Source organism: Helianthus annuus, chromosome 17, assembly GCF_002127325.2.
Source record: "Helianthus annuus cultivar XRQ/B chromosome 17, HanXRQr2.0-SUNRISE, whole genome shotgun sequence".
NCBI lineage: Eukaryota > Viridiplantae > Streptophyta > Magnoliopsida > Asterales > Asteraceae > Helianthus > Helianthus annuus.
Window position 1 is genome coordinate 121,052,788 of NC_035449.2, and position 72,089 is coordinate 121,124,876.

At 39.5% G+C, this 72,089-nt stretch overlaps 1 protein-coding gene and 1 long non-coding RNA gene across 2 annotated transcripts; both read left to right on the plus strand.

Moving 5' to 3' along the window:
- Window positions 1-15,666: 15,666 nt before the first annotated feature.
- LOC110922008 lies at window positions 15,667-16,570 on the plus strand. The gene is made up of 2 exons (XR_002582760.2): window positions 15,667-16,017; window positions 16,187-16,570. It is a non-coding gene; the product is annotated as an uncharacterized LOC110922008 (long non-coding RNA).
- Window positions 16,571-26,865: 10,295 nt separating this feature from the next.
- On the plus strand, window positions 26,866-32,695 carry LOC118488890. Its single transcript, XM_035986304.1, has 3 exons — window positions 26,866-26,983; window positions 31,627-32,222; window positions 32,307-32,695. Exons 1-3 carry the CDS (start codon window positions 26,866-26,868, stop codon window positions 32,661-32,663), a joined length of 1,071 nt encoding a protein of 356 aa, XP_035842197.1. The 3' UTR covers window positions 32,664-32,695.
- The last annotated feature ends 39,394 nt before the right edge of the window (window positions 32,696-72,089 follow it).

The following is a 72,089-nucleotide window of genomic DNA, read 5'->3' on the forward strand; positions in this document are numbered from 1 at the left end:
TTACTAATGTCAAATCCTCAAGGAAGAAGACTCCTGCTAGCCCAAGTGCGTCGTCCCCTAAAGCACCTATTAGGGGAAAAGGAAAGAAGAGAAAGGCCTCTGAAGCCAAGGATCCCCAAGGCATGCCCCTGCTCCGCCAACAGTTTCAGGATTACTTCAACGAGGTAAGGATCACTGCCCCTGTTTGTGTATCCTGACAGTTTTGAGGATCACTTGTTTCTGATGTTATGCCTTGTCTTCCTTGCAGAAATTTGCTGAAATAGAGACTTATGTTGGCCACGTTGAGGATCAAGACCGCCAAATCGCTGGCCTCCAACAAATGGGTGTGCTGAAGGATCTCAAGATTGCTGATCTTGAGAAGGAGCTCCGGGCTACCAAGGATGATGCTGCCAAAATGCTGATCAACTTTGATTATGAGAAGCATGATATCACCCAGGAAGCCAAGGTCTCTGCTGCAATAACCATGTATAAGATCCAGTTGCAGATGGCTGCGGAGGCTCAGGATCCTGCCTTCGACAAGAGCACATGGGACGTTGAGGGCTGGAAGGCGAGGCTAGCAGAGTTGGAGGATGATGAAGAGGCTGAGGAGGTCCCGATGCTTGAGGGTGGTGATATTGGCAAGGATCAGGGTGCAGAGGCAAGTGGAGCTGGTGGTGATGGTGCAGCGAAGGCTTGAGCTGCAGGATTGGGCGATGAAGGAAACTTCTAGACATAGCCGGAGCCCAATTTTTTTGTGGTTGTTGATGTTTTTGAAACAATTATGGTCTGTAACTTTGAACAATAGTATTAGGATTAAGGATCCAGGATCCTTCAGACAATAGGTAGGATTGCAAGTGGTGGAGGGATCCTCTGTTTGGGGGATGAAGCCATTGTGATCCTGCCGCTTTTTATTTCCTTGCATGCTATGACCGCATAAACACTAGACACCCTTTGCCAACCCATGTGGACGGGCCACGTTTTGCTGGTAGAAACGTGGGTTGGCAATTTTGACAACTTTGAAAGGGTTAAATATTTAGTAAATAAAACTTTTAACTTTTAACTTATCCTGTGATGTTATCCTTGTATATCTTTTATTCTTTCAATTGTTTTTGATTTATGCTTGTCTGAGTAAGAAAAGTTAAGTACATTATGCTTAAGAAATTTAGGATATGATCCATGATCAAATATCCTATAGTCGAAAACTTCCAAAAAGTAGTTAATTTTAAGGATCATAGGTTCAGTTGTCAAGATCTAAGGGTTATTCAAATGAATAATGAATGAAATCAAAAATAGTTAAGGACCATACCTGAGGACCCAAGTTAGGATCCTAACCTTTAATCAGGATAACCGTAAGGAAAACTTTAATGGATAATAAGGATTGAGGATCCTTAATTGTTTAACTTCGAAAACCTGAAAAATATGATATAACTTGGGACTAAGCCAATATAAAAGATGAGTTAGTAACTGGGGACATGCCCAAAGGATAACTGGCGACAAGCCCAAAGGATAACTGGGGACAAGCCCAAAGGATAACTGGGGACAAGCCCAAGGATCGTATGTAAACTGGAGTATGGCCCTTATTGGCGACTATCCAAACTTAGTGACATGAAAATGCCAAAACCTTAGCTAACGTGAAAACGTTAGAAACCTTAGGAACGGATGTATGGTACGTCTACCATTATACGTAGGATCCTAGGTATAGCCAGTACGATGAGGTTATCAGCCCCTAAAGCGAGTACTGGTCCCAAAGACGTGAACTATACCAGGATCATCGTGCGCTACAGGCGAAAACTGGGGACAAGCCCAAAGATCTGAGTTGCTTCTGAAGATTGTTGACATTATGCTAAGGATACCTGGACTTATCAGAACTCAAAATCTCGTGAGAGAAGGATGAAGGCTACATGATCCTTATCCTTAAATAAGAAGATATGTAAACAAGAGTTTCGAGCTTAGGGCATTACCAGAGTAAGGATCATTGATGCTTCAGGGATCCTTGAAGGATACTTCCAATGTAAGGATCACTCATACTAGAAGGATCCTGCGTACATGAAATATTTTTTCAAGTGGACAGCATTCCAGGCTCTTGGTAACAAATTTCCTTCCATGGTTAGCAATCTATATGCCCCCTTTCCTGCTTCGGCTTCAATCAAGTAGGGGCCTTCCCGCTTTGGTGCCAATTTCCCATCAGCAGGATTGATGGTATTTTGGAATGCTTTTCTCAATACCATATCCCCAACTTGGAATTTCCTTATCCTTACATTTTTGTTGTAAGCACCAGCCATTCTTTGTTGGTAGCTAGCTGTCCTTATCCTAGCCAGATCCCTGATTTCTTCAATAGTATCCAAGTCTTGAGCCAGGTTTGCATCATTCTCCTCAGGATCACGGGTACTTGTTCTAGCAGTTGGAACCACCATTTCTGTTGGGATCACTGCTTCTGCCCCAAACACCAAAGAGAAGGGTGTTTGACCAGTAGCATTCTTGGGGGTTATCCTATCAGCCCAGAGCACATAAGGCAATTCCTCTGCCCATTTCCCCTTCTTGGATCCAAGTTTCTTCTTCAGATTGTTGATGATGATCTTGTTGGATGATTCTGCTTGGCCATTGGCTTGTGGGTGGACTGGTGTTGATGTTATCATCTTAATCCCCCAACTGTCACAAAAGTTAGTAGTCCTGCTCCCAATAAATTGGGAACCATTATCACATACAATTTCAGAAGGAATGCCAAATCTAGTTATAATGTTTCTCTTAATAAAGGATATAACTTCCTTTTCTCTGACTTGGGCAAAAGCTTCAGCCTCTATCCATTTGGAGAAGTAGTCAGTCATGGCAAGCATGAATACTTTTCCACCAGGTGCCTTAGGGAGCTTGCCAACTATATCCATCCCCAATCTCATGAATGGCCAAGAGGATGGTATAGGATGTAGAAATTCAGCCGGCTGATGAAGGATATTGCTGTGTCTTTGACAAGGATCACACTTCCTAGCATACTCCACAACATCCCTTTTCATAGTTGGCCAGTAGTATCCTGTCCTTAAGATCCTTGAGAACAATGCCCTGCCCCAGTGTGGTTTCCACAATCTCCTTCATGGAAGTCTTTTAACACTTCTTGAACTTCAGGATCCTCGATACATCTTAAATATGGTCCTGCAAGAGATCGCTTATATAGCACATTATTTAAGATTGTGAATTGAGATACCTTAATCCTGAAAGTCCTAGGATTTTCTCCCATAGGAATCTCCCCGTGTTGTAAGTATCTCATGATTGGTGAGATCCATGATCCTGAATAAGATTGAGTATCCTCACTAGGGATCATTGCAGTATCCTCTTCTATTTCCATGGCCACCTGATTTTCAATAGCAGGAGCCAGGATATGGATGATGGGGATACCTATATCCTCTGGGATCTTCAAAGATGATCCTAGATTGGCCAATGCATCAGCTTCTGTATTTTCCTCCCTTGGTACCTGTGTCAAACTGAAAGAAACAAAGGAGAGTGCCAATTCTTTGACTATCTCTAAATATTTGGTTAGTTTTTCACCTTTAACAGCATAGGATCCATTAAAGTGATTGGTGATTAACAATGAATCCACGTATACCTCAAGATACCTGATCCTCATATGCTTAGCGATTTGCAAACCAGCGATTAAGGCTTCATATTCAGCCTCATTATTAGTGGCTTGGAATTCACAATCTATGGAATGGGGTATTATGTCCCCCTGTGGCGATTTTAGTAGTATACCAAGCCCCGTGCCTTTAACATTTGAGGATCCGTCAGTATGTAGTATCCAAGGATCCTTAGTTTCATCCAGCTGCTGGACTTCCAATTCGGCTTCCTTTTGTAGATCACTACTGAAATCAGCCACAAAGTCTGCTAATGCTTGGGATTTGATGGCTGTTCTGGGCTCATATCTTATATCATGGGCACTAAGCTTTACTGCCCACTTAGCCATTCTTCCGGACATCTCTGGTTTCCTGAGGACATTCTTAATTGGGAAATTAGTTCTAACAACAATATCATGGGTTTCAAAATAATGTCTTAGTTTAGTGGATGCCATAATTAGTGCAAGGATAAGTTTTTCAAGGTGTGAATACCTGGATTCAGCATCAAGTAAACTCTTACTTACATAATAGACAGGATATTGTGTACCTTCATGATCCTTAACAAGGACTGCACTTACTGCTTTTGAGGATACCGCAAGGTATAAGGATAACACATCTCCTTTTTCTGGTTTCATCAATGCTGGGGCTGAGGACATGTATTCTTTTAGGGCTTGTAAAGCATTCTCATGCTTTTCAGTCCATTCGAATTTCTTGTTCTTTCTTAGGATGTCATAGAATTCTTTACACTTTTCTGAGGATTTGGATATGAATCTGTTTAGAGCTGCTATCCTGCCTGTTAGCCTTTGCACATCCTTAGCGTTGGCAGGGGATTTGATATTCACCAATGCTTTGATTTGTTCCGGGCTTGCTTCAATGCCCCTCTGGGTTACCATATATCCTAAGAATTTACCTGCTTTAACACCAAAGTGACATTTTGAAGGATTAAGCTTCATGTTATAATTATCAAGGATATCAAATGCTTCCTCCAAGTCCCTTAGGTGATCCTCAGCTTTTTTGGATTTCACCACCATATCGTCTATGTATACTTCCATAGTTTGTCCAATTTGATCTTTGAACATCATATTCACCAGCCTTTGATATGTTGCACCTGCATTTCTTAATCCAAAAGGCATAGCAATATAACAATATAAACCGGTTGGGGTCATAAAAGCCGTATCCTCCTGGTCAGATGGCTCCATCTGAATTTGTTGGAATCTAGATGATGCATCCATAAAGGTTAACAGTTCATGACCCGCCGTTGCATCCACCATGGAGTCAATGTGGGGTGATGGGAAAGGATCCTTGGGACATGCCTTATTCAAGTCAGTGAAATCGACACATACCCTCCACTTTCCGTTTTTCTTTTGAACAACAACCACATTGGCTTGCCATTTTGGATATTTTACCTCTCTGATCATACCTGCTCGAAGTAATCTTTCTACTTCTTCCTGGATAATGGCATCTCTTTCCGGTGCAAACTTCCTCCTTTTTTGATGGATTGGTTTGATTGATTTGTCAATGCCAAGTTTATGAGTGATAATATCCTTAGATATACCTGTCATATCTTCGTGTTTCCATGCAAAGGTAGACTTTCTTCTTTTGAGGAAGGATACTATGTCTTCTTTCACCTTGCCAAGGATCCCTGATCCGATATAGATTTTTGATTCAGGATCATTAGGATCCAAAAGGATTTCGTCCACATCCTGCTCTCTCGCCTCCAAGACATCCCTTGGAGGATACTGTAATTGCTATTGCTCCCTTGGCTTCGAGGCCGGTTTCATTGACGAGGTGTAACAATCCTTAGCCTCCTGCTGATCACTGTCGATCTTGATTATTCCCCATGGGCTATGGAGCTTCACACATTGATGGTAGGTGGATGGGACTGCCTTCATATCATGTATCCAGGGCCTGCCAAGGATAACATTACAACAAGACAAACAGTCTATAACACAAAATTTTTGATAATTATGTAATCCTTCCACATAAATTGGGAGTTTGATGTCCCCCAGGGTTTTCTTAGTTTCCCCACTGAATCCCACGAGTACGGAGGATCTTGGAGTGATGTCTGATTCAGGAATACCCATCTTCTTCAGAACATCAAGCTGGATAATGTTTACCGAACTTCCTCCGTCAATAAGGATCCTGCGGACAAAGTGGTTAGAAATAAAGAGAGTAATAACTAAACTATCATGATGAGGATCCTGGATGTTAATTCTATCATCCTCATCGAAGGTTATAACTTTTCCTTCCGAGACACTTGATGTTCGAATAGGTCTTTCTCCGTTATCCATTTTAGCTTCCTTTGCATGCCTTTTAGCTGCCGAGAAGGATGTACCACATATGTCTGATCCTCCAGAAATAAAGTTGATCACTTGTGGATTTGCTGGAGGGGCCGGAGCTTTTTCAGGGATCCTTTCAGGATCCTGAGTCCTTTGCTTTTTTCTTCCCAATAACTCTTTTAGATGCCCCTTGCTTAGCAGATATCCAATTTCCTTTCTTAACGCGATGCATTCTTCGGTTAAATGCCCAAAATCCTCATGGTATGCACACCACTTCGATTTGTCTTTAGTTCTGGCTGGTTTGTCATTCTTTCTAGGCCATCTGGCTTTTTCTCCTAGATTCTTCATTGCAAGGATTAGTTCATGGTTATCAACGGAAAAACAGTATTCAGAAATTGGAGGATAATCCTCATCATCCTCTTCTTGGTCAACGGCATGCACGTTCTGGTTGTCATTTCTATTGTAGGATTTGAATCTGCTGCTTTTGAAAGAGGATCCTTGCTTTTCTTGTTTTGAGGATCCTACTTGTCTTTCCTGGATCCTTTTGTCATCCTCTAGCCGGATGAACCTAAGTGCACGAGTTCTTACTTCATCTAGGTTCCTGCATGGTGTCATAACAAGATCATCATAGAACAATGAATCCCTAAGCAATCCCATTTTGAAGGCCTCAACAGCTGTGGCCATATCCAAGTTGGGAATGTCCAAGGATTCTTTAGTAAATTTGGTTATATAATCCCTTAATGATTCATTATGACCCTGAGTTACCCTATATAAATCACTAGCCAATCTTTCAAATTTTCTACTACAAGAGAATTGATTATTGAATAAATTAACTAGATTAGCAAATGAGGTAATAGAGTAAGGGGGAAGACTTAGCAGCCATTTAAGGGCTGATCCAGTAAGAGTGGATCCAAATCCTTTGCATAGGCATGCTTCCTTTAACTTTTCTGGAATTGGATTGATCTCCATCCTCTCCCTGTATTGTGCTATGTGTTCCTCAGGATCCGTTGTACCATCATACAGTTTCATAGTAGGGATATGGAATCTTTTGGGTATCTCAGCATCACAAATTGGTGGTGCAAAACGAGATACCTTATGGCTTCCATCTGCAATCTCCGGGATAGGTTTGACTACCCCTGGAACACTTGATATCATATCCTTCAGTTTTTGTAGTTCTCTGGCCATAGCATGATTGATACCTGTATCCTGCATGAATCCATGGTTAGTGGTAAGAGAATTATTAAAAGTGTTACCTCCCATCGGGTTCAAGTTAGGAACATTGGATGTGAATCCATATTGGTGGGATTCTAGGATGATGGATGGACCAGTGGAAGCAATGGTCTGCATCGGAATAAAATCTCCTTGATGGACATCTGGACTTCCTGTTTGCAATTTCTTCAAGGATCCTGGTATCTGAAGGGATCCTTGAACCTGGGATGATTCTGGAACAAAGGAGGATCCTTGAACCTGGGATGATCCTGGAACAAAGGAGGATCCTAAGCTCATGAAGGATCCCATATGCTGAGTGTAGGATCCTGCCGGTTGGAAATATGATCCTGATGCCTGAGTCATTGCTGCTGGGCTGAAATGCACTCCTCTTAATCCGTCAGTATGTTGAATGTTTGGGACCTCTGATGGCTGAGAAGTAATCATCGGAGTATCAAAATTCAAAGATTTGGGCATTAGTGGGGAATGATCCTCTGCCGTTTTCTTTTGCCTTTTGAGATCTCCGATTTCCTTGAGGATCCTGTCATTAGTTTCATCCTGCTGCTGCATACGATCCCTCATCTGCAAAATCAAAGTAAATATATCACTAGTACTGGGAACAGAAGAAGTTAGAGCAGAAGATGATGGTTTAGAGGAGATAGGAGTTGGTCTCTTCTCAGCATTTCTCTGAGATCTAGCCGGTGGTGGAGGCAAAGGTGGAATGCCATTAGATGAATTGACTGCAGACATCGCTGTGGAAGTATTCTTCAACGATGAAGCCATGCTACACTTCCGGAATGATCACCAACAGAAAAACTTTCTTATGAATGAAGCACCAATTGCCCCACGGTGGGCGCCAAACTGTTTTGGTCAAAAATCACACAAGGATAATGCAACCAAACTCTATGTAAACGGGGAATGATGCTTGGTTTAATGAATAAAGTAAATGATCACTTTAATGTAAAATATGCAAGTGACACAAGGATTTATACGAGGAAAAAGCCCTTGATCAATGAATGATCTCCGGCATAAAAAACCTCAGGTGATGGCAACTACCAATCACCAAGCTTCAATATAACAAACAATATTTTTACAACTTCGGATGGTAATGGGCTAGGTACAAGGATCACTATAGTATCGTATGCTAAAGCGTGTGAGAAATGTGTTGTGTCTTCCGAATGTGGAAGTGTGCTACTTATACAAGTGTGTGTGGTCGTATTTTAGGTAAATAACCTAACTATTAGCTCGTTACCCCTTCAAGAATAGAAGTAAATTTAGCCTAAATTATCGCCCTTAAATTGTGCTGAGTTTCCATATTGTCCATAACGTCCATCTTTGATTATGCATATGCCAAAGTAGCGTGATAGGTTCCTTGTTTACGTTGCTAAGAACGGATCCTACTCGAAATTCCTGCAAGATAACATTAAACCCAAAGAGAACAATCGTTAGTATGAGGATCCCTAGGAAGGTCCGTGATCCTGTCCCTGGAACTCTTCTGAGGATCACTATCTATCAAAGAAACAAGGATCACTGATTAGGATCACATGTAAGGATCACAAGTCATAAAAATCCAGCCCTAACAGTAACCTTGAAAGTTCTTATTTCAGGATCAAGTTTCTTGAAGGCCAAAAGTCTCTCTTTTGCAGCAGGAGTCAACCTAAGATGAGAAACAGAGATAGCTGCACAACGAGAAAACAAAAGAATATTAGTGATCCTTATACTAAAGGATGAGCTCTACGGTGATCCTTCCCGGATCCTCTATCCTACCATGGGTAGCCCACTTCTTGGGCAAATCCTTCCCATCAGGGATGGTATCTCTCTTCACAAAAAAGAACCGCCGCTTCCAGTTCATATCATTTTTGGTAACTTTGAGAACAGGGTGCTCTTCACCAGCTTTTCGTTTGAACAAATATCGGTGGGATCCAAAAGTAGTAAGATCATACATCTCAGCCAACTCCGCCATACCCAGATCAATTCCTTCTTGTTCGATGATCCTTTCAAGGGTGTATAAAACCCTCCAGATCATCGGCATAGCCTGGATATAGCAGATGCCGGTAAGGGAGAAAAAGGACTCGGTGAACTGAGGGAAATAATACGAGTATCCTATCATGAAAGGAGTGACCGGGAAAGCTACCCAAGTCTCAGAGATGTAATCGCTCAGAGCGGTAGGGCTAAAAGGTTTAAAGAGGGTGTTCGCCGGAAAGAAATGCCGGATTTTGTCAATTTGAGGGTCGGTAAAACAACACCTCTCGGTGGGGGAATCCTTGATGATCCCTTGACCCTTCAAGGGGCTGTTATTCTTAGGATCCTTGCTGGAAGAGTTCCGGAGCAGCATTTTTTGACAGAATGATGGAAAGAGAAAGAAAACAGAGCAAGAGAAGAAAAAAGATGAAGAGAGAATACCTGTTTATCTTCGGATGAGATTATAAAGAGAGTACTTCTGAAATTTAAATGCAAACGATCCTATCTATATCTCCTATTTATAATCATGATTGTGCAGGGTTGTCACTTCCATGACGTCAGGATTACAACGGATAGTTCGGTCACAACGGCTATATATCCGTTGAGTTAGTTACAGATAAGATTGGCAAAATATAATTCGTTAATATTACATAATTACTCCTTATATTTTGGGGGCAATTGTTAGGGCAGGATTTTAATGACCAATGATCCTTACATGATATCCTAACGAGTGATCCTTGTTTCTTTGGCAGATAGAGATCCTCAGAAGAGCTTCAGAATCAGGATCATGGATCATCCTAAGGATCCTCATACTAATGATTGTTCTCTTTGAATTTAATGTTGTTTTGCAGGAATTACGAGTTGGAACTGGTCTTGGCAACGTTATTAAGGAATCTTTCACGTAAATCTCGCACATACACCGCCAGAAATAGACGTTGTGGAGAATAAGGAAACTCAGCACAATTTACGGGCAATTAGTTAGGCTAAATTTACTTCTATTTCTAAAGGGGTAACGAGCTAGTAGTTAGGTGACTTGCCTAAAATTCGACCACACACGCTTATATAAATTGCACTCTTGAGCATTCGGAAGACACAACACACTTCTTACACACTCTAGCATACTACACCATAGTGATCATTGTACCTAGCTCGTTACCATCCAAAGTTGTAAACATTGTTTATTATATTGAAGTTTGGTGATCGGTAGTTTCCATCACCCGAGGTTTTTTATGCCGGAGATCATTCATTGATCAAGGGTTTTTTCCTCGTATAAATCCTTGTGTCACTTGTGCAATTTTCATTTAAGTGATCCTTATCTTTGTTCATCATACGAACCATCATTCCCCGTTTACAAAGAGTTTGGTTGCATTATCCTTGTGTGATTTTTGACCAAAACACATATGAAGTTGAATCAGAAGCAGGGAAAGGAGCATACAGACTCAAGAATATGGAGGGGGATATGCTACCGAGGTCTTGGAATGCTATACACCTTAAGCTCTATTTCAAGTGAGTTTAGAATTTAATTTCTAATTCAGGATGGTATGAATTCTACCTTTTTTAAATATGTTTGGTTTAATTTGTTCTTTGTAACCCAATACTGACTTAAGCATCGGAGGGGTGTTAGCCAAGCTAACACCCACCTTAGTTTACAATTGTTTTGCAAGATATGTTTCAGGATACAGCTCCGGGATATGTACTCAGGATAACTCGAAAGATTAGAGGATTGGCCCCCTCTCTCACGTTTAAGGGATACTGATCCCTTCACAGGTTTAAACGTATTCACCTTTCTTCCGAATTGGGTTTAAACACCCCGCCTGGAGCGCAAGTTATTCAGGGATAGTTCAAGGTGGCGGGACCAGTCCATGTAAAAGTGGCTGACAATTTCGTTACTGTTGGCTATATCCTGAATCCTAAAGGTATATGAGGATTGATCACCCTCTCTCACGAAAGGGTATTTTCATACTCTCTAAGGTTTAAAGGTTTTCACCTTTCTAAGTCTTGGAGTTTATACACTCCCGCCTGTAGCGCATGAAAATTTGGGATTTTCCCCAGAATACAAGGGATTTATCTCCAGTACATCCTTGGGTTTTGCCCTTGGGACGTAAAAAATTGCCTATACAATGGAAACTGACATTCAGAAGATTTCTAAAGTATTTGAAGGCATTGTACATAGGGGACATTCCCACCAAGGTGGTGGTGTAAAGCTAAAAGGATGGGGCTTGGAACTAATGCACTAAGTACCTTGCACATGGGACATCTTCATTGGAAGAATTGCAAAGGGATTGAAGTTTGGTAATAGGTTTATACCATATTTCTGGTATGATCTTTCCTTTGTAAACATCGTCTAAGTTTTTAGGAACATTATGATAAGTATCCTGATATATTCTTAAAGTTCTTTTCAGAATATTTGATTAGGGTGTTTGGAACTAGTGTTAGTTTGGAACTTTGAGCATTTAAATATTATCGAAAACTGGTTTTGGAAAAACAGATTGTTTATCAGAAACTTTCTACAAAGTTAAAGGGATGTTTGAAAGTTCTATCTAATAAAAAGTTTTTACAGTATATCGCTGAGCATACTGATCAGGGTATTTTATAAGATAACAGTATGAATTTTTTTGCAAAGCTAAGAGTTACACTAAGTAATGTAAGGTGACAGAAAATAAGTCAAAAGATAGTTATATTATTAACAAGTCAAAAGTTGTGCTTTTGGTTTCACCTCAAACCGAGGCCCATCCACCAAAGGCACAATAAGTTCTTAACTAGATTTACTTAACTGATTGAAGGTTTCGTCTCAAACCGAGACCCATCCGCCTTCAACTGTTATACTGTTCAAAATAAACGATGCTAATTGATGACCAAGGGCTTCATCCTGAAACCCAGGACCCATCCACGTTTGGTCATCATATTGTTAAAAGTGCAGGAAATGTAAATTGTTCAAAAGCAGGAAAAGTAAATTGTTCAGACAATCACAACCATCAAATTTAAAAAGTGGGCTCCGGCCTCGGCATAAACATCCATCATCGCCCACTTCGCTGCTTTCAAGGGGCAGCACCCTCTTCAACCATCGCTTCATCAGCACCAACACCAGCATCACCTTCGGGATTCTTCTCAGCATCACCGCCAGCATCGACCGCCGCATCCGTCGTCTTGGGAGGATCCCCACCAGCATGCTTTGCAGGACGTTCCACAGGGGTGCCTTTGAGATCCGCTAATTTCGTTTCCCAGGCCTTGACATTCCAGGAAGGGCATTCAAAGCCCAAGGCCTCGGGTTCATAGGCCATCCTTAGCCTGGCTTGGAGAAGGGAAACAACAACGGATCCTTTAAGGCCATCCCGGTAAGAACTCATATCTTGCTGGTATTGAAGATGGGCAGCATCCAGCTTGGCTTGGGCGTCCTCGTTGGCCTTGTGTATAGCGGCTTGGTGCTCCTGGGTCATTGCCTTGAATTTATCTTCATAATGCTTAGACTTGACGGCGGCGATCGTCCCTTGGTCGGCGATGGTTTCTTCATCTTTCTTGAGCTTGATCTCCAACATCTTGTTAAGCCCACACGCATCCTCATAGAGGGACATGAGACGTTCCAGGCCCTACAATCAAAAGTACAGGTATCAACATATGTGTAAAATATCCAGGATAATAGTTAACATACGTGTGCAGGATACCAGATGAGGATTTTTACCTGATTGAGAAATGAAGTCATAAACCCACTGGCTTCATTGAATCCATAGTTCTCGTATGGGAAAGTCTCGGAGGTAGCCGGAGAATCTGTTTCTTTCCGCTTCCGGGTGCTGAGAGCACGAGTCCTGGTGGCTGGAGGAGGCTTGGGAGTGGTAACGGCTCTCGAGCTGCTGGGCCTGGAAGATGTGGGGGCTTTGGGGCTTGGTTCTTTCTTCACCAGGATGGGAGCAGAATAGCTATCCAGTTCGTCAAGATCGAAGACCTCTGGAGCTTTGACTGGTGCTGCATAAAAGGGAAAAACATTTAACTCTCGAATATTCATAAGTTATTATATTTGTTTCATATGTGCTAATGTGCTTACCAGACATGTCGGAGCTGGATCTTTGGCTTGAACTTGCAAATGACAGAGAAAAAGTTCTCTCGCTTTCCGGGAGTTGGTAAATGCTTTTGATTCTCGAATCTGATTCAGCGCTTGGGGGTGCTAGATCTTTGAAATTTGCTGCACAAGAAATAAAGATGTCAGTTCAGGATATAACTTCAGGATACGGTTAGGGATATTCCTAAAACCCTAAATCCTACCAGAAGTTAACCACTTCACTGGAAGATCAAAACCTCCAGTGATAGAATCCCTTTTTACAAAAAAGAACTTTCATTGCCATTTTTCCCCATTCTTTGTGGCTTTAAGAATGAGAGGGTTTTTGGAAGTTGAGAAAAGGAGAAAACGACTGTTGCCATGAGAACGAAGGCGATAGGCCATCGGGAGGTCTTCAATGCAAAGGTTGGGGATAAATCGAGATCTGATCTGGTCTAAAGTCACCAGCACGCACCAAACCATGGGCATGGTTTGGGTATAACTGAGACCGGTAAGTTCGAAGAAACGAGATATAAAAGCCGGAAAGGGGTATCGCAGTCCGATAGAGAAAGGGTAGGCCAAGAAGCACACCCATTCGTTGGAAGAAAAGTCCGATCGGACTTCTCTGTCGAAAGGGGGATGATCGTACCAACAGGGAAAGCACCGGAAGCTTGCAAGGCAGCAATGTCAGCATTGTCGAAGGAGCAGACCTCTTTCTCGGGTTCTTTAAGAAGGTTTTGGGCTTCGAAAGTTGGGATTGAATCGCCTGTGTGGGATCTAGTTTCGCTAGCCATGAGGGATTTCTGTGGAGAGAAAAAGAAACAGAGAAGAGGGAAAGAAAGAAATTTACCTGAAGATTCCGGTGGAGATGACGGTTTATCAAACGAAAAGAGAGAAGATATAGGGGCTAAATGTATAGCCATCGAGTAAAAAACGCGTGGGAAGTTGCACACTGTCACTTCAAGTGTCCAATCGTATTAATTGCCTCGATTCATGAGATAAGCCTTAAAATATATCCGTTGGATTGGTATACCAACCGATATATTTTGGGGACAATTGTTATGGGTCATTTTCTGAGTATACATATCCTGACTAATATCCCGCTTTTAATTATTTATTTGTGACCAGGATGCTGGACGAGGATATTGCTGACATCCTGGGTGATATCCTGAGGTTGAGTGAATTAAACACGTGCAGGTTAACGGTTGCAAGCTACTAACGGTCATCAGGACTTCTTCTCCTTAAGACTCGGGCGAATTTGTTGTGAGGAAGCCGTTGAACCCGAAAGACTTGGTCCTCAACGTTCGAGTGGGAATATTCGCTGGATCCCGGGAGTTTAGGATAGTTTGTTGCATTATCTTTACTATAAATAGATGGGGGCGGATCAGTTTAAGGCACATAATTTTTCACTAACACTCTCGTACACTTTCACTTTCTAGCTCATTGCAAACAACACACTTGTATTCAAATTTCATTGTAACAACTAGTCGATCCGCACCACATCCTGCACTGTATCCTGATATTTGAGGCAATAGAAGAACAAGGCAGCTGCGATTGTCAGCTCCCGAGGTTTTATGCCGGCGATCTAGATTGAGCAAGGGCTTTCCTCGTACATCTCGTGTCATTTACTTTACTTTTTTGCTCATTGTTTGATCACAGATACGACTCTATATCCTGAGCCGTATCCTGAAACTGTTTTTGCAAATAACTCAATTGACATATTTTTGAACACATTCTCTTAGCACACTACCTCACTTAACTAATTTGATCACTTAATTGCTTCGGTAATTTTTGACCAAAACAATTACATAATCCTAAAAATTACATAATCCTAAAAATTACATAATTCCTAAAAATTACAAAATAAAAAAACCTAGAGCATTAGGTAAATTTCAAAAAGGGCGAGCTTGTCGAATGTCTTTCGCTCCTTGCCTCGAAACTCAATGTTCGCCACCGCCACCCGGTCCTCGTGGCTTAACTCGTTGCTCGGAACGGCTTCGTAGTAGGCCTTGAAACGATCGAGCTTGGGCCGTAGCTCGCGCCATTTATGTTGGCACGCGTTGAGGTTGTGCCGGTCGTGTCCGACGTTATGTCGGTAGCTTGCGAATGCTTCCGGCCAATATCGTGTTTGGCCGGGTTGCCGGCCCTTTATAGCGTCAACGACGCTTGTGACGAGAGCCAATTCTTCTTCGTGGGTCCAAGAGGCCATCTTCTTCAGGTTGGGGTAGCGGGTTGGTGGGATCAAGTGGGTTATGGTTGGGGTAGCCGGTGGGGTAGTGATGGACAACGACGGTTTGGGATGGGTTAGCAGGTGGGGTTTGGGGTTACATTTATAGGGGATGTTGGTGGTTGGGGTGACCGCTTGGCTTGGTCAAAAGGTTGGAATTTAAAATTCAAACCCGCTATGACATGGCGGTGGACAGCGAATAGGAGGTCGTCACATCGTTCCTCAAGCCCGTCCCACGCCCGAATTCAAACCCAAGCCCCAAGGGCCACGCCACAACCCAAGCCCACCCGGGGTGGTGGCTTGGGCGTTTTCCCCCAACCCACGCCCCAACCCAAGCCCCATACCCCATAGTCTTATTGCATATATATCGTTTGTTTCCATATTTGATAAGATTATGTCTTTGGTAAGGTGATTTGTATGTTGTCCTTATACCCCAGTGGCGCAAGTTCGAGCCCCACGTTGCCCTATTTTTGGGGTTTCGTTCAAACACATGCTACAACTCTAAGAAATTGCCATATCAACAAGAAATTTATGAGTCGTTCAACCAACCTAAGCAGTGTGTTTCTCACAAGGATGTTGTTTAGAGATGAAGAATCGATGTTGATTATCAGAAGGATGTCAGAGATGAACAATTGGATCTGCCTACATTTCTTGCTTTAAGGGTTTTTGAGGTACTTCATTTTTACGAAAGAATGTTAGGTTTTTCATCTCCGATGATGATGATGATGCTGGCAGGTATTTTCGGTCGGGAAAAAATTCATATGCGAGTTGGTTTTTTCACACTTATAAAGATTATAAAGAAATATTTTTGAGTCAAATCTGCAATACTTTTGTTTTGTGGTTAGTTTTATTTTGTTCGTCGTCTGATTATTCTTTTTGCATTAACCTCTTCACTAAATTGCAGAGGATAAGTTGAATCGTTCGAAAGAAGTTAGCAGCAATTCAAATCATGGGTCGATAAATGTTTTGGTTTTCTATTTGTATTTCTAGAGAATTTTAGGATAATTCGTTGTTTTCTTAACATTTTTTTTGTTATTTTTGTTGATTTCGTGGGTCAAAATTCAGAATGGGATTACTCTTTTTGCATTAACCTCTTCACTCAATTGTAGAGGATAAGTTGAATCGTTTAGAAGAAGTTAGCAGCAATTCAAATCATGGGTCGATAAATGTTTTGGTTTTCTATTTGTATTTCTGGAGAATTTTAGAACAATTCGTTGTTTTCTCAACATTTTTTTTTGTTATTTTTGTTGATTTCGTGGGTCAAAATTCAGAATGGGTCATTTGCATATGTCCAAATTTTTGTTATTTGGTTGTTTTGTTATCGATTGTAGGCCAGTAATTGCTTCATTTAGAATTATAGTGGATTAAAATTTAGATTTGAAAAACAACTTTAGTCCCGTTTCAACATTCTGCTCAGAAATTAGCCAATAACATATCATCTAAGCTATAAATTGTACATATCTTGTAACAGTTAAAAACAAATTACATCAAACCATCTTGTAACATAATTTGAACTCCACTCAAGTGAAACTCACATGCCAGGCCCCATTTTGAATGGAAACAACATGATTCACTGTCTAAAAATGTTACTGGGAGGCCTTAGGTAAATAGTTGTTATGTGCTTTTTGACTTTGTAGTATTTCAAAGAGATGTTTCATATCTACAATATTTGCAGGTCCGTTCTATCTTTGTATATATCTTTGATGCTGCTATGTGAAAATCTCACAGACTATGAAATACTTTTCTTTGGTTATATGTTTAGTTCCAGGATGGTTTATTTAAATTTGCTAACCATACGATGAATGCGGACCTACCTTGTAACAATGGGTAACCTCTGGTGTCTTTTGACGCTCTGACGGCAGTGTAAATTTTGGAAAATTTGACGTTTTTTCAATTTCGTTACCCATTTTTTGAAACGTTGTCCCTATAAAGATTTTCTAAATCAGCCAGTCGGTGATTTAATGTTATCGGGAATTTTTGGGTGAGATTACAAACTTTATTTTGCAGTTTTGTTTGTTTTTATATACTTAATTTTAAAGTTTTGTTTGCTGCACATAAGTGATGGTTTCAATATTCGGCTGTTGGACTTGGGGATAGCACTTTTGAGTCGAGAGACAGACTCCCACCGGGGGTAACCTGGCGCAACGCGCCGGTTTTCATACCACTAGTTATGTTAACTAATGAAAACAACAAAACATGTTAGTGATAGGTAGACGCTAAAAAATCATAAATATAATATTTGGTAGACGCTAAAAAATAAAAAATATAATATTTTAAACTTGTAACCAAAAGAAACCTTGTATAACTATCTCAATAAGTTGTTCAGTTCACAACTACCACCATGAAATTAGGGCTGTCCAAAAAGCTCGCGGCTCGGAGGTCGCTCGAAGCTCGCTCGGATTTAGCTCGGAAAAAGCTCGCTCGATATGGTTCGATTTGAAAGGGAGCCGAGCCGAGCCGGCTCGGTTAGAAAGTGAACCTAGCTCGGCTCAGCTCGTGACGAGCCAAATTGGCTTAGTTTGGCTCGTTTGGTAGCTCGGCTCGGCTTAACTCGAATTATTTTACTTATTAATATATTTTATTTTTATATAAATATAATATATTACAAAAAAGTGATTATTATTTACATGTATTTAGGCATGTATTTTGATATCTATGACACATTTAAAGGTTGATTGTCGTGCTAATAAACATATATTGTATTTACTTGAAATATAAAACTTATTTTGCGTTGTTGAACGTGATTTTGGCTTGTAATGTATTAGGTTGAACTTATTATGAATATGTTCTTTTGAAGCATTAAATAATATCTTAGAATACTGAATTTTGAGAGCTATGTATTAATTTTTATTTTTAAAATCGAGCCAAACCAAGCCGAGTCGAGCCAGCTCGGTTTAAAACCAAGTCGAGCCCGAGCTTAGATTTTCAGCTCGGTTTCAAATCCGAGCCGAGCTAACTCGGTTTATAATCGAGCCGAGTACGGCAAGCTCGGACTCGACTCATGAGGCCCTACATGAAATATATAATATGATGAAACAACCAAAATATAATCAAACCCTAAAAATTGTCAATGGAAAACCAAACAATACCCTTGTCAAAAACACGGATCAAAGACTCCGATTTAATAAACTCGACAATAAAAAAACTGTACAGACGAACAACCACTCCTTACAAGCAGATCATCAACTAGATGACATGCATACACTATCTACAAGATCTAAATGACTGACACACAATCTCAACAAGAGATCGTCAACAAAAGACCTGATAAATGTGTAACCCTAGAGAGAAAGTTATATGGAGAGAACAACTTTTTAGTGAGAGAAAGATATCTCGTAAAATCAATATAACAACTAATGAAGTTAATGTTATATAGTCACAATCTCAACTGATGAAGTAAGAAGCCCATGCGCACAACTGATGAAGCCCAATTAGCAGCAGCCTCTTCTTTAGTCTTTTAAGCCCAAGTTCCAGCAAGCCCAGCAGCCATCAAACATCCAAGCCCGTTACACGTCCAACCTCATTGATATGTTATAAAATAAAAACAAGCATGATTAAAAAAGAACATAAAACTGAAAAAATACAAACTATTTTTAACATCCCCCTCAGTTTTATATTTAAAGAAATTCATCATGCCCCAAAACTTACACATATCACAAGAGATTGAAGAAGCAACTCTTTTGTAAACACAACAGCTCTGTTCTGCCACAGACTCGTTCCTTCTGCGATCTTCAGTCTCCACATAAAGATGCCAGTGTCATGTGAAATCGGCATCTAGCTGAGCCAACCATGTTCACAACTCTATCACAGATTCTCAAATGAGCAAATTCAGTTTCCTTCATGAATTCTAGTTTCAGGTACTAGCTTAAACGCATTTTCTTGGTTGACAAACCGAAATCTAGCATAAGTGGCTTGTAAATTATTCAAGGCTTGTCGCATATCACCATCAGCAGTAAAAATAATTGCTTCAAGCCCTTCTAGGACATTCTGAAATTGGCCAACCATGGTCTGCGGTTGAAAATGGCCAAGCACTTTTTGAAATATGACGGTACCAATAATCGAGATCACCGTCGTAGTCTTCTAACACCTGTGACTTCTTTATATACATGTGTCATTTTTTCCAGTGTTAGACCAAAGTCTTCAATGAGGTTTGTAGCAATAATTGTTTGTATGGCAAATGCAGTATCCCACAACTGACTACCATTATAACCCTGCATTTTTCAAATCAAACTAAAGATCATAGCAGATTTCGAATATCTATTTTTAGTGAAAAACAAGATTACAAGTTTTATAAACCAAAATAACATAGTTACTCCAAAACAAGCAAGTTCACAAAACTAAACACGGTTTTTCATTTGAACAACAAGTATGAAGAACATCTGGCAGAAGGTAAATATGTAACACAAAGTTTGATTTTAATCAAACTTTGACCACAATTTCACGACAATTTTGAAACATATAAAAATAGCACATAGACCTAGAACTTTCAAGGAACAAGAACTCAAAACGGAAAAGATTGTGAAATTCATACAGTAGACATCACAACTCACTACCCTTACATGACAATCTACTCTCACACAATACTCGAACTAATAGGTAAACGACCCAACATATGTTGAAACCCTAGATCGATATGAGAAAGAGACAACAAGAAAAAAATGAGTGTAACCGTAATAGAAGATGCTATCCAAATCTATAACAAACTTTTATTTCTTAACCAACCTTACATACAGAATCCAATTGACTTTACATTTGTAGAACTCTCAAGATCAAACTATCTATATGATAGTCTGATGCCAACCACAAGTCAGATCTAACATATTACAGTTTCAACTAACAAGAAATAGAACAAATCATAGACCTATGGCTAATGAGAGAAAACCAAAAAAACAATTTGATCAAGTTACGTACGTCACTGTGATGATCTGTAACAATAGACATGATAGATTCGGTTTTCACAATAAAAATGAGGAAGATGAAACCCCTAAGACAGACTTCCGGAAACAACAATCACACAAACTCCACTTATTTAAAAAATAACATGAACTGTAGTAGACTTGATCACATTATTACAAACATATGTGAAGCAACCAAAACAACTAAAGAAACAGTAAAAATCACAAGTTTCTTTGAAAACCATCACATGGAAAAGTGAATTAAAAAAAAACAGAGAGTCACAAAACTCCAACAGACTCATAACATCGTATGGAAAAGTGAATTAAAAAAAATCATTTTGTAAAGTACTTAAAGACTCACTTGATTTAACAAAAAACTTTTACGACTTTACAAGTGCATGAATCACAAAATTTAATACCAATATCAGATACATATGTGATAAAACAAAGTCACGCGACTTTAAAATTTCAGAACCACATCTAAAATACAAAAAAGGGCAAAACATGTGAAGAACATAAAGATCCATTTGCTTTTATCAAAGCCTTTTACAACTTACAACATCAAGTGTAAAGAACATAAAGACTCATTCGATTTTGTCAAACAGCTTTTACAACTTCACTACATTTGAACCACAAAATTGAAACACATGATTCAAAACAAATCAGATAAAATGAGAATTACACAATTCAACTTCAGATGACAATTAACACCTTCTAATTGTAATGATAAATCATACGATTTTGCAACTAGAAAAAGACATCTCACAAAGGAGCGAACAAGACTGTCACAAACATTCAAGATTCAAGCCTGGTAACAATGCATACACCAGGCTATAATACTCAGCCAAACAAGTTCCAGTTGAACACAAAATCACATGATTTTAAGACTAGAAAATATCTCTTACACAAGAGACAACACAAGGCTATAACACCATTCAAGAAACAACACTACGATCTAACGGGACTAGACTCAACAACACGAAGAATCTACAAACGACCTTAGACCAGTGTGAAAAAAAACAAGCATCACCCAGACCAGTGAAGTAACATCACTACGATCGGCAATGAAGTCTCAAAGAGACGACTAAGAACCAAATAAGATCACCAACACAATGATCCTACACAAACCTCGCTACGGTCGGACTCAAAACATGAAGAATCTAAGACCAGTGAGATAAAGGCAAACACTATCGAAGAACATATCTTCAAGATAGTATTACCTTAACAAGAAAAAACAAACAAAACTCTCACAAGAGAAGACATACAAGGCTGACAAAATGATCAAGAACAATCTTGACAACATTTTAGGAAACATAACATATGGATCAGATACACCATCATGATACGAGTTGATAACTAAAAAACCCATCAAGATACGGTCAAATTCATGATCCACAGAGTTCAACAATCAGCAAAACAAGTCCGATAAAACTAAGACACACATGCGCTACAACAGATAACAATTTCATAGCCAATAATATTTTTTAACTGAATACAAAAGTCACATGACATTGCAAAAGAATCATTCCTCACGAAGAAGAACTAGTATATTCTTGAAAAAATAAAGCTAGTTACAACTGTAAACTTCATAACTCAATAACTAGTCTAAACATTTTAAAACCTTTTTTCCTCATTGCAATTCAAAAACCTTTCGTTTAATTCATCTAAAAATTGGAAATTCCAAAACCAAGTTTGAAATACTTTAAGATGGACAAGTATATGTTGAGTAAACTTATAATCAACATCTTACGTCTACTTTATAAAGCTCATCATGCTAAATTACACAATGAGAACAAAAACATCCCATGAGATCTTCAATCAAATTTCCACATAACACAAGTATTCAACACACAAAAAAATAGTGTTTAAAACACTTATTAACAAACTATGGACTTTTACCGACAAACACAAAGAATTAACATAATTTCTTTATTTCCAAATGAAGCCAAAAACAAAAAATCCCATACAAACTCACAAAATTAGCCATCAAAGAATAAGGACCAAACAGTAAGCTAGAAATCAGCAGGTAAGATTCACAGAACTTGCAACAAAAAACAACACCAACCACAAAGATGTTTACCAACAAGATAATCATCAACAATTAACAGAGATCTCATAAAAAACAACAGATTCAATGCGAATCTGTTTAATCAACACATTGAAAATCCTAATCACATAAATGAAGAGAAAGAATGATAACCAGGCAAAATAAAAACCAGCAAAACTGTGCCAGGGGCCAGATGGTAGGTTCACCACTCTATGGTGCCTACCTAAGTCTTTGCACATATGCCAACTCTACACTTACAAATCACCCCTAGTAACCAAAAGTAATGAACAAACAGCAGATCAAGACAAAGTCAATCAAGACACAAGTAACATAGAACCGTAACTAATCACAACAAACAAGAAGCAATCAGAACATGAATCAAACAAAAAAATAAACAAGAATGCAACAGGATGCACCCTTCCTGTGTCCCAAATTCATAAAACCGGTCCAACTACCCCGGCAACAGAATGCCTAAACGCAAGAATTAAAAAACATAAAATAAATCAAGGAATGATCTCACCAGAAAAGCAAACCAAAGCTAGGGTTTCTCCAACTACCCCGATTTATACTCCCAACAGATCCAATAATCGAACAAGAACAGGGCACCAACCATCTTATCAGTCTAATCAAGATCAGTTGTGTCAAATTTCTCAACCTTCGGCTTTGACATAGTATCTCTCCCATTTATAACACATCCAGATCGTGTAGACATATCTGGATTTCTAAACGATCTCACACCACAGGGTGCAGAACCTCTTAAAGAATCTCCACTGCTTCTAGTCGTTATGTTCATCACAGGTGCACTATCATTTAATGTGCCTACTTTAATTCGCTGAAGCCTCTTTGGAAAAACAAATCCTTCCTTCCCCATATCACTCCAATTTCGTCACCGGAACCCTCTGTCTTCTCGTACTTCACCAAAATCATGCAATCAAAACAGATTAACAGAAAACACGCATAGAAAACCGCAACAACAACAAATCTCAACTCCTCAACCCTAAATCACGATCTCAGCCAATAACTCCGACACATTCCCGTACAACAACCACTACACGAAGAGATCGGAAGACTCACCGCTTAAACTCTATATAACCTCCAATAACCGCACAAAAGTAGTTGTAACCGTTTCTTCAACAGCAATTGCTGAAAATAACTCGTGCGGATAGAGCTCCGGTTGTTAGTATCAACAGTGAACCGGTTACCGGCGATCACAGGTAAGTGTCCGGCCGGTGAATAGAGGTTAGAGAGAGAGAGAGAAGAGAGAGGAACAGTGTTGTGGCTATGGGGGTTTCAAACTTGTATGGTAAGAATAAAGAATCTGCTAGCAAGGGTTTCAAATTTGTAAACCCTAGATCACAAGATAATCACAGCGGAAGAACAGGAGAATCATTCTCTACTACAGACAAGAGCCTTGAGGCTCTGATACCATGTCAAAAACACGGATCAAAGACTCTGATATAATAAACTCGACAATAAAAAAACTGTACAGACGAACAACCACTCCTTACAAGCAGATCATCAACTAGATGACCTGCATACACTATCTACATGATCTAAATGACTGACACACAATCTCAACAAGAGATCGTCAACAAAAGACCTGATAAATGTGTAACCCTAGAGAGAAAGTTATATGGAGAGAACAACTTTTTAGTGAGAGAAAGATATCTCGTAAAATCAATATAACAACTAATGAAGTTAATGTTATATAGTCACAATCTCAACAGATGAAGTCAGAAGCCCATGCGCACAACTGATGAAGCCCAATTAGCAGCAGCCTCTTCTTTAGTCTTTTAAGCCCAAGTTCCAGCAAGCCCAACAACCATCAGACATCCAAACCCGTTACACGTCCAGCCTCATTGATATGTTATAAAATAAAAACAAGCATGATTAAAAAAGAATACAAAACATATTTTCATTAATAATTCATCAGGGAAAATTACAAAAAGAATATAAAACTGAAAAAATACAAACTATTTTTAACAACCCTAATGTTGTATTTTGAACTTGTATTCAAGAAAGTAAATTGTAAATCCTAATCAAACAACTAAATGTTCTTACTGGAAACAATTAACTAAAACGCTAGTCCGTGTAAGTTTTAAAAAGAAATATATAGCATAAAACTAGTTTTGTCATTTAGTAATACTCGTAACTCTATCTAGTTGCAACCTCTTCAATTGTCGACAATAGTGATGACTTCTCTTGTGGTCCGAATTTATATACCATCCTTTGTTCTATGTGCGAATACCAATTTTTGGACCAGAAAACTTGAACGGAAACTAGATGATCAAGGGGTTCGAACATGGACGGTTGAACTAGGTTGAATTGGACCATAGGTTTTTGTAATGTACCGTTCTAATTAACCAGGTTGAACCAGACGATTTGAAGTTCTTGAACAAGGTTAATGGTTTGCTAAAGGTTTGTAGGCTACATATTTGTAGAGATGAGAGAGATTTGGAATATTCACGGCTGCATATTAATAGAAGATGAGAAACATTTGGATTTATAGATGCGAGACAATTCACATTTATATTTACACTTCGAATAAAATGGGTGGAAATATAAAAATAAAAAGAAAAATTTCACTTACAATGGATTTTACAGTGTATGCTAGCCACTTTAATGTTATTATTTAGTTTCTATTAAATTTAAATAGATTATGTTTCATTACTTTTTATGACTTTAGCATGTGTTATGGTCTATATGAATAATGGTTGAACATTGAACTTGGATATGTTTTGCTGATCAATGTTATTTTTACATTGGTTATAACATTATTTGGGTTTTGATCGAAAACGATACAACCATTTCTCTCTTCGTTAGATATCTGCCATGGTTTGAGACTCCGGAATAACCGTGCTACTCCCACACCATTACTACCATAACTCGATGATTAATATTAAAACTTGAATGATGCATGCTATCATGCTAATTATCTTCACTTCTAATAGCCTTTAAGATTGATAATTTTCCTTATCCCATATTTGAATGTTTTAGGATAAACAAAACAAATGGTGTTTGGGGTTAAGTTTTGAAAATAGATTATGCGTTTTGAATAATCAGAATCAGATAATTAATAATTAACTGTAACAAAACATGATGTTGAAAGATAGTGTTTGGATTTGATTATGTTGCTTAATATCACAATAATCAGATAATATGAGTGTTTGGCAAATATATATTTAAAAAAATAAACAAATGAAAATCCTTTCCTAATGCAAATAATCAATTTTTGGAAAACTGCGTTTTGTTGCAGTAGGGGGGAGCTGCTTTTGGAAAACCGTTTTGTAACTTTTTAAACGCAAATAATCAATTTTTTTTAATTTTTTACCCAGACATTCAAATCTGATTATTTACGATTTCAAAACTCAATAATATAAAAATCTCAGATAAGGGGGTGTTTGGGGTTGAGTTTTGAAAATAGATTATGCGTTTTGAATAATCAGAATCAGATAATTAGCTGTAACAAAACGTGCTGCAGAAATATAGTGTTTGGATTTGATTATGTTGTTTGATATCACAATAATCAGATAATCAACATTGTTTGGATTTGATTATGTTGTTTGATATCACAATAATCTGATAATCAACTATTTGAGTGTTTGGCAAGTATATTTATTTTAAAAAAATAAATAAGTGAAAACGTAAAAAATCAGTTTTTGGATTATCACGTTTTCCTGCAGCAAGGGGTGATCTACTTATGGATTATCACGTTTTGAACTCTACAAAACGTAAAAAATCACTTTTTATTAATTTTTTACCAAACACTCAAAATAGATTTTTTGCGATTTCAAAACACAATAATCAAATAATCAGGTTGAAAACGCAATTCCAAACACCCCCTAAAACTCAACCCCAAACACCCATAGAGTGAAAAACATGTGAATCTTAGATGCTTAAGGTTAATTGTGTCACGTGAATTGAAGATTCAACAATCATGTGTTGACTAGCATGTTTTTTTCCCATGGCCTAGTGACCATGGTACCACTCTAGATTTCTCACCCCTTAGTTTGGTAGTTATAATTTCAAACCAAATAACCAATGCACGAATAAGAAATTATCATCATTTATTGGCTAGGACTAGCCATGTGTTGGTTACTTATCAGGTTTAGAATGGTCTTCTAAAAGTGTCTATTGTTAAAAAAAATAATAATAAAGGAGTCACATTTTTATGCTAAGTACACTAACACAAAACATTTCAATTAAAGTCAAATATCGTATAGCATGGTAGAGCTTGTGCAACTGATGGCTACGAAACTTGACTAGTATTATAAAAAAGATTATTAAATCAACAGAATGAAGATGGAATTACTATTAAATCAAGGATAAAAGGTATAATCAATATAAGAGCAAAACAAAAACATAACTGATAAGTTGTGAATTTAGGATTTCTATATCTTTAAAACTAACCAATGGTGTCTCTGAGAATTCACGTACCCTGTTCGAGCTTGAAAAATGTGCCCATATGCTTTAACGATAAACACTATAATTACGAAAATGACAAAAATTGTAGTATTTGATAAACAATGCAATTATGATAATGACAAAATCATAGTATTCTAATGAGTTACATACCGTAATAACTAATAAGTTAATAGCTAACCGACGAACGGATCTTTTGAGTTCTGAATCTTCTGATCGATGTTCTTGTTCGCGTCTCTGATCGATGCTGCTCTTGTTCATGTCTCTGAATCTTCTGTTCGCAGCAGCCCAGGCCCAACGATTCAGCGAAGTTCTGATGAAGTGATGATGTTTGACTGTTCGTTACTTTGATGAGTTTGTTCGTCTCGTACTTTCAAATTCCAGGGTCCATGAAATTGTCGTTGTGTGTTATAATCTTTATTAAAATCATATTAGTATTGGGCCAATAAACCTAATGTGTAGTGGGCTAAATTATAAACCATCAAAAAGTGTATGATAATGGACCTATATTGGAATTGGTATGTGTTTACAATTTTTTTAAATAACATATATATATATATATATATATATATCAATTTAAAAAAAAAAAACTCGTGCCCCTCGAAATCACGGGCCTTATGCGGAAGTCCTCCCCGCACACCATCATAGCCGGCTGGTGTGCGTGAAGCGTGATATGATTTTATTAATATTTTAAGTCTGTTTTACGCATTAGTAAAGTTTTAAATTTATAAAACACGATATTGTACTAACACTAAACACACACTATGACAAGTGCACCCATCGCGAGCGTAGTATAGTGTTGGTAAGATACCGAGGTCGTCCAAGGACACAAGAGCTTTTAATACCGGTTTATCGTCAACGTCTAATCGATCTAGATTTTTTATAAAAGTTTTTAAACATGAAAATAAATCTGAAAATTAAAAAGATAAATAAATGAAAGACAAATAGACAAGATAGAATCACTTGGATCCAATTCATCTTTAATGTACCCTTTGATGATTTTCGCACTTTCGAACTTTTTAAAAGATTATCTTAGTTATAGTAGTAAACCCCTCTTTTGAAGGTGACGTTACCCTCAACCCAGTGGTTTGAGTCAGCAGGGATACATTCCCAAAGGGTCGGAATATTGAAAGATAATTAAATAAGTTTTAAAGCGAAAAGTGGTAGGCCTCTCTTTTGAAGGTGACGTTACCCTCGGCTAAGTGGTTTGAGTCAGCAAGGATACAATCCCAAGAAGTCGGTTTAAAGTTTTAATAGTAGTTTACATATGTGGGGTTCGAGCTATTCGCACCTCCGCCATCCAATACCTTTGGGGCATTAAAGGAGGTCCTAGTAAGCTTGATCCAAGTCCTCGCATGATCTATACACTGAATGAGACAAGAACTTTACCAAACCACCCTTCTAACCCCCTTCCAAGTAGTTAACGTGCTTTATATAGACCGTAAAGAAACGAATGAGCAAATCAATGACATCATGAAGAAATGGTAAAGAAAATTCACTTTAAACATAAGTAACCAGTCATTAAAGTCATAATTCATACCCAATTAAAAAGTGTCGAAAGATTAAAAATCAAAAGTAGTACATTATAGACTTGTCTTCACCAAGTGATGTAAGAGATTAGCCAATCATGGCCTTTTATTGACAAGAACTCTTACTATCAATCTTGGATCCCGAGACTACTACACACTATAAAGACGAAAGATGGATGATGGTGGTGGGTGTTGGTGTTGTAGTGGTGGCAAAGTGAGAGAGAAGTGGTTTGCCAAGAGATGCCTTTGAAGTGAACCAAGCACCCCTATTTATAGTCAGAACAGTACCCCAGCCACGGCCCCGTGTCCAGTGGGCACGGCCCGTGGCCAGCTTCTTCTCTTCTTTCATTAATTGCAGCTGTCAACAGAGGGCCCCACACGACCCCGTGGCTTCTGGACACGGCCCCGTGGTCAACTCTTTGCTGTACTATCAAGATTCTGCAAATCTGAGAGTTGACCACGCCCCATGGTGAGTTGGGCACGGCCCGATGGTGGGCGTAGAAGCTTTTGTAGGTTTTGTCTTGATGTGTAAGGTCTGACCATGGCCCATGCCTGGCTGGGCACGGCCCCGTGGTCAGCTTCTGTTTTCTTGTTTTTGTCTTAGGAGATGCTGCCGAGGGGTCGGGCATGTCACGTTATTGCTTCTTCTTGTATTTTTGTTGGTTTTTGGCTGCTTATTTGTCCCTTTTATTCTTTTAAGCTCATTTGGTCCTATAAATTCAAAAGGAAGAAAGAAATGTGTTTTTTCCAACATTAGTACTAAAAAGGGTTGGTTTTATACCTTTATTGATGTAATTTATATGTTGCATTTTGTACACATCAAATACCCCCACACTTGAATCTTTGCTTGTCCTCAAGCAAAACTCTTTAAATGTGGCTTACACGCCCAAATGGAATAGGTAGAGAAGAAGTTTTTGTGGCTTATCTTGAGTTTCGGGAATCCAAGATCTTTATTTAACATTGTTTTTATTTTATTTACAATTCTATTCGTCATGATTTATTTAGAAAAACTTGTTAAGAAAAACAAAGGATCTTTATCAACTGCAACTATCGATGTCGAGATTGTTTTGTTGATTCAGCTATAAAAAATTGTTGCTTTGGAAGAGATATGTTAAAACAAAAAGAGTATGGCAGGAAGAAGGTTTAGGATCTACTTCGGCAGAAAGCTCTTTGGATAGAATCCGTGAAAATAGAATCCTGTGATTGGACTCCGGCGTGAGAAGAAGTAAGGGGTTTTCAGGAGTTAATAAGCTTATGAGAATAAGATAGTACAATTTTAGAGAGAGAGAGGGAGAGAGTAATGGGTGGAGTACCTTTTGAGTTGTGAGGAGACTCCTTTATATAGCAGAGTTCTCAGCCTTGGGAAGCTTCCTTGACAGCTCATCTTCTATAAGGGGCAAGTCTTATCCTCTAAGGTGTTGCTTGTGTGGATGGCCTTCCCTCTTTGGTGAAGGTCTGAATTGTGAGCCTCAATGTTACTTTTACACATTTTGGTTAAAGTCCCATCAGTTTGCTTTGGAACCTCGAGACTTGTTGAGTATACAGTAAATGAGCTTCCAGCTCTACTGAGTGGGAGCTTTTGGGCACCCACGTCATTATCCCCCCGAGTCATAAGTATCTATGGTGTAAGCATAGGTACTTATGACTCAATGATTTCTCTGTCTAGAGGCTTAACTGATTTGGAGTATGTGCCTTAAATTTTTTAGTCTTTCAAACAGAGGTATTTTGGATCATGCGAAGGAGCTATAAACCCCTTTATCTAGTTTATCGTTGTGGGATATTTACTATGGCAGCTTCGATGATTGTGTTAGAAGTTGTTAGATAAATATGGGGAAGCTAGCAACTAGGAGCAATTTTCCACCTGGTTTTGTAGCCAGAAGCTTGTAGCTATGAGCTACTAGCATGGAGTTATTCAGGTGTGAAAAGTGTTTTTTAAAAGTTCCTATGTTTTGTCCTTGTAGCTTTTGTACCTTCGTTGTCCTTATCTACACATACCACTTGCATGTGCAAGTTGCATTGGACGATTGTGTAGGATCGTGATCTGACCTGAATTAGTCGTTCAGAGGAGCTTTACTCTGTTTCAGGTGCGGAAAACAAGAAACAAAGCTAGAAACAGCTGATTCTTCACTTTAACTACTGATTGTATTGATTGGAACGCAATTACACTCAGTCTTCACACCGGCAGCAATTCGGCATGGAAATCGTACAACTCTTCTACTGATTTCGCTCAAGAACACATATATATACTGATGTGATTTCGCCCCAACATACACAGGGCATCAGGAGCGAAATCAGCTGATGTGATTTCGCTCGAAATCACCTGACTGACACTATGAGCGAAATCAGCATGCTAAACTCTATACTCTTCCTATTTTCTCGTAAAACGTGCCCTAATCTATACAATGCAATCTAAGACTCGATATAAGACGAAGTCGACAGATGTAGTGCACCAACAGACTCCCCCTCAGATGTTGACGAGTCGTCCATCGAGTCTTTGACAATATCATGTCTTCACTTCTTCGGTCTTGATCAGTCTCTGGGCTTCTCTCTCTCTATCTTTCATCAACATACTCCCCTTTAGCAATTTCTACTTGAATATCTTCAGACTCCCCCTCTCGATTTGCTGGCATTTCTTTGTTCTTCAACAACATCTGCTTCAGGATCTTTGTCTGACTTTCACAAGTCCAAGATTGTTTCCTGGATTTAACTTTGTCCACATAATCGAAATCTGGCTCACTTAACATATAAGTTGTTAGGCCCTGAAGTGTGAGACTGACGCATCAAATTAACACAACGGGTTATGGTTACGAACTGGGCTTTACCGGGTTAGTTTATATTAGGTTGTGGACCTTTATAGGTCATTTGGGACAAGCTTTAGGCCATGTGGGCCAAGCAGGTCCAAGGGGAGCCCATGTAGGGAAGTGGGCTTGACTTGGTATATAAACAAGTTTTCTACTTGTTTTAGGGTTTGAACTGTTAGAACTTTATTGTTACAGATTTCCTAGAGAGAGAGCTAGAGAATTCGATTTGGTTGTGAACACTTGTACCAGACGGTTTTGCTTTTCAAGTAATAGAATCGTGTGCAAGTGTTTAAAGGTGATTCGGTTTTGTTCTTGCTTTTCATATTTTTCGATTTATCTTGAATCATCTTGTGATTGGATTCCGCACTCTCACAAGATTAGGTTTGATATCATTGAAAGATCCGGTTTACGGGACTTACAAGTGGTATCAGAGCCTTTAGAACCTGTTTCTAGGCTCGGTTTGATATCAAAATATTCAAGATATTCGTTGTTTTTGGTTTGGTGTTCTTCGCGTTCTTCGGTGTTCTTCATTGTGTTCATCCGAATTTTATTGAAAATTCCTATATTTTGGATTTTGATTTGTTTTGAAAGTTGTTACTAGACAAACGATTTTTTTAAATCTTTTTAATATTCGGTATTATCTTTCCAAGCTTATCAAAATCCCAAATTTTCGAAATTGATATTTGACTTTGGAAAGTTTCAACTGGTCTCGGTCCCATCATCTCCACGATCTCGGGATTCTGGTTTTCCAACTTTCATTATCAGAAAGCTAATTCCAAGTCGCAACCTCCAAGGTCTCGACTCATCATTCTTGTGTCGCAACAAATCTGCAAGATCTCGAGTCCTCTTATTCAAGTCGCAACCGAATTCAAGTCGCTACCTGCATCTGTCATCACCTTCAGCAGGTTTCGAGTCCTTCTTCTCCACCGACAACGAGTCGCAACCGACATCAATTCTGAGGTCTCGACTCCAACTGTTATCACCATTGTCTCGACTCATCAAGTATCGATATCTTCACTGGTCTCGACACAACTCACTGCCGTTCTCGACTCATCAACATTCCAGTCGCAACCATTGTCTCGACTCGCACCGTATCCGACTCGCAATCTCGAGTCGCAACCGCGGTTTCTACTTGCAACTCAGTTTCGACATCATCTGCTGGTTATCATCGTTCACCATCTTCATCCTTCACGGTCTCGAGTACGAAAGCATATCCTTCACGGTCTCGATTCCCTTCGATCAACAGGTCTGCTTCCGACTCGCAACGTCTACATCTTTACATCTACCAACGTCTGACTCGCAATCATCTTTTGTGGTTTCGACATTACAGCATCTTGAGTCGCAACCGTCGTTCCGAGTCGCAACCGTCAAAACCTGCAACTCATCAACTCCGGTCTCGAGTCACTCTCTGACTCGCAACCACGGTTCCGAGTCCAACCGTTTCGACTCGCAACCATTGATTTCGAGTTCCTGTCGCAATCTCAGCCTCTCGTTCCATCATCATCTCTGCAACTATCTTCTTCCCGTCTCCGACAAACTTTTCCGATCACTCACCTCTGATCGTACATCATTCACCACCTTTGTCCGCCGTCATCATTCTCCGTTCTTCGTTCATCTTCGTCTCCGTTCATACTCCAACCACCGTAGTCTCACAACCGTTCACCTTCATCGTCTTGCTCGTCTATAGATTTGGCGGTTACAGATTGATATTAGAGTTCCGTTGGGTCTTTTTTGTAACGAAGAAGAACAGTTGGTTCTTTTTGTTTGAATTAGTTTTTAATTTTAGTAATAATAATTATAATAATCATAACATAATCATTTAGTAATTATTACATGATCATTGATTTTTAATAATAATAATAATAAATAGTTTTCTTATATATTAATTAAAAAAATTAATAAATAAAAAAAGGGTTGTTTGGTGGTGAATTCGGTTTGACAGGCTTTGAGGTGCGGTTCAGAAAGGGGGCTCGATTCGCGTGCAAAGGGTTTTGAGTGAGCGAGTACACGAGTTCTTGTTTGGTTTGTGTTTTGAGGAGAAGAACAAACGTATCAACCACCCGCTGAAATCATGGCATTAGTTTTTCACAAACCCGTGGTTCAAGAAATGACTGTTGAAGATACACTTTCGGTTTTCTGTACTCCTGAGTGTAGACAAAGAGTTGAAGTTTATAGAATACACAACGCTGAGCTAATTCAAGATTATCAGAATATCAAAAATAAAAACTTTTCTTTATCAAAAAACGAAAAACTTTATAAAGAAAAGATTGAAGCTCAGCGAAAAGACATCATCAAACTAAAGGATGATGTGAGTGTAAAAACAGCTCATTTCCTAGAAGCTCAAGAAAAGGTATGCATTTTAACTAAGGAACTGGAAGATATTAGAAACAGATATCAAATTAATGAACTTAATATCAAGAAGTTTGAGTCTTCCAGTAAACTAGTTAAAAACCTATGTGATCAACAACTCGCATACAAAGAAAAGAAAGGGCGTGGTTTGGGTTACAATCAGACTCCTCCTCCGTATAATGATAATTACACTTATCTACCAATGACTGAGGAGGAGATGATGAACGAGAGTAAAATGACTTATGGTTCGAAAAACAACAAGTCGTTTGTTCATGACAGACATGTTGAGCCACAAAAGTCTACTCCATTGAATTTTGTTCCCAAAGGCACAATTGATCCTAATGTTTCATCTTCATGTGCAGATGATAGCTCTGAAGTAAAGTGTGGTGATGTTCATGGGAGTGAACCGGTCATTATTTCAAATGTTTCTGAATCATATTTTGAACCATATTCTGAACCAACTGAGTCTGACATTGCTTTTACTCGTTCTTTGTTTGCGTCGTTTTCAGCTTATGTTTCGTCTTGTGAGCCTGTTGTTTTGGGCAAAACTGATAATGTTTGTGTTGATAATTTGAACAATAAGTGTGGTGATGATTGTTTTTCAGCTAATGTGTGTGATCCTAACGTTTCTAATGTTTCAGTTCATGAAAGTGTTACAGGTGAGGTCCCTCAGGACGCATTCAGTGAAACCACTGAAACGACTTCTCAAGAAAATCAAGAGTATCCTGATTCTTCTTCTGAATCTGTCTCAGTGGGTGTCCCTAATGTTGAATCGAGTGGGACCCCATTGGAAACAGTAGCTGAAAGTAAACCACAAGTAGATTCACATGATACGTGTGTTGATGAAACATGTGTTGATGAAACTTCTACATCTTCTGAAATTAAAACTGAACCAGATTTTTCAAAAGAAGAAGCGGTCACATTAACTGAAAAGTCACAAGAAAATGTTTCTAAAAGGGAAATTAAAACAGAAACTGAATCGTCTTTTCAAAATGATCCTGTTGAAATTATAAAAGACGAAAAACATCATCCGTCTGAATCTCATGATTGTGCTAGTTCTGATCAACAGGTACAGAAGAACTCAGAAAAGGCACATGGAACACAGGCAACGCAAGCTCGGTCATCTAGACCCACCAAATTAGCTACTGCTGCTAGCTGTCAGAATATCCACACATTGAAACGACAGACATGTTTCAACTGTGGAATTCCTGGACACATTGCTAGAAATTGTGTTCATCGTCCAAAAGTGCAACGAAATGCCAACACTCACTCGTGTGCTGATGTTTGTGAGCCGGTTCACAACAAGCGGAATGAGTCAAAACAAGCAGATCAAAGTCGGGGGTATGCGAAGTCTGCTTATCAAGGACAATCACGATCTCATAAGGCTCGTGACAAGGTGATTGAAAGCTCCAATAAGGGAGAAAAGAGGAAAAATGGTGCTCAGAGCAACAAGACTTCTGCAAACAACAAATACAAGCACCCCAATTTGTCTTCGTCTAAGAGAAATGTGCAGGCACATCCAGCGCAAAAAGGACCGGTTTGTCCTTCAGGACCTGCTAGAGCGAATCAAGCGGCTCAAAACGTCTTTCCGGTGAAAAGACAAACTTGCTACAACTGTGGCATTGCGGGTCACATTGCAAGAAACTGCACTAATCGTCCCTACGTACTCTATTATATGCAAAATCAGAGGGTTACATCAAAGGATAACTACCATTCCAAGCCGATGAAGGTATCTTCACCTAAGGCAATGAAGAATGTGAATCCCACGGTTAAACCTTCTGATGGGGATTGGAACGCTGCCAAAAACAAACGCAAAGCTGTTCAGGAACAAAAACAAAAATTTGTTTCCAAAACTAACAAACCTGAAACAGCTAAAGTTGCTCAACTGAAGGCAACAAATACGTTTGTTAAACCGAAACAAATATGGAAACCTAAATTTAAAGCATCAACGTCTCCAATCCTTGAGACAAAAGGGAACTTGTGTTTGAAAGAAGTGTCTTACTTTGATGCTTCAGGAAATCCCAGGACCACGATGGCCTGGGTACCCATGTCTTACTAATCTCCTTACTTTTCAGGAACAACCAAGGAGGAGCTGTTGACAATCTCTGGAATGTTGATAGCGGTTGTTCCAGAGATAAAACGGGTAACATTTCACTGTTGCAAAAAGTTCAAATTTTTTTTACAGATGATGTGTTTCCTTTGGAGGAGATAAACGAAGTAAGAAATGATCAGCAAAAGGTACCGTTTAAATTCAGTACTTTGATTTGAATTTGATTAGTCTTCAATCTGATGATAGAACGGTTAAACAAAAATATTTTTCTCTCTTTTTCTTAGTTTATAACTTTGTATATAAAGTGTCCTTTCTCTAAATGGTAAATTTGCGCAAAAATCCAAGATTTATGCACAAATTTAGGGGGAGAGAGAGACATATATAGAGTTTAGGGGGAGAAAACTCAGAAAAGAAAAATACAAAAAGAGTTTGCTGTATATATGTATTGCGTTGATAGGGGGAGAAAATGAGAAAAATACAAAAACATTAGAAAAATGAAAAAGTCAAAAAGAAAAATTGCATGATATGGGAAGTGAAATAAATGTTCGTGTTAAAGGGTTTTGACTAACACATGTAAGGTGCCATAGCTGAAAAGACTAGGATCTACTGCGATATGTCGATAGGCTTGACGCTCAACATGATAAAAGATACTGAGTGATATAAACATAACGAACTATGTATCATGTGGGTAACATACCAACGGCGTATGATTTTATGGTCTTAAATCCGGCGTTGATAGATAGCCAACATCTGAGGTTTCGGGTCTTTATATTGTTGAATCATCCGAGGATATTTTGGTTGTCCTTCTGCTTAGAACTAAAATTGTACATGACCCCAGGAAAGAAAGTCACTTGGAATTAGCACATTTCTATTTGAATGTCTGTATGTTTTCCCGATACACACAATTTTGATCTGATTCTGAAATCTTCTCTGAAAAAGTCATGTACCTCCTCTGCTGCATCCAGATAAATGCTGACCTGGAGGTGCTAGGCAACGACAGCTTCTGCTGCATCCAGATACATGCTGACCTAGCTGTACGTTGTCGCACTATAGATCTAAACACCCGAAAGAGGCCCTCTAGTGCCCAAAAGAAACCCCAAGAAACCTATATCAAACTGAGAAAATCTCATTTGATTTGTATATTATATCATCTCTGCAAAAGATCTATTCTGTTCTCTTCTCAATCTAATTCCCAGTTAAGATTTCAGAAATCTGGATTGGACTTGTGAAATATGTGGTAGGGAAGATACTTGCATGATAGAGTGTGCTGTTTATATTTCCAGGATTTGATTAGTATTTATTTGGGTGTTCATTGTTAAGAAATCAAAACATGATAAAACAGATTATATGCAGACCTAGACACAGTCATGATATCTTAAAGGATGACATCAGTATACTCACCTGCTACGATGAATCGTTGTGCTTACCTTGATCGCGGGGTTATGCCTTGGAATGGGACACACGGGTATAATAGTATAATATTACCTTAAACATATCACGAAGTTGAAAAATTGAAAGTTGAGCGTTAAAGTTTAAGTGGACAAACATATTGGCAATCGCATAGACCAGTCTGATTAGGCTCGTACTGAAAAGTGTTCCTTAGTCTGCCTGAGAACGAGTTTTGATCCCATTGCAATTGTAATTGTATATTATGGTAGTTGTTTATATTTTGAATTTTTATTTGTTTTAGTTCTTAAAAATTAAAAATTAAAAAAAAAAATAGAAAAATTCAAAAAATACAAAAATAGTGTGTTTATTTGTTTCTCTTAAAATTAAAAATGTAACCGTCCTTGAAGATTTGACTGATCATCAAAAGTTAAAAGAATTTAAATTGTGAAATTTCATGTACCTAGTGTTCATGTGGTACTCTCCCTGTTGCATAAGAAATGTTTGCTTATGAGTTTGTGAGCATATGCAGAACTTGATTTCAATCAAGAACAGGGGTTGATGAAGAATGAGATGCTGTTAGTTGCTGAAGAAGCCCAAAGCGTCACAACAACAAGATGTACCTGAGTCAGAAGAATCGGATACGAGACGCCGTCTGACAGTGAAAGTACATTTGAAGAAGTACCATGAACCTGCTTGAAAGACAAAGACTGAAGAAGAAAAGAGCTGCTGAGAATCCTCCTCTCACATTCTTTTTGACATGATTTTCAAGCAAATGCTGATCAAGATCCTGATATGAAGCTAACCAAAATCTGAAGAAAGAGACCCAGTGCTGAGAGTTCAGAAGTCAAGAACTTCCACAACATCTGCAGCATAGCATCAACCATAGATTTCGTTGAAGACGTTGCTGAATTCAAGTTATGAAGACAATTTGATGGCATCAGTCTAGGGGGAGATTGTTAGGCCCTGAAGTGTGAGACTGACGCATCAAATTAACACAACGGGTTATGGTTACGAACTGGGCTTTACCGGGTTAGTTTATATTAGGTTGTGGACCTTTATAGGTCATTTGGGACAAGCTTTAGGCCATGTGGGCCAAGCAGGTCCAAGGGGAGCCCATGTAGGGAAGTGGGCTTGACTTGGTATATAAACAAGTTTTCTACTTGTTATAGGGTTTGAACTGTTGGAACTTTATTGTTACAGATTTCCTAGAGAGAGAGCTAGAGAATTCGATTTGGTTGTGAACACTTGTACCAGACGGTTTTGCTTTTCAAGTAATAGAATCGTGTGCAAGTGTTTAAAGGTGATTCGGTTTTGTTCTTGCTTTTCATATTTTTCGATTTATCTTGAATCATCTTGTGATTAGATTCCGCACTCTCACAAGATTAGGTTTGATATCATTGAAAGATCCGGTTTACGGGACTTACATAAGCTTTTCAGGATCGATCAGCCTGGCTCTTAAGAAGATTGTACCAAGATCGTTACTTGGCTCTCGTTCTGCTTACGATAGATAGCCTGACTCATACTTTGTCTTCAAAGTCTACAGGAATCAGAAACCTGGTTTTCTTCAATCAGAGTCCTCAGGTGTCGTAACCTGGCTATCGTTCAGCTTAGATCTCAGGATTGAATTAACCTGGTTCACCTTGACCTGCATAAACTCTACCTCAAAGTAAGATTTACATTTAACAATTTGAGAATAAACGTATGCACCAACAACAACTCCCTCTCATAAAACATTTCTCTATGATGAACCAATTGTTGATTTAAAAACACATATGATGTTCAAGACACACTCCCCCTCACAACAATGTCATCATGTTTAGCACTCGGAATTTTGAAAATTAGCTTTCCAACATCAGTTGTCGAAAATCTTTTTGACTTTTTCAAAAGTTTATGCTAAAACACACACAAAATCTTTTTGGATTTTCTTGAAAGAAAGTAACTGACACAAATTGTAGAATCAAGAAAATACAGAAATGAAATATTTACAAACAATATTTTTGTGAGTTTGTGTAAGAGGATCATATCAGTTTTTGAGACATGTCTCTAACACCGTTAAGCTGCGATTTCATTTTAAGTTCTAAACAATTCACTTAGATTGTCAGTATATTTGTCCTCTTAAATTTTCACACAAACTTCAAATTGATCCGAGATACGATGTTAATGTCTTAAACACTTGAACTTATTCGTGTGTCCCACTACTTGAATATACTCCCGTATCCAGATCCCAATATTCAGTCTTACAGGTGAGTATACCACAAATGATATCTGTCAGGGGATTAATTGCGAGGGCCGTGAGAGCTCAGGTCGATACTTCCGTATACGCAAAGAGATGACGGCTTCGACTTTTTGGTGTGTCCCCTTTAGAGGATCTTTTTTATTTCAACAGCAGCGACTATCAATTTTATTGTTTCATCAGCTTGCTGAGGGCGATGCTGTGTTTCAAGCATTTGCGGAAAGCATTATCCGGGGACTAGGTCAGAACTTCCATTCAGCAGAATCCTGGGATAATACCCAAGATATCACTGAGCATAAAGACCTAGTATCTCAGAATAAGGGACCTTTCAAACAAGATTTCAGGGGTTACCTATATATTCAAGATGTTGTTACCCACAGAATAATCAAGTTCGAATTTTTAGGTTTATATCTCATCATAATTTACTAAGTGTGTAAAAACCTACTGACACATCCCTAGTGAGATTGTTTATCACCTTTTAACTTTACATTTCTTTAGCATGTTGTGACAGCCTACTGATGTACTATCATTTCCTATTTTCACAACAAAACTCATTTTTGATTTTTATAATGTTTTTGGCTTTTTCAAATTTTCTAATGTTTTTGGCTTTTTCAAATTTTCTAATGTTTTTGGATTTTCTGAAAATTTCTATACCCCCCCTAAAATGCAAACACATTTCAAATGAAATTTGAAAACAAGACTAGACTCTTGACCCAATTGTAAACACAGAAAGCAAAATAAACTATACAGAAACTTGACAACCGACATCGAATCGCATCAATTCGCCATTCGCTAGGCATAAACAATCAGAACTCCCCCTTTCAACAAACTATTTTCTCATTTAGGTTTCAAAACACTTAAGTTTGTTTTAATCAAAAAGATCTTCCAGGAAAATAAGTTTGTTTTTACCACTTGTAGGATCCTCAATAATTGATATGGGGTTATGGTTCATCATCTTGTTCATCAATCACATATGTAGTAAATCAAGTACAACTTAATGTCCCTGATTTACCATTTGCAGTTCCGCAACCTCTGTACCACTTGTAAAAATACACACAATACTAACTGTAGGACTATTACGTCTACATAACCATTTTACCAATTGTAAGGTTAATCAAGAAGATGCCGATTCCTGCTTCTCACTTACCAACCTTGAAGCTCCGGCGTAGTCCTTTAATCTGTAAAAATTTCAACACATTTTCAATCTAGGTTGAATGACTACTTCACAAGCACACTTTTACAAGAATGATGCCGATTCCTGATCCACAATACAAACTTGGGATCTCCGGCGTAGTCCTAAGACTTCAAGGAAAACAAACTTCCATCCAAGTCTTTTCAGACTTGATGGTTTTCAATTCTTGTGCAGTAGGGTTATACGTTGCCTTTTTAGTTGCATAAAGATCTTTAACCCCCTTTGCTTTCCCATTCAACATTTTCCCAAAAATTTTCTTAACATTCCCATTGAATGTTTTCTCGACATCAAACTTAGTTTTCTCGGTGTAAAACTGATTCGAGATTTCAACTTTACCAACTTTCTGTTTAATCTCTTCAAACTTCAGTGATGGAAACTCTTCATCATTCACTGAAATTTTTACCTCAACTTGTGGCTTTTCTGGCTTTGAGGAACCAGATTCATCGCCGACTTTCTCTTCAACCTTTTTAACAACCCACACTTGGTTATCTATCTCTTTCTTTTTGTAAAAATTCTTTTTAGAACACTCACCAATCTCATAAGTCGAATTTTCAAAAATTTTAAATTTCTCGATTGGTGGTTCTACATCAACAACTTTTTCTTTCAATTTCTTAGAAACTCCCTGTTTTGTCTTGACATTTTTCGGACAGTTCCATACAATGTGACCAGCTTCATTGCACTTGTAACAGGTTCGAGTCTCTCTTGAATGCAACACTCCAGTTCCATTCTTCTTCTTTTCAGCAAGAAACTCCTGATTTGATTGTCTCCAGAACGGTTTCTTCTGTTCCTCTTTTGCATTTCCACCTGACACAAATTCTGTTTTTATTTTAGAATTTTTCATATTTTTATGATTTTCTGGTGGAATAAATCCTAAACCTTTCTTTTTGTAGCTACGATTTTGGTTAGGTTTCTTTTGAAAACCAGGACCAGAATTGTAACCCTTTTTCTTGTTTAGACGTTGTTGAACTCTTGAAGTGTATTTTTTAGGTTTTCCAGTAAGATTTAAATCTTTTATTTCAGAAATATTAATTTCTGTCATTTTGAAAACCTTTTTGATCATGTCAAAATGAACACTTCTTATTGGAAACTCTTTGTCAGAGTATAATTTGTCCGAATCATTTAAAGGGTATGCGACTTCAAATGTTTCATCATCTAAATTTTCTTTTGATAACAAAAATTCTTTACTATAAGACCGTTTAACCGACGACTTTGGACTGTTGACTGACGAATTTGACTCTCCAGACTCAGACTTTGACTCGGACTCCTCATCAGTATCCAACACCTGATCGACCACCTTTTTTATTAATTCAGACTCATGATCAGTGTCAGACGAGGTAAACATGACGTCAATGTTTTCTTGTAACTCATCAGTTGTGTCGGTTTTTAGCTTTATATTGACTGCTTTTTCAAGTCGCTCCTCATTTGGTTTTCTAGGAGAATACCCTTCCCAAATCGGAGGCGGACACTTATGATAGCTAACAGTCGGTTTCTTACCACTATCTTTCTTCTTTGGCTTGTCATCTTGAAAAGCTTCCATACCTGCAACAGTTGGATAAATTCTATCAATGAGATAATCAGAACTAGAATAACTTTGCAATAAATGTCTAATTCTCTCATTCTCAATTTTCTCTGTCTCCAACTCTTGCTTCCATTTAGCACTCTCTTCGATGTAAAAATTGATAGCTTTTTGCTTTGTCATCATAACAGCATTCATCATCGTTAGTGCTTGTTCTCTTTCTGAATTTGTCTTTTGGAGACCAGTTACTATTTTGTTCAAGACATCATAAGATTCTTTCACATAGTTGAGATTGAACAGCAACTGCTCCTTCTTCTTTTCATACTCAGCAATTATCTCATTCTTTGTTGCACATTCTTTGCAATCTTCAAGACAATTTTCGCAAGGCTTGACAACTTTAACAATCTTTTCAACTTCGATTTTTTTTCACTATTTCAACCACTTTTTCTGTCTCATTCACCTTCTCAGCTTCAGCAATCTCCTCAGCAACACTTTCAACTTTCTCATTCTGAACAACATCTTCAGTATTCCTTTGTTGTTGTTCTTTAGCAACCCATTTCTCTTTTAACTTCTCCATGCGATCTGCAAAATAGAAATGAAAACTTTCAGGAGACAGATGAGCTTTAGCAATATTGATATGTTTTTCTTCCTCATCATCACTGCTATCATCTGAAGGTGATTGATCAACCTGTACAGATTTTTCAGAACTAGTATCTGATAAACCAGAATCAGATGGTGTTTGATCAAAGACAACTTCTTTTTCTGAACTAACATCATTTTGAACACTCTCATCAGAACTCTGTGAACTTTCATCAGCACTTAATGAGCTTTCATCAGAAACAACAGACTCTTCATCCACACTCTTTACAGTCTCACCAATAGACTTCATCCACGTGGCAAACATGTCTGGTTCTCTGACAATTTTAGCGATGAAAGCTTTGAATTCTCCTTTTTCATCAATAAACATATCCCAGCTGAAGCCTTCAGGTAGTCTTTCATCATCTTGATCGACTAAACATGCTTTGCTTTCAGGTGATATGTAGTTGTTCCAGTTAAAATCCACCAAACATGCTCTCTTAGAATCTTCAATCTTTCTACCATGAGCCGTCTGTGAATCTTGTTGTTGACCAACTTGCTGATAAATCGCTTTCCGGTAATAATCGTCTTTTCCAAACGGATTCTGAGCACCACTAGCTTCCCTGTTTTTGCATTCCCGTTTGAAATGGCCTTTCTCCCTGCATCGAAAACAAGTAACTTTAAATTTATCAAAACCTAAAGTAGAAACATGAGCATCGAGAAAGTTATTTCTCCCAGTAATAAGCTTGAACTTTTTAGCTCGTCTGAGAACACTCGCTAGACACCATTTGATATCCATTAGTTCCATCTCTTCGACGTCTATCTGATCGTAATCCTCTTTGGTGAGCATAGGATTTCCGATCCGACCAGCAACAAGACCTTCATAAGATAGAAGTACAGAACCAAGTAAAGCCATGTGGTCCTTAGCAGTTTCTTCAGAAAAACTTTGACCCTCTGGAAGATTTAATGCAATGTTACATTGAATCACATAACCATTTCTAGTCTTTGTGCTCTGAGAATGAAAACTTGTATTTGACTCTTTCGGATTAACACTCGGAAATGATGAGAATCCACTGCTGCTTTTGTTTGAACCCTGATCAACCTTTTCTGTTGAATCCCCAACACTAAATGCAGTTTGAATTTTCGGACTTCTCTCAGCTTCTGGAACCGGAACACTACCTTTGTAGTACATCTTTACGTCCTGTTGACCACTCGGACTGTTCATCCTAGCGATCTTCTGCTGTTCCAAATCCTGACTCTCGATCTTTTCAATAAACTGAGAAATCGTTAGCCCATCATAAACACCCGTATTTTTCAAAATCATCAAATACGTACCGTACTCTTTCTGTGGTAACGCATCGGCTAACTTGTCTACCCACTCTTCACGATCTTTTGTAATACTCAACATCGACATTGATCGCACCAAGTGGCAGTAGCGTTCAATCAGCTTCTTCGTATCCTCTCCCGGTAGACTGCTAAACAGATCAAACTCTTTCTTGAGCAATGCCTTTTTGCTCTTTATCATGTTCTCACTACCCTCAAATTTAACACGAAGAGCATCCCAAATTGACTTTGAAGTCTTGTCATGCTGTAACAGAATGAAGATGTCTTCTTTGATATCTTGTTGAAGCAGACTGATCATCATTTTCTCAGCTTTGTACATAATCCGTTCTTGATCGGTAAACTCTGATAGATCTTTGATAACCTGCAAATCTGTTCGAGGCAACACATATTTCTTCAGTATACATTCCCAAGACCTTAGATGGTTTTCCTGAACCCAGTTCTCGAATATGTCTTTCCACCCGTAGTATTCTTCAATACTCATCAATTTAGGGGGCTTTTGGGTGGTTCCCGTCTCATTTTCCAAAGTCATGGCTTGAGCAATGGCAGTTGGAGCAGATGGAGTTGCAAACGCGTTGTAAAACTCTGTATCCATGATTCAATACATTGTTCAAAAACAGTGACTTTGGAGCGAAATTAAACCAAATTACAGTTTCGAGCGAAATCCCAATAACTACAGGAGCGAAATCACTGAATATGTCACCCAGGAGCGAAATCCCAATGTACTTTGGAGCAAAATTTCTATCAATTGTGTCACGTGAGCGAAATTAGCCTAACTTTAAAGCGAAATCAAATATTTTGAGCAGCTTGGAGCGAAATCAAGAAGTTACCCTGGAGCGAAATCTCAAGAATGATATCCCAGGAGCGAAATTAACCTGTAACTTGAGCGAAATCAGGACACCAAGACCGAAATCACAGAGTGTCCATACGAGCAAAATCAACTCGGAGTCAAATTTGGTCCATTTTTAGTCCAATTTTAGGTCTCAAACTTTCAGGGATTTGTTTATGTCCAAATATCTATAGTCTGTAAAATTTTGAGCGAATTTTAACCGTTAAATCTCGTTCTGGTGAAGAAAGAAGGTGTAGAAGTAAGAAAACTTGATGAAATCCACCTAATCTCTGCAGAACTCCTCCTCCTGAGCTGTGATACCACTTGTAGGATCGTGATCTGACCCGAATGAGTCGTTCAGAGGAGCTTTACTCTGTTTCAGGTGCAGAAAACAAGAAACAAAGCTAGAAACAGCTGATTCTTCACTTTAACTACTGATTGTATTGATTGGAACGCAATTACACTCAGTCTTCACACCGGAAGCACTTCGGCATGGAAATCGTACAACTCTTCTACTGATTTCGCTCAAGAACACATATATATACTGATGTGATTTCGCCCCAACATACACAGGGCATCAGGAGCGAAATCAGCTGATGTGATTTCGCTCGAAATCACTTGACTGACACCATGAGCGAAATCAGCATGCTAAACTCTATACTCTTCCTATTTTCTCGTAAAACGTGCCCTAATCTATACACTGCAATCTAAGACTCGATACAAGACGAAGTCGATAGATGTAGTGCACCAACAGATTGGGACTTGATTGATGGGATGCCGCAGTAAGGAAGGGGATTATTAACCTAGTCTTCCAGCTGTCAGCGGTTTTAATCCCCACCTTCAACCTGTCTTAAAGATGTGGGGATTCCAAATTTGAATTAAAGCCCTTTTTATAACCGTGTAACTTCTCTCAATCTTTCATCTTCCCCCAAATTCTTCTCCAAAAAATCCTCTGGTTTTTCTAGTGATCCATACTTTTCTGGCGGTACTTTTGCAATCTTATAAATCAGTAAGTGTTTCTTTCGTCTCTTAGTTTGTAATGGCTTCCAGCGTGAAGAACGACATTGCTATTCAAATTTCCAAACTGACTTAATCTGATGTTGATAAGTTCTGTGTTGATCATGGTATCGATCCGTCACTTGAGTCTACCCTACCGAGGGAGGTTACAACGAACAAGTATCCCACGACTAAGATTCTATACCTGCATTTTAGAACAATCGAACCCGCATTATCCCTTTACAAACTTTTTCTTAGAGGTTTTAAAGTATTACCGTTTGTCGCTTGGTAGTTAGCCCCTATAGGTGTCGCCCGAATTATGCATTTTGAAATTACTTGTCATGCTCTTAGTTATGAGCCTTCTTTGAGGATGTTTCGTCATTTCTTTCATCTTGCCCGAAATGGAGACTGATTCACAATCGAGAAAACCCAATGCGAGGTTGCGTTGATAACCGGTAATGTTGACCATACCATGACCTGGAAAGATCTGTACTTTTGGTGTCTGAAAAGCTTATTCCTTTTGAAACTACCCCTCGCAAGTTTGATAAAACTCTGAACGAGAAGGAGCCTAAAGCCTCAGAGCTTGATAGGAGTTGTTGCTAAAGCTTAGGGCCTATCCTGAGGAATTACTTGTGTTGCTAGGCATTAGTGCTAGGTGGGATGATCCAGCGTCTGAACCTTCTTTTATTGTTGATGGGAAGGGTATATGTCGCAACCCCCAACCCCACCCCGGGAGCGGGAGCCACGAGCAACAACCGGTGGTATCGGTGTTTATTAATTTGGCAGCGAAAATGAGACATCAGGATCGTAGTTAGGAAATAAATTTCAGAGTTTCAAAACACCAAACTTTTATAATAAACAAATGAGATAAAACCCATGTTTCATTCATAATATTGTTATAGGGATAAACCCTAGTTGCTGAAACATAAACTTTTTATTTAGGTAACTTTATAGCCACTTTCTTTTAAGCCTTCAGTGCTCCATAACTGGCTTCTTATAGCTTCACATTAAGTTACCTGAAACACGTTTTAAAAATATTTTATTAGCAAGAAATACTGGCGAGTACATTCCAGTTTACAAAAACATCAGTTGTTATAACTTTACAATATTAAGAGAGATTACAATGTTTATATCTACCCAATTACTCGTTCAGTACTTGTCACTCGACGGATCTATGACTATGGTCATATCACACATTGGATACCCGTGCCCAATTGTGAAGGTTATCAAGTACTGTATACAAACCCCATAATATTGGCATCAATTGTAGAACATAAAGACTTAATCACTGTAATTATAACTGATAAACATTTAGGGTTTTGTAAAACATTTGAAATAATGGCTCACAAACGGTGAGAAAAAGAGAATGACTCACATTGAAAACTTATGTTTTTCGACGACCTTCTTGGGTAATATTTCTTGAGTGTCTAATAAAAACATACAATGCACGCGTGTTAGTAAAATAACCCAAATCACATTAGCCTTACAACACGAGACAGAACCACAACGAACTTAGTCAAGCAGAGCCTCGACATGCGTTGGTGGGTCCTAAATCAATCGGGTAGGGTAACGAATTAGCGATCAGGGGTTAAAATACTTACAACGGGGTAGAGCTTCGTGTTTTAGGGGGTATTTTAAGTATAATTTTTGCACTACAGAAGTTGAGAGAGAAAGCAAGAGTGAGCGAGATGGGACTGAGGCTGATCAGCTCTATTTATAGCTGTTCCTGGAGTCCGTCGCGCCCTACGACACCCATAGGGGTCGCCTGTCGCGGCCCGGCACCCCTTGTAGCTAAGGTTAGGGTTGCTGGTTCATTACATATCCTAGACACGTTACGTGACACGTGTCACCAGGGGTGTCCGCCAGGTTATACTCCGTCGCGCCCCGCGACACACAAAGGGTGTGTCCGTCGCGGGCTGTCACGGGCACTAAAACTCATTTTATTTAATTTTTAATGAAAATAAGGTTATACGGGACCGGTTTCGCACCTACGGGGTATTTTAGGGCGTTTTCGAGGGTTGTTATATCCTTCCCACCTTGTTTAAAATCTCGTCCTCGAGATTCACTAGAATAGGTGTGGATATTTCTGTTGCATTTCTGACTCAAGCTCCCATGTGTGCTCTGGTCCTCTTTTTTAATCCCATTTTACTTTGACCAGAACTAATCTCTTGTGCTTGAGATTCTTGATCTTTCTATCTTCGATCTGAATCGGTTGTTCTACAAACTTAAGTTTCTTGTTTACCTCCATGTCTTAAAGAGGTACCTCTATGTCTTAAAGAGGTACTATCAATGATTCATCTGCTAAGCATTTATTGAGGTTACATACAAGAAATACAACATGTATTCCTGCCATTTCTTCTGGCAATTGTAGCTGATATGCTACTGGTCCTATTCTTTTGATAATTTCAAAAGGTCGAACATACCTTGGGCTTAACTTTCCTCTTTTACCGAATCTGACAACTCCTTTCCATGGAGAAACTTTTAACAATACCTTGTCTCCAACTTGAAATTCTAGTGGTTATCGTCTATTATCTGCATAACTCTTTTGACGATCTCATGCTACTTTCAGTCTTTCCTTGACTTGAATAATTTTGTCAGTGGTTTCTTGTACAATCTCAGGACCTGACAGTTGCTTTTTTTCAATCTCTGCCCAACAGACTGGGGTTCGACATTTTCGTCCATAGAGTGATTCAAATGGTGCAGCATTAATGCTGGTATGATAGCTATTGTTGTAGGAAAATTTTATTAAAGGTAAATGATCGTCCCAATTTCCTCCAAAATCAATCACACAAGCTCTAAGCATATCTTCCAACGTCTGAATCGTTCTTTCACCTTGTCCGTCCGTTTGAGGACGATAAGCGGTACTTAGATTCAATTGGGTTCCCACTGCTTTTTCGAAACTTGTCCAAAAATGAGAAGTAAAATGTAACATCCCGAAAATATAAAACTTTATATTAAAATTATAAAGTATTAAACAAACAAGAATAAACTAACTAGGACGAAATAACCCAGTTAGTTATAAGTCTTGTGTTAACGCAAAAGTGGGTTAGAAACACTTAAATATGAACTAACAGAAATTAGGGGGACTAAAAGTGTCTAATTCTCTACTTGAAGTTCTCATGAAATTGGGGAATTCGAAATCTAAGGATGCATGAATGATATATAGATGAAATAGGAACATTGAAATGCCTAGGAGTTTACCCTAGACAAATACATGTTGAAATCTTGCTTAATTCTAGTAAAATCCATGGACACCATTGTAGGTGATTAGTGGGTTATGTAGAACTTGATAAATACTAGGAAATTTGGGGTTGTTCTAGTGTAATTTGACATATGTGAGGTTATTTCAGAATCATAGAGCATAATAATTATGTTAGATAGTTGGATTGATGAAAATTTGGGCTATATGGCAAGTTATAAACTTGCTAATAAATCATGTATAATTCTGCCCTTAAAGTGTTTGTATAAATGCCTCAAAGAAGGCTTAAAACTGAGAATTCATATTAAAACGCATAATTATGATGTTTCGGCAAAACGTGTGTTATATGTGAAACAAAGAGTTCTAAATGTAAAGTGATTGAACTCTATAGGAAAGTAAGCCGGAGCATCGAGCAGACAAACCGGTGTGGACGCGCGTTTGAAGGGCGTACTTTAAAAGGTATGTAACTTGTTATGTTACAACATGTAAATCGGAAATGTTAAATTGTTCATAATAGTGTTTTGGTATAAAGGTTAATATTAGTCGAAGTGATATTGTTCACTATTTGATTTAATAGGTCAAGATTCGACTAAGAAACGTTTGGTAGTCGTTATAACGGAGGATTCCATAAACGAGCCAAACGGGTCGAATAATTGTGTAGTAAGTAGTGTTAATGTTGAAAGTTAGCTTTTGGGCATTGAGAATCACAAGAGCATAAAGCCATAGGATTGGTAATGAAATGCCGGTGATATTAAGCCACGGATGTTGGGTAGAAACGCCTTAAGGTTACTATTGTAATGGTAGAAAATTTTTGTGTAAATATAGTGGGTCGAATATTTAAATAGAGAATTTAGTGATTCAGCCCGTAAACCAAATTTTCAGCATAATAATTGTGGTAGGCACATCGGTAATTTAATTACGGACGTGTAGGAAAAAGAATCACTAAAAACGGACTTACGGATCATAAGTTATGACAATTTTAAGTTGGGATTTGATAAAAGATTGAGCTGGATATGTGCAGCAACAGTTTAAGCAACAGTCTATGAAAAAGGGGGCTAGACGTAGCGTGACGCCGCCTAATTCCGGAAAAAAATTAATTTTTGTTGTTTTGACTCATGGGACTTGTTTATAACCATCTAACATTATCAAAACTAACATTTGATGTGGTTTTGACCTTAGGTGATATTGGGGACTTTCCGGATGGCGATCAAGCATGTTTGAAGAACCGAACACGAACTTTTGAAGCTTCCGCGTTTACTTAAATATGTTTAAAACAATGTCTATGTAGTTAACACTCGATTACTTGTTTTGGGGTTGTTAAACTAGTAGTACTTATCTAAAAATGTTAACTTGATGAAAGTTTTCCTTATGTTTGATATGCAAATCAAAGTTTTGGTTTACAAATGCTTAGTGCAGGTTAAATTCTTATAAAACAAACGGAGTGTTACAAGTTGGTAATCAGAGCTCAAGGTTGTCAACAAAGTGTTCGGTTCAAGCTTGATCGATCGTCCGGTAAGAATTAATTAATCAATTATTTTAGTAGATCCTATCTTATGTAAGAAATGAATGCGAATTTGTGCATGGGAAGAGCGTGTTAACACACTCAAACCCAGAAAGTGCACCAAAATTTGAACGGTTAAAGCAAGTTACGAACTTGGCTAAACCAAAGCAAATAAAGCTATGTCATAAATGAAATGTTTAATGATTGATGTAAACATTTCAGTTTCAAAGATGACGTAAAGAAACGATGATGATCCGGTGCCGACAAGCACCGAACAAATGAAAGAGATAATTGCCGAAGAAGTAGGGAAGGCAATTGAAGGTAGTCTATCCGGGTTTATAGACAAAATTCAAAACACGGTGTTATCACTAGTCGAAGAACGAGTCAAAAGGTTGGAAGATAGTGTCAACCTTATGAAAGAGAAATCGGGAGAACGCAAAGGATGTTCGTACAAAGAATTCATGGTGTGTAAACCACCAATCTACAACGGGGAGGTTGACCCGATAATATGCCAGAGATGGTTAAGCGATGTTGAAGGAGTGTTTGAAAGGACCCATTGTGACGTAAGTGACTTTGTTGCTTACGAAACGGGTCAGTTGAAGGGTCAAGCCAAAGACTGGTGGGACAATAAAAAGAAGAAAATAGGAGCCGAAGTGGCGAGGGTCATGACTTGGGATGAGTTTAAGGTGTCGTTCCTTAAACACCATAGTCCCAAAGCGGTTATTAACAGGATCAAGGAAGAATTCATCCAGCTAAGACAAAAGGGTGAAACAATCGATAAGATTACGGGCATCTTTATGGATAAGCTAAGATTCTGTGACGAGTTGGTCACCACTGAAGAGCAGAAGATATACTACTATTACAACATGCTGAGTGCTGAATACCGGGAGTTCATGACTCCATCAAAGTACGAAACCCTCACGGAGATTATTAACACCGCCCGGGAGTGGGAAATCGAGTTGAAGAAACAAATTGAGAGGGGCGAGCGAAGGGCACAGGCTGTGAATCCAAGCCCTACAAAGAAAGCTCGAACTGTTGAATCAGGAAAGAAGGTGGATGCTAAAGGCAGGTCGCCAAGTGTAAAGTGTGTGGGAAAGGGCACAAGGGTGAGTGTCGTTTCAAAGACAAACCGTGCCCCATATGTGGTAAAACGGGGCACACGACGTCTCTATGCCCGGGTAAAGTCTCGGTCTGCTACAAATGTTATCAGCCCGGCCATAAAAAGTGTCACACCCCCAAAATACCACCTGCGGGTACACCGCGGGAGGTGTGACGTACCAGGATTCGAGCCACCAATCACATTGAACCACGCATTGTATTTAAACAAAACATATCATTAATTGCCAATTGTAAATACCAATCATAAGTTTAAACCAAAAGAGTAGTGTAGCGGAAGCATATAGTAAACTGTTAAACAACTGTTTCATAATAAGTGTTCAAAACCAATGTATCAATATATGTCTATCCAAGAGTCTCGATCCATGACCACTCCAGCACTCCCAGATAGCAAGTCCTTACTCAAAAATCTAACGACCTGCAACTAGTTGTATTTGCCCAAACCCCAATTCCTCTATCAAAGCATTGGTCAAGTGGTCAAGGTAAATAGTTCACGTCCGTCCATTCCGGCCCGGTGTGAGGGTGCCAAACCTAATAGCGCTATCAACTAAATACCTCGTTGCCTTTTCAGCAACACGGTAGATGTAAGGGGTCTTATATGATAGATACTAAGTTTAATAACCAACATCCCAGTTAAATAGTTTACCCAGCATTCCTTCCAGGAACGTTTACCAAATGTCCCAAACCACCGGGACGCATGCTTAGAAAAGTGCAGTGAACTCACCTTGGTTTGCTCGGTTTGATTTATTACGTGCTCACACTTAACAGTCACAGTCACAGCCTATGGTATTCACGTACGCGAATCAGTTTACATTCATGAGGTTTGTGTATGAATCGTAATCACAGTGTGTGCGAGCATGCAATAATCACCAATTACCACATAACAACAGTTTTTCAAACTCGTACAATTTCACAATTCACGTGCATGCTAAACTACAATACTCAACAGTTATTTGTGCTACTCATGAAATCAAGTTATGTTTTCCTCAGTGAATGTTTATATCATTATCACTCAATAATAGAGTTTCACCAATGATTAACAATCAACAGTAAGCATCATGGTTTAATTCACATAATCATAACCATTCATCATAAAAGTCAACCTAGTTCATTGTTCATGCAACTCGACAAGTATCATGTACATATCATAATGGTGCTACAATTACATGCATTACACACAACAATTGGGTTATGTTTCCTCTGCCCGGGTTCGTGTCACGCATCATGTAAATATCCCTATCAGTAAACGTCATTAACAGTAGGCAACAAATATGTTTAACAATAGTCACCATGGTTCTTATTAACATACATATGTTCATACCAAATAATAGTCGGTCTACAAATCTCAGTTGCTAACGGCGAAACTCCAAGGTGACGAAAGTGTTCCTGTTTTGTCGGGATAACCTATGGCGAAACACCCCAGTGTTTCGTCAGGATATTGTTCTGTCATGTAACAGTTATGTGTTCAATCAACACTTGACCGTTTCTAACCTCCAATCATCATCGACAGTTCGGTGCACTAGAATTACATGCTTTCAAATCAAAGGTTAGGCCGCCACTTTCACATATATCGATTGCACAATTAAATTAATGCCCCACCTCATTAATTACTACACATGTGGTGCTTCTGACAATCTAATTCATTCACAGTAGTTACTAAGAGTAATTAGATTGTTTGATCGGTGGTCACATGGCCGACAACCTAATTCATTTACATTGGGCCGATCAAATACTTTAACACACAAATCCTCACATAAATTAGTGCACAAATCTCACAACCATGGCCGCCATCTATTAACATTTTCATGATGCCATTGGACCGATTTTATATATTATTCAGATAGTGGACCGATTTACTATTATCATCATATATAATCACATGCAAAAGAAACAACACAATAGCCGATATGTAATGATATAGGATATTGAGCCACAAATATAAAGCAAGTAATGATATACGAACCTAGATGTATAGTGACCGGAACAAAGGATCCGAATGATTAAGTGATGATGATAATTGCCGTCAGTTGCAGAGAGAGATCTAGGGTTTCTAAACCATGATTACGTAACTGACCAGTAGGTTTTATAACATAATCAGTGGTTGGGCCAGCGAATCACTCTTGGGCCGAAGCCCATACCCGACGAAACGGGAAGGTAACGGCGAAACACAGACGTGTTTCGTTGCCTAGTGTCTCGTCGCCTAAGGTCTCGTTTCGTTGAGCGACAGTAGTTATGTTACATGTTTACAACTCTAGGTTTCCGAACTTTAGTTAAAACATTATAATAGTATTTAATAATCGGTAACAACATTCATACATCATCTAGGTGCACGCAATACACATAACAAATCTTGAAAACACAACCAGCAGTCAAGTAACGTATTACAAAAAGGGCCTTGAAAGCTAGGGTTGTCACATCATCCCCAACTTGAAAGAAATTTCGTCCCGAAATTTGATAAGCCCTCCAAACTAGTAAGGCGGTAACTCAGGATGACTGTGGATTTTCCACGGGTACCACATCATCCCCAACTTGAATGGGAATTTCGTCCCGAAATTCGCTAGTTGCAACAGATTTAGGGTTGTCTGACTTGGACTTGTCATTGGGAAACAAGTGTGGATACTTAAGCTTCATCTGATCCTCACGCTCCCACGTGAACTCCGGTCCACGTCGTGAGTTCCATCGAACTCTCACAATTGGAATACGACTGTGCTTGCGGACCTTAACTTCCCGGTCCATAATCTCAATTGGTTCTTCGACAAACTGCAACTTGTCGTCGATCTTCAGTTCTTGAAATGGTACGACCTGTGTTTCGTCGGACAAACACTTCTTTAACTGCGACACATGGAACACATCATGGACGTTACCCAACTCAGCAGGTAACTCCAACCTGTATGCCACTTTACCAATTCGCTCTAGAATTCTGAAGGGCCCTACATAGCGAGGATTTAACTTGCCACGTTTCCCAAAACGCACTACACCCTTCCAGGGTGAGACTTTCAACATGACACGATCATTCACTTCAAATTCCAAGGGTTTCCTACGCTTGTCAGCGTAGCTTTTCTGGCGATCGCGAGCTGCGGCCATACGGTTCCTGATCTGAACAATCCTTTCTGACGTTTCAAGTACAAGCTCAGGGCCTGTGATCTGACTGTCACCCACTTCAGCCCAACAGAGAGGAGAACGGCATTTCCGCCTGTACAATGCTTCGAATGGAGCCGCCTGGATACTAGTGTGGTAGCTATTGTTGTAGGAGAACTCTATCAACGGTAAGTGCTTCTCCCATCCTTTCCCAAAATCAATTGCACACGCCCGTAGCATGTCTTCAAGTGTCTGAATGGTGCGCTCGCTCTGACCATCCGTCTGTGGGTAATCAGCGGTACTCATATCGAGTTGTGAACCAAACGATTTATGCATCGACTGTCATAGTTCAGAAGTAAAACGTGGATCTCGATCTGAAATGATAGAAGTTGGCACCCCGTGCCTAGAAACCACCCCCTTAAGATAAATTGCTGCCAACTGCGAAAACTTATCTGTTTCCTTGATTGCCAGAAAATTCGCTGAGTTCGTGAGACGGTCAACAATCACCCAAATAGTATCATTTCCAGCCTGAGTCCTCAGTAACCCGGTGACGAAATCCATGGCGATTTGCTCCCACTTCCACGTGGGTATCTCTGGCTGTTGAAGTAGACCCGAGGGCTTCTGATGCTCTGCTTTGACTTTAGCACAAGTCAAGCATTTACTCACGTATGTGGCGATTAGAGCTTTCATATTCGGCCACCAATACAAAACTTTAAGATCCTGATACATCTTATCCAATCCCGGATGAATAGAATATCGTGACTTGTGCGCTTCGTCCATCACAAGCTCTCTAAGATCACCAAACAGAGGAATCCAGACTCTTTCCATAATATAATAGATGCCATCAGATCTCTGCTCGAGCTGCTTTTTCATACCTCGCAAACCCTCAGCTTCAATGTTTTCTTCCTTTAATGCCTCAGTTTGTGCCGTACGAATCTTACCAGGAAGATTAGAATGGATAGTGAGTTGCAACACGCGAACCCGTTTAGGCTTCGTCTTCTTTCGGCTAAGTGCATCAGCTACTACGTTAGCTTTACCCGGATGATACTTGATAGCACACTCATAATCTGTGACAACCCGAATCTTCACGGTTAGTATCGTTTTCTTACACCGTATACTCTTTTATTTCTTCCGCATGATACGACGACTTTTGTTATCAACATTCGTTACACGTAACTTCATAAACACCACGCGTAATTTCCTATATGAACACGTATTTTCCATGTCTATTGATGTGACATAATAGACACAATGCGACCGAACACGTACCTTTTGTTATATTTTATTGTAGTTATTTATACTTGTGGCCATAACAAACTCCTTAAAAGTTTGGGCTTCGTATATCTTCTGTTGGCTTTTGTTTTCGATCCATGATCCACGTAGGCCGTGCATAGGATGTCTTATTAATTAGTGAATCGGCCCAACTCTTGTAGTTGTTTAGATGGGTTAATCAGCCCAACCATCCTAATCCTTTTAGATATGGTATGCGTAATGTACTCCAAATCAGATTATGGATAGTTTAAAAACATAACAAACCCCTACCACCCTCCATCTTCTTCGTGCGACATCTCCCACCTGACTTGTTCGGCAGCAGGAAACCCCCTCTTCTCCGTTTCGAAATCCTCATCCTAAACGCCACCGATCTAGCCTGTGATACGGTTAGTGTTCCACCCTCGCTGATTATTAGGACCCGGTGCATGATAATTGTGTTCGTATGTATGTCGTTACATGATAATCGTGTTTGTATGTATGTTATTACATGACAGTTGTGTTTGTATTTATATGTTTAACCATGAATGAGTTGAGATCTCCAGTTAGTTGTAATCATGTTGATGATGTTAGGCCATGTAGTGTCATGTGATCACTGATTAATCGACCAATTAAATTAGCGGCTACTGTGAATGGTTTGGGATTGTCAAAAGCACATGGGTAGTAGTCGATGGGGTAGGGCATTAAAGGAAAAGATGCGGTCCAATGGTTTCAATTGTACATGGGCAGTAGACTAAATAAATTGTGTGTGCATGACATTTGAGGTGCAATAGTTTAATTGCTTTAAATAATGTTTGCTGAATAATTATATGTGATCCTTATGATGTGTGGGTCAGCTAGTGGACCGTATGAAGGCCCAATGGGGGGAGGCGGTTTGGGTTATTGCTAACAATTAATTGTGTAGGTTATCTATCGTTTGTAATATGTGTTGAACGATGCCCCCAAACAAATAATTAATCATATGTGTTGTCATGCAATAAAGGGACCAAGCAAAGGCCCAATGGGGCGTTGAACTATGTGGCCTAGAGTTCTATTATGATGAATCATGTTGTAGCCGTGGGGATGTGTGCTTGGGTTAGTAATCGGCTGTGAAGGTCCAATGGGGGGCGGCTTGTGTGAAACAATATACGCTAAGCTTGTATGTGAACTAACTGTTATGACTTGAATTATACGTGTGTGATACGTGCGTCTTGACTGTAGAATATGTGAATAAGAAATACGTGAATTGATTGTTCGTGAAATATATGGATGATGTGCACCTAAGACTAATTGTTGTCGGTAATCCTGTTAGGACGTATCTGATCAACTGTTTAACGAACGTTTAATTTAACCGAGCAAACCAAAGGTGAGTTCACTGCACTTTTCTCAAGCATGCGTCCCGGTGGTTTGGGACAACTGGTAAACATTTGGAAGGGAAACATTGGGTAAATAACTTAATCGGTTTTGGTTATTGCCTGGAGGGCAATGGGGGTGATTAGTTGATAGCGCTATTAGGTGGGAAACCTCACACCGGGCCGTAAGGACGGGCGTGAACTAATTATCTGGGTATGGCTATGGTTGTTAGAGGCACACTCCTCGGATACATATGGGCACTCTCCCTAGGGTATCTAACGAAGGCAACATAGCAAACGGTCGTTAAGGGGTACCCACTCCCCGGATACACATGGGCACACTCCCTAGGGTATCTAACATGAGCAACAGCGAAACATCAAACATCTTAACAACAAACAACATATCATTTTGTAAACTGTTTTACTCACTTGATCGGTAACACAACTTGGTAAACAAACACAAACCTTGAACTCACCAGCGTAGTCTGACACACTTGTTTACATGCTTGTAGGCGATTACTGAAGGAACTTGGGAGCTTGCTGTCTGATGCTGCTGGAGTGGTTGTGGTCATGATAGACCGTTATCTTAAATTGCTTTTGATACATTACACATTGATACTTTTATGCTTCCGCTCAGTACTTTGGTTTTGGTTTAATCTTTCAAACAATACATTTCCATTGATTTGGTATTTATTTATAACTTGTGTTTGATATGATTGGTGGCTCTTTGTTGAATCGTTATACCTCCATTAGGGACACGCCCTAGGTGGTAATTTGGGGGTGTGACAGTTTGGTATCAGAGCCACTGGTTATAGAGAACTCGGTTTTAAAAATGTTTTCATAAAACCAGACTATAACCGAATTGATCCAAACGATGACCATGACACTCAGCTTCAGACTGCAAGGTTCGTTCCTCCTTAGCTTATGCTTTATATGCCTAGTAAACGTAACTATATTTATAGCATGCACGATATGACATGGTAGGCATCATGACACATTGATAGTGCAGCATAACACTTGCATCTAGTAAATTCTAAATTTGTTAGTAGTGCTTATTTTGTGTTGATTGGGGCGGGAGAAACTTCAAACATAAGTTAAGAAACATTGAGAGGAGCATGCAAACCGCCTTATTATCATGGGTGCACACATAATAATAACGCGTGGTGCATGCAAATCCCAATGGGGCTTAACGAGTGTAAGAGGGGTTCTTCCCTGTTTGTGTATGAACCTGGTAGTTAATCGTTCTCAACGTGATAAACCTGAACACTTTCCTCGCTTTCGACCCCTGAATCAGTTCATTTCCATATATAGAAACATGAGTGGACGACTGACTCGTCTTTCAATCGTTTATCTAGTTATTTTTCTTTCAGTTGTTTTCGTATAAACAATCATGGTGATTAAAACTTTTGCGAATATTCGATGTAGTGACTTATATGGTTTAATTTGAATGGGTTTCTTATTTTATCGTTTAAAGGATATTTCTTGTACTGAGTCGTCACCATACCTCTTTTTACCTTTGCACCACGAGAATCACATCTTTGACTCCACTACAGTTACCTTAATTATGGCAAACCTCTCGCTGGCCTTTGTACTACCCGGTGCCTATGGGTTGATGCAATGCCGCTATCGGTCGATGCGATACTTTTGTAAGTTTTGACATGGTCGTTGACATGGACTTGGTTATCTAGGTATCAAGCGGAAAATTTTCTGCAAACGGAAAATCGTGTGTCCCCTCTCCCCAGTGGGGAATCCTTATCATTTTAAGATCATCGTAGTGGTGCCGTTGTTGGCATTGTCACAGTCATGAAAACCCGGAAGTGTCTACGGAAGGGCTACCTTGCCATACTAACTCTTGTCACCGATTTGCCACTTTAAGAAAGGAAGATCGAGTGTCTTCCACTTATCCATGAAGTTTCTGACTTGCCTCCTGAAGAGTAAGTTGGTTTACTTCCGCACCGTTAGGCAGAATTTCAGATCGACCTTATGCAATTTCAGATTAATTTGAACTTAAACCTAAACGTGTGTTAACCTTATTAAGTATGAACCTTTGTTATACGTAACTTTTGTTAAACGTTACATGTTAATATATTTGGGCCACCACACATTAATGATCCAGCCCAGGTTATTTATGCATGCTACCCATTACTCTTCGGCTCGCCCATCCCTCTTTCACTAGCTTGGCCCAACATTAAACCTTTTTGTATACGTATACTAATTATGTATTGATATTTAATAATCCCTAATTTACCAAAACAAACTCTATCTTTCTCAATCTTGGACGGTTGCCTCATCTCTCTCGAAACCCCCCCCCCCCCCCCCCCCCCCTTAGGTCGACGACAACATCAAGAAAAGCCAGCCTAGTCGCAACCCTTTCTTGCGTGTTAACGGGTCGTCATGTGTTGTTTGTCGGGTTAGTGTTCCATCATAGTTAACTATTATTGATTGACGCATGATATGTATATTTAATTGTGTTATACAGGGTGTATGCGTGATTTGTGTTCTGTTATCATGTGAGTATGTCGCTTGATGAATGAGGACCACGATGTTTTAGCGTATAGAACTCAGTAATTATTAAATGTTATTGTGTGACTGGTTTTGGTTAGTAATTCTTGATTCTTGCCTGCTACATTCATCGTTGTATGGCATTGTTCATATGTGATATCGAAGGTGTGATTTTCATATATGATTGATTAATCGTGTGATGATATGTGAATCCTTGTGCATTGATTGGATAGGGTTAGTTGTCGTGGTTAATAATCTGATTTCTTGATCTTGCTTTATATGCATATCATGTTCCGATAACCCTTGCATGATTTTGTTGTATATGTGCTTTGAAACCACCCACAGCCATGAGGAATTTATAAGATGATCTTATGTGATATGATGACTGATCTAATGTGTCATGCGTGTGGAATTGGTGTAACTGGTCTTGTGAGGAACCGGTTAGAATATATGCGAAAGTAAATGGTGATCTTAAGTTTGGTTCGTGAATTATAAGATAGTTGTTTTGATACTGGATGTTATGAGCGTATGCTTGGTATAATAAACAGAAATCCCTTAGGTTTGCTAAATACTATCACAGCTTCGTCGTAGGATTTTCGAGGGTTTCACAACTTCAATCTCCTTAGCATAGCGGGGAGCTGTGAATCCCTGAGTAATAAAATCGGAGAACGTCCTTACAGGTTTTGAAACCCAACCCTACAACACGCGGAGCATCACTTCTAACCGAGAGTACCGATGATACAGCGATATACCATGATGGCTTAATTCGGAGTCCCAGCTACACGCGTTTGTCGTTTGCAACACTAATCTTTACCCACCAAACCCTGTTTTGGACAAATGATACACTCGCGCGACCGCAATGTGACGAACCTCCCTGTTATGCCATGCCGCCATGCACCACTACTGGAAATTACTTCTTGACAACAAATTTGCTGGCCAAATCCTTCGGACGTTTAAGGGACCCCTGTTTCGCTCGAATCTTTGATTGGCAACTGATATAACAAAACGCTAACCACCATACCATGATTTCCACTTATCACAAGATTAGCCCCCAGGCGTTGTAAAGTATCTATAGATCGAGTTTGTCGGAGCTTATTTTAAGCCATTGTTTTAGATCAATTTTCGGGACGAAAATTCTTTCAAGTTGGGGATGATGTGACACCCCGCGAAACGTTTAATAAAACTAGCCTCCTCAGTGACTGTTTGATAAATTTCGGAGCGAGATTCCTCTTTAATTGGGGATGATGCCACAACTGAGCAAAACCCGCAACAACCCTGATTTCTCACTTCGCCAAATTTCGGGACGAAATTTCTTTCAAGTTGGGGATGATGTGACAACCCGAATCTTCACGGTTAGTATCGTTTTCTTACACCGTATACTCTTTTATTTCTTCCGCATGATACGACGACTTTTGTTATCAACATTCGTTACACGTAACTTCATAAACACCACGCGTAATTTCCTATATGAACACGTATTTTCCATGTCTATTGATGTGACATAATAGACACAATGCGACCGAACACGTACCTTTTGTTATATTTTATTGTAGTTATTTATACTTGTGGCCATAACAAACTCCTTAAAAGTTTGGGCTTCGTATATCTTCTGTTGGCTTTTGTTTTCGATCCATGATCCACGTAGGCCGTGCATAGGATGTCTTATTAATTAGTGAATCGGCCCAACTCTTGTAGTTGTTTAGATGGGTTAATCAGCCCAACCATCCTAATCCTTTTAGATATGGTATGCGTAATGTACTCCAAATTAGATTATGGATAGTTTAAAAACATAACAAACCCCTACCACCCTCCATCTTCTTCGTGCGACATCTCCCACCTGACTTGTTCGGCAGCAGGAAACCCCCTCTTCTCCGTTTCGAAATCCTCATCCTAAACGCCACCGATCTAGCCTGTGATACGGTTAGTGTTCCACCCTCGCTGATTATTAGGACCCGGTGCATGATAATTGTGTTCGTATGTATGTCGTTACATGATAATCGTGTTTGTATGTATGTTATTACATGACAGTTGTGTTTGTATTTATATGTTTAACCATGAATGAGTTGAGATCTCCAGTTAGTTGTAATCATGTTGATGATGTTAGGCCATGTAGTGTCATGTGATCACTGATTAATCGACCAATTAAATTAGCGGCTACTGTGAATGGTTTGGGATTGTCAAAAGCACATGGGTAGTAGTCGATGGGGTAGGGCATTAAAGGAAAAGATGCGGTCCAATGGTTTCAATTGTACATGGGCAGTAGACTAAATAAATTGTGTGTGCATGACATTTGAGGTGCAATAGTTTAATTGCTTTAAATAATGTTTGCTGAATAATTATATGTGATCCTTATGATGTGTGGGTCAGCTAGTGGACCGTATGAAGGCCCAATGGGGGGAGGCGGTTTGGGTTATTGCTAACAATTAATTGTGTAGGTTATCTATCGTTTGTAATATGTGTTGAACGATGCCCCCAAACAAATAATTAATCATATGTGTTGTCATGCAATAAAGGGACCAAGCAAAGGCCCAATGGGGCGTTGAACTATGTGGCCTAGAGTTCTATTATGATGAATCATGTTGTAGCCGTGGGGATGTGTGCTTGGGTTAGTAATCGGCTGTGAAGGTCCAATGGGGGGCGGCTTGTGTGAAACAATATACGCTAAGCTTGTATGTGAACTAACTGTTATGACTTGAATTATACGTGTGTGATACGTGCGTCTTGACTGTAGAATATGTGAATAAGAAATACGTGAATTGATTGTTCGTGAAATATATGGATGATGTGCACCTAAGACTAATTGTTGTCGGTAATCCTGTTAGGACGTATCTGATCAACTGTTTAACGAACGTTTAATCTAACCGAGCAAACCAAAGGTGAGTTCACTGCACTTTTCTCAAGCATGCGTCCCGGTGGTTTGGGACAACTGGTAAACATTTGGAAGGGAAACATTGGGTAAATAACTTAATCGGTTTTGGTTATTGCCTGGAGGGCAATGGGGGTGATTAGTTGATAGCGCTATTAGGTGGGAAACCTCACACCGGGCCGTAAGGACGGGCGTGAACTAATTATCTGGGTATGGCTATGGTTGTTAGAGGCACACTCCTCGGATACATATGGGCACTCTCCCTAGGGTATCTAACGAAGGCAACATAGCAAACGGTCGTTAAGGGGTACCCACTCCCCGGATACACATGGGCACACTCCCTAGGGTATCTAACATGAGCAACAGCGAAACATCAAACATCTTAACAACAAACAACATATCATTTTGTAAACTGTTTTACTCACTTGATCGGTAACACAACTTGGTAAACAAACACAAACCTTGAACTCACCAGCGTAGTCTGACACACTTGTTTACATGCTTGTAGGCGATTACTGAAGGAACTTGGGAGCTTGCTGTCTGATGCTGCTGGAGTGGTTGTGGTCATGATAGACCGTTATCTTAAATTGCTTTTGATACATTACACATTGATACTTTATGCTTCCGCTCAGTACTTTGGTTTTGGTTTAATCTTTCAAACAATACATTTCCATTGATTTGGTATTTATTTATAACTTGTGTTTGATATGATTGGTGGCTCTTTGTTGAATCGTTATACCTCCATTAGGGACACGCCCTAGGTGGTAATTTGGGGGTGTGACATAATCGTTCAAAAGCTCTATCCAACGTCGTTGCTGCGTATTCAACTCTTTCTGGTCAAAGATATGTTGAAGGCTTCTGTGATCGGTGTAGATGGTGCATTTGGTACCGTACAGATAATGCCTCTAGATCTTCAACGCAAATATTACAGCCCCTAACTCCAAGTCGTAAGTCGTATAGTTTTTCTCGTGAACCTTCAACTGTCGCGAAGCATACGCTATCACCTTCTCGTGCTGCATCAACACGCAACCGAGACCCTGAATTGATGCATCACAATAAACCACAAAACCTTCGGTACCTTCTGGTAAAGACAAGATCAGTGCGCTGCATAATTTCTGTTTCAAAAGCTGGAAAGCGTCCTCCTGTTTCGTTCCCCAAGAATAAGCAACGTTCTTTTGAGTCAAGGAGGTAAGGGGTTGAGCGATCTTCGAGAAATCCTGAATAAACCGACGATAATACCCTGCAAGACCTAGGAATTGTCGCACCTCTGAAGGATTCTTCGGTGCCGCCCAATTCCTAATAGCATCAATCTTGGCAGGATCCACATGTATCCCCAACTCGTTGACAATATGCCCAAGGAAGTGTACTTCTCGAATCCAGAAATCACACTTAGAAAATTTCGCGTAAAGCTGCTCCTTCCTCAAGAGTTCCATGATAAGACGCAGATGTCGCTCGTGATCTTGCTTATTCTTCGAGTAGTTTAAAATGTCATCTATGAATACTATAACAAAATCGTCGAGATATGGTTTACATACGCGGTTTATGAGATCCATGAAGACCGCTGGTGCATTTGTTAATCCAAACGGCATAACCAAAAATTCATAGTGCCCATAGCGCGTTCGTAAGGCCGTTTTCGGAACATCCTCTTCTCGGACTCTCACCTGGTGATAGCCCGATCTTAAGTCGATTTTCGAATAAAAACTTGACCCTTGCAACTGGTCAAACAAGTCGTCGATGCGTCGCACCGGATAACGGTTCTTGATGGTCACCTTGTTGAGTTCCCGATAATCGATGCACATGCGAAAGGACTCGTCCTTTTTCTTTACAAATAACACAAGGGCTCCCCAAGGCGAAGAACTGGGTCGAATAAAGCCTCTGTCCAACAACTCCTGCAGCTGGTTAGACAGTTCTTGCAATTCCCCAGGTGCTAAACGGTAAGGAGCACGAGCAATTGGAGCTGCTCCTGGTGCAAGCTCGATCTGAAATTCTACTTGGCGGTGAGGAGGTAAACTAGGAAGCTCCTCAGGAAATACATCGGCGAATTCACGTACCACTGGCAGATCCTCGATCTTTCTTTCTCCTGACGGAGTATCCGTAACAAGTGCCAAAATAGATGGATACCCCTTTCGTAGACATTTCTGCGCTTGCATAGCTGAAATAATACCAACCATCGCACCACTGCGATGTCCCTGAACAAACAATGGCTCTCTTTCAGGTATAGGGATACGCACAATCTTTTCCTTACACAGAATCTCAGCTTGGTGCTTAGATAGCCAATCCATACCAACCACTATATCGAAACTACCGAGGGTAACAGGAAGGAGGTCAATATCATATATTTGACCCACGAGATCTAGTTTACACCCAAAATGGACATGCGAAGCTTCTATCGTTTTACCATCAGCCAGTTCTACCACTTGCTTAACCTCTAAAGGTGTGGGGGTTGACCCTAGTCTTTAACTAAACTCTAGGGACACATAACTCCAATCGGCACCGGAATCAAATAACACAGAAGTAATAAGATTTTTTACAGAAAACGTACCAGTCACGACATTGCCGTCGTTCCTAGCATCCCCAGCCCCGATCGTGAACACCCTACCACGAGCACCGCTGCCCCCATTGTTGCCATTGTTGTTGTTTCCAGCATTGTTGTTGTTATTCTGACGGTTGTTGTCGTTGGCGTTCTGGTTCAACTGAGGGCAATACCGCTTAAAGTGGCCCTCATCCCCACACTGATAACTTCCCTTCTTAAAGCCTTGGTTCTGTTGGGATTGTTGCCTTTGCTGACGTTGATACTGCTGGTTTTGTTGTTGCTGCTGCTTTGGCTGTGGGGCTCTACAGTCTTTGGCCTCGTGGCCCACTTTCTCGCATCAACGACAAGCCCGGACACACTGTCCATAGTGATGATAGCCACACTTGTTGCACTGTGGCTTCTTTCCGACATAAGAACCTTGATTCTGGCTGCCGCCCGAACCTTGATTGACTGAAGAAGACTGACTAAAACTACGGTTGTTGCTGGTTTCAGGCCTTTTCTGGGGTTGACTTGCACTAGTTGCTTTATCGTATCGTTCCACTTGCGCTTATTGTCACTGGCAGGTGTGGTAGCGGTGGCAGTCGAGGTAGTAGCCGAAACACGTGGCGGCAAATTGCCACGTTCGACCTCTTGATCAGTAATCTTGTGTGCCAAATGAACAATACGAGGTAAATTGTCTAGGTTTGCAGCAGTAACATACCCCTTAACAGCTGGGGCTAAGCCCTTGAGATACAACTCGATTCGACGAGGTGGCGGTCCAGACAGGTTAGGGCACAAGGTTGCTAAGTCATTAGACCTCCTCGTGTATGCTTCAATTTCAGATCCCTGCATTTTCAGATTGTAGTACTCATTCTCCAGCTTCTGGATCTCATCTCGAGGGTAGTACTCCTCCCTCATCAGCTCCTTAAAGTCATCCCAGGTGGTAGCATTTGCCATCTCGATACCCAACATCTGAACCTGGGTATTCCACCATGTTAGAGCACCGTCCACAAGCGTGCCCGTAGCATATTTCACCCTGTCCCCAGCAGGACAGTTACACATAGCAAATACCGACTGAGCCTTCTCGAACCATCGTAAGAGTCCCACAGCCCCTTCAGTCCCAGTGAAGGTCTGGGGCTTACAGTCCATAAATGTCTTAAACGTGCAAGCAGGCTGATTGTTCTGGTGTTGCGCTGGCTGACCTAATGAAAGAAAACACATTACAGAGGTAAGAGATGTGTACGCGACACAGGGTTAAAGAGTATTTGGTACTTTTCGTACCAGCATGGTAGGCTGCCAGAGCCTCAGCCACACGTGTGTTTATCAGATCGGTCAACTCAGCTTGAGTCATGTTGATGTTACCACGTCCGTGTCCTCGTCCACTCATGATTCTATATATGGAAATGAACCGATTTAGGAGTCGAAATGATATGGGAGTCAAGTATCACGTTGATATCTACGTACTACCAAGTTTACATATAATAAGGCAGAACCCTTCTCGCGCTCGTTAAGCCTCACTGGGAGTTACATGCACCTCATGTTATTATTATGTGTGCACCCATAATAATAAGACAATTTTGCATGCTTATCCCAGCGCCTCTTAACTCGCGCTAGAAGCTTCCCCCGCTTCAAATAACAAAACAGAAGATATCACAGGATTATAAATCACGAGAGTCGAAGAGTAGTGTCATGCTATCTAGTCATCATAGTATCTAGTATGTTGTTTCATGTAAGCTATGAGTGTGTGACTACTAAACAAGCAATGCATAAAATAAACAGAAGACGAACCTTGCAATCTGGAGCTGAGTGTCATGATCGATTTTCGAAGGTGTTTGGTTATAGTCTGATTTTATAAAAACGTTTTAAAACCTAGTTCACTATAACCAGTGGCTCTGATACCAAACTGTCACACCCCCAAAATACCACCTGCGGGTACACCGCGGGAGGTGTGACGTACCAGGATTCGAGCCACCAATCACATTGAACCACGCATTGTATTTAAACAAAACATATCATTAATTGCCAATTGTAATTACCAATCATAAGTTTTGTTTAAACCAAAAGAGTAGTGTAGCGGAAGCATATAGTAAACTGTTAAACAACTGTTTCATAATAAGTGTTCAAAACCAATGTATCAATATATGTCTATCCAAGAGTCTCGATCCATGACCACTCCAGCACTCCCAGATAGCAAGTCCATACTCGAAAATCTAACGACCTGCAAGCATGCAGACAAGTGTGTCAGACGACGCTGGTGAGTTCAAAGTTTTATTAACGTGTTAGTTACCAGGTGTGTGTTTACAACAGTTCAACATTTAGTTTTGATGATGTTATTAACGCGATTACTGTATGTGGCGACTAGTTGTATTTGCCCAAACCCCAATGCCTCTATCAAAGCATTGGTCAAGTGGTCAAGGTAAATATTTCACGCCCGTCCATTCCGGCCCGGTGTGAGGGTGCCAAACCTAATAGCGCTATCAACTAAATACCTCGTTGCCTTTTCAGCAACACGGTAGATGTAAGGGGTCTTATATGATAGATACTGAGTTTAATAACCAACATCCCAGTTAAATAGTTTACCCAGCATTCCTTCCAGGAACGTTTACCAAATGTCCCAAACCACCGGGACGCATGCTTAGAAAAGTGCAGTGAACTCACCTTGGTTTGCTCGGTTTGATTTATTACGTGCTCACACTTAACAGTCACAGTCACAGCCTATGGTATTCACGTACGCGAATCAGTTTACATTCATGAGGTTTGTGTATGAATCGTAATCACAGTGTGTGAGAGCATGCAATAATCACCAATTACCACATAACAACAGTTGTTCAAACTCGTACAATTTCACAATTCACGTACATGCTAAACTACAATACTCAACAGTTATTTGTGCTACTCATGAAATCAAGTTATGTTTTCCTCAGTGAATGTTTATATCATTATCACTCAATAATAGAGTTTCACCAATGATTAACAATCAACAGTAAGCATCATGGTTTAATTCACATAATCATAACCATTCATCATAAAAGTCAACCTAGTTCATTGTTCATGCAACACGACAAGTATCATGTACATTTCATAATGGTGCTACAATTACATGCATTACACACAACAATTGGGTTATGTTTCCTCTGCCCGGGTTCGTGTCACGCATCATGTAAATATCCCTATCAGTAAACGTCATTAACAGTAGGCAACAAATATGTTTAACAATAGTCACCATGGTTCTTATTAACATACATATGTTCATACCAAATAATAGTCGGTCTACAAATCTCAGTTGCTAACGGAGAAACTCCAAGGCGACGAAAGTGTTCCTGTTTCGTCGGGATAACCTATGGCGAAACACCCTAGTGTTTCGTCAGGATATTGTTCCGTCATGTAACAGTTACGTGTTCAATCAACACTTGACCGTTTCTAACCTCCAATCATCATCGGCAGTTCGGTGCACTAGAATTACATGCTTTCAAATCAAAGGTTAGGCCGCCACTTTCACATATATCGATTGCACAATTAAATTAATGCCCCACCTCATTAATTACTACACATGTGGTGCTTCTGACAATCTAATTCATTCACAGTGGTTACTAAGAGTAATTGGATTGTTTGATCGGTGGTCACATGGCCGACAACCTAATTCATTTACATTGGGCCGATCAAATACTTTAACACACAAATCCTCACATAAATTAGTGCACAAATCTCACAACCATGGCCGCCATCTATTAACGTTTTCATGATGCCATTGGACCGATTTTATATATTATTCAGATAGTGGACCGATTTACTATTATCATCATATACAATCACATGCAAAAGAAACAACACAATAGCCGATATGTAATGATATAGGATATTGAGCCACAAATATAAAGCAAGTAATGATATACTAACCTAGATGTATAGTGACCGAAACAAAGGATCCGAATGATTAAGTGATGATGATAATTGTCGTCAGTTGCAGAGAGAGATCTAGGGTTTCTAAACCGTGATTACGTAACTGACCAGTAGGTTTTATAACATAATCAGTGGTTGGCGAAACATAATCAGTGGAAAGATAGATGTTAAAGAATCTCCAACAGAAGCTCCAAAGGCGAAGGCTAGGTTTCTAAATCGTGATTACGTAACTGACCAGTAGGTTTTATAACATAATCAGTGGTTGGCGAAGCCCATACCCGACGAAACGGGAAGGTAACGGCGAAACACAGATGTGTTTCGTCGCCTAGTGTCTCGTCGCCTAAGGTCTCGTTTCGTTGAGCGACAGTAGTTATGTTACATGTTTACAACTCTAGGTTTCCGACCTTTAGTTAAAACATTATAATAGTATTTAATAATCGGTAACAACATTCATACATCATCTAGGTGCACGCAATACACATAACAAATCTTGAAAACACAACCAGCAGTCAAGTAACGTATTACAAAAAGGGCCTTGAAAGCTAGGGTTGTCACAAAAAGTCCAAATGCCCAGACTTAGTTGGAAAGATAGATGTTAAAGAATCTCCAACAGAAGCTCCAAAGGCGAAGGCTAGGTTCTTCCAACTTACCGTGGCTGAAGCAAAGACAGAACCCGATGTGGTCTCAGGTATATTCACAATAAACTCAATTCCTGCACGTGTATTGTTTGATACGGGTGCGAATAAATCCTTCATTTCACATGGATTTATTCGACATCCTTCATTTGTATTGACGAAATTATCTGTGCCCTTAGAAGTTGAAATAGGGGACAACAAACGCTTTATAGTTTGTGATATTTGTCGAGGCTACAAATTAAGTATCGATGATGAGGAATACTTAATAGATCTAATCCCGATGTCGATGGGGGAGTTTCTGTCACACCCCCAAAATCCACCTGCGGAGTACCACCGCTTGGGAGCGTGACATGACCAGGATCAAGCCACCAATTATATCAAACATAGCATTTAATAATAATCATAGACATAATTGATGTTCAAAACCAAACATTGTATATGTAGCGGAAGCATTAAATGTAAAACCCAAAACATAAGTATCAATGTGTGAATGTAAAAGTGTTTTATAAGCATTCACGTGTTCTTGTCCACAACGACCCGCTTCTCCTCTGGTGCAAGCTCCAAGTATACCTAAGGTCCTGCAAGGCATGCAGCAAATAATCAACAAACTAGTTGAGCGAGTTCACAGAAAGTAAGTTCATAACAGTAATGCGTAAGTTCATCTAGTGGGGGCGTCCCATACAAGTATATACTATTTGTGAGGGATTCTCACGTTTATCCTTGACAATGGGGGATTCCCATTATAGTACTTACTAGACTAGTGCAACCATGTGTTCTTCTTAAACCGAGAACAGGAATACGTACTGGGTCACGTAGGATTTACGTGACGTGCCCTTCCCCGAGGACAGTGGTACGCGTGGGGGCTACGCGGGATTTACGCAGCGTGTCCTTCCGACCCGGAAGACAGTAGAAGGTATTGGGTTACGCAGGATTTACGTAACGTGTCCTCCCGACCCGGGAGACAATTGGCAATTACTGGGTTACGCAGGATTTACGTAACGTGTCCTGACTATCCTGAGGACGATGGTCTATAGTCTAGTGATTGCGTAAGTACGAGTAATCATATCATATCAACGTTCCAACCCAATTCCCAACCCGGGAATCCCATGCCTTGGCTGTGTGAACTCACCTTGGTTTGCTCGGCAGATACACAAAGAGTACAGATAAGCTAGTAAATGGTCAATCACGTCCTATCATGGTTGTAATACAAGTCAGGTTTTGACTAAGGTAATGCACGTATGTGTCACATAAAATAGCATATAGGTAACACACGCGAATCATGGCAAATACTTAACCTCATGTTCAACAGTTATATTATAATCAAGATTGGGCTCGCACAAGCCCAATCGTCTTGTGCGATCCACCATATGCTTACCAACACACCCGGCCCAAGAATTTAAACCCATAACTGACCCAACACGTATAAGCGGCCCAAATACAACAGACGTATGACATTGTGCGATCCGGCTGGTCTTGTACGACCAGGAATGGGCTTGTGCGTCCGAATCTTTGGGCTGTCCGGCCCAACAGTTAAATGAACATATAACTTGTGTGTGGCCCAACACCTTGTGCGATCCACACTAGCTTGTGCGGTCCACCAGGTGTTGTGCGATCAGGCAAAGCTACTTGTGCGTCTATAATCTGTGCGACTGAGGTGCCTTATACAATTGAACTTGTGCGTGCTCTTGTGCGATTGGAAATTGGGCCTGTTCAGCCCAATCGGTACAACATCAACTCGGCTTGTGCGACCCGTGGCCCTTGTGCGTTTGGACCTATATGATTGGTCTTGTGCGATCGAGTTTGATGGCTGATTATTATGAAATCAGTTACAATTATTCAAAGTTTCCAAGTTTATCATGATTGCCAATTAACATGATTCCAAGTATTCGGTTACCCTAATATCGATCAAACAGGGATATCGACTATCCAATTCTTATGAACCCTAAAATCATATCAACTCATAATCAAGAACGATTCTATTAAAACACTTAAACATACCCGATTTAACAATCATAGAGCCTATTCAGGAATCATCAATAAGTTTAACAAATCGAAGACATAACATAACAGTGGATTATCATTTAACATACAATACCGGTTTCATAAACATGTAACCAATTAACCTTCTATTCGGTTGATTCTACATCATGCAACCTACTCACAAGAACATCATCATACAATACAATCAATAACACACAAATGACAACATGATCACTAACCGGATTGAGAAAAGGAGAGGAACGACTCGAACTAGAAGGTGGTCGCCGGTCACCTTGTGCCTTTGCCGCCAGGTTTACGTGAGAGAGAGAGAGAGAGAGAAGTCTAGGGTTATGTGTGTGTAATGTTTGGTAACAAATGAGAAACAAAACCCCTTACTGTTGTTTGTTCACGTGAAAGGGGAGTGGGCCGAACCCTCAATGGGCTGCCCTAATGGTCCGCGTACAAGAATAAGGCCCAACCGGTCTTGTGCGGGTGATGTGAGCTTGTGCGGTTCAAGTTGTCTAGTGTTGTGCGGTTCAATATATACATGCATACAATATATACACAACATACATAACACATTTTTCACAAAGTTCACGTAACATTCATTAATTCAAGGTATCGCATAGACACGTAACGTTACATTAAAGTAAGCCTAAAGTTCGAGTTGTCACATTATTCCCAACTAATTGGAAATTTCGTCCCGAAATTTGGTATGCACTCACTGAGGAAGCTAGGCAAACTGTATTGTTC

What these genes read in the sequence shown, in the direction of transcription:
- LOC118488890 (XM_035986304.1), top strand. Translation starts at nt 26,866, where the DNA reads ATGTTCTTGTTCGCGTCTCTGATCGATGCTGCTCTTGTTCATGTCTCT. An exon ending in TGAAGTGATGATGTTTGACT is followed by an intron (nt 26,984 to 31,626) that starts GTTCGTTACTTT and finishes TATCTTTCCAAG; the next exon opens with CTTATCAAAATCCCAAATTT. An exon ending in CGATTCCCTTCGATCAACAG is followed by an intron (nt 32,223 to 32,306) that starts GTCTGCTTCCGA and finishes TCGACATTACAG; the next exon opens with CATCTTGAGTCGCAACCGTC.